Source organism: Abramis brama (genome assembly GCF_963993115.1).
Source record: "Abramis brama genome assembly, chromosome: 3".
Lineage (NCBI taxonomy): Eukaryota > Metazoa > Chordata > Actinopteri > Cypriniformes > Leuciscidae > Abramis > Abramis brama.
The window spans coordinates 5424495-5475992 of NC_139965.1; the positions used below are offsets into that span (position 1 = coordinate 5424495).

General features: G+C 38.0%; 2 protein-coding genes across 2 annotated transcripts; both read right to left on the reverse strand.

The window, feature by feature from the left end:
* Window positions 1-16093: 16093 nt before the first annotated feature.
* On the reverse strand, window positions 16094-26777 carry LOC311079869 (uncharacterized protein; the record flags this gene model as incomplete). The annotated part of the gene is made up of 7 exons (XM_084109594.1): window positions 16094-16467; window positions 16632-16776; window positions 19744-19772; window positions 20103-20465; window positions 20558-20596; window positions 25898-26032; window positions 26228-26777. 7 exons carry the CDS (start codon window positions 26775-26777, stop codon window positions 16094-16096), a joined length of 1635 nt encoding a protein of 544 aa, XP_083965720.1.
* A 5243-nt stretch (window positions 26778-32020) lies between these two features.
* Window positions 32021-46072, reverse strand: LOC311079174 (C-type mannose receptor 2-like). The gene is made up of 5 exons (XM_084108386.1): window positions 46029-46072; window positions 45812-45850; window positions 45354-45719; window positions 33158-33505; window positions 32021-32993 (listed from the first exon to the last, which is right to left on the reverse strand). Exons 2-5 carry the CDS (start codon window positions 45846-45848, stop codon window positions 32644-32646), a joined length of 1101 nt encoding a protein of 366 aa, XP_083964512.1. The 5' UTR covers window positions 45849-45850; window positions 46029-46072; the 3' UTR covers window positions 32021-32643.
* Window positions 46073-51498: the final 5426 nt, after the last annotated feature.

Below are 51498 nucleotides of genomic sequence, written 5' to 3' on the forward strand. Positions count from 1 at the left end.
AGGTTAAAGACAGATAATGAATTCTTCTTGATGCGATGGTCAGGAACACAGTACACAGGAGATCGCCAGGAACACAGCAAACAGGAGAGCGTGACACAGGGGCTGAGACAGGCGATCCTCAGTGAGAGTGCTGGTGAAGAATCCGTGGTGAGATCGTCGGTGAAGAATCCGTGGTGAGATCGTCGGTGAATAATCCAGTCCAGTACAGTGCAGGCAAAACACGAGGAACAAACAGGAGCAGGCACGCAGACGGGGAATCATCAAACAACGATCTGACAAACATGAGATGAAAGACAGGGCATTAAATAGGCTGTGATAATTACAAACAGCTGTCGCTGATCAGGATGATAGGGAGATCAGTGACAACGCCCACATGAAACAATGAATGAACTGAGACACAGCCACACACCCACACACACACGTAAACACACAGACTAGAATGAGACAGCGGATCTACCAACCGTGACAGTACCCTCCCCCCTAGGAACGCCTCCTGGCGTTCCCAGACAACCCTACCTGTCGATTGAAATCATCGATGAGGGAGTGATCCAGGATGTCTCGAGCAGGTACCCAACTCCTCTCCTCCGGACCGTAACCCTCCCAGTCCACCAAGTACTGGAACCCGCGTCCCCTCCGTCTCGAGTCCAGGATACGATGTACCGAATAAGTAGGTTCCCCATCTACGAGTCGCGGCGGGGGAGGAACCGGGGCAGGCGGATTAAGATGAGAACGAAACACGGGTTTTATTTTGGATACATGAAAGGCGGGATGAATTCTCCTGTACGCTGGAGGAAGGTTGAGGCGGACTGTCACCGGAGTAATAATCTTGGTGACAGTGAACGGGCCGATGAATTTGGGGGCAAGCTTATTAGACACGGAGCGGAGAGGAATGTTCTTAGTAGAAAGCCACACTTTTTGACCAACGACGTATACGGGTGGCCTAGACCGGTGGCGATCAGCTTTAGCCTTGGTGCGCGCCCCCACTTGGAGCAGAGTCTCATGGGCTCTAGTCCATGTGCGGTGACACCTCTGGACGTAGGCGTGAGCGGAGGGGACCGCGACTTCGGGTTCCAGACTCGGAAAGATAGGTGGCTGGTATCCTAAGCTACACTTAAACGGAGAGAGGCCCGTGGATGACACTGGCAACGAGTTATGTGCGTACTCAACCATAGAGAGTTGTTGACTCCAGGACGAAGGATTCTTATAGACCAAACATCGCAACATTCTCTCCAGTTCTTGGTTGGCTCGCTTAGATTGACCATTGCTCTGGGGATGATAACCCGAAGACAGACTGACTGTGGCCCCTAATAATCTACAAAACTCTCGCCAGAATTTGGACACAAACTGGGAACCTCTGTCAGAAACCACGTCCATCGGGAGGCCATGTAACCGAAAGACGTGATCAATGACCGTGACCGCTGTCTCCTTAGCTGAGGGTAGTTTGGGCAAGGGAATGAAATGTGCCGCCTTCGAGAACCGGTCCACTACGGTTAAAACAACCGTCATGCCATTAGAGGGCGGGAGGGCGGTGACAAAATCTAGCGCTATATGGGACCAGGGTCTAGAAGGGACAGACAGCGGTCGAAGTAACCCATCAGGGGGTCGGTTAGACGTCTTAGCAGTGGCACAAACTGAGCAAGCCAAAACAAAATCGTGAATGTCGCGAGCCATTAATGGCCACCAGAATCGTTGCTTTATTAAGTAGCTAGTGCGACTTACTCCTGGATGACAAGCCACGGTGGAGCAATGACCCCATCGAATAACGTCGGACCGTGACCCCTCCGGCACAAACAAACGATTCGGTGGACAACCGGGCGGAGGCGTTACCCCTTCTAAGGCCGTCTTGACCCTCGACTCGACCTCCCATACGAGTGTGGAGATAACTACTTTCTCGGGTAAAATACACTCGGGAGTAACCGGGCGTTCAGATGGATCAAAAATACGAGATAATGAATCGGGTTTGATGTTCTTGGAACCCGGGCGGTACGAGAGAGTAAAGTCAAAACGTCCGAAAAAAAGTGCCCACCGAGCCTGTCTGGAGTTGAGTCTTTTGGCAGATCTAATATATTCAAGGTTCTTGTGATCGGTCCAAACGATAAAAGGTACCCCCGACCCTTCTAACCAACGACGCCACTCCTCCAACGCTAACTTGACGGCCAACAACTCTCTGTTACCAATGTCATAGTTACGTTCGGCAGGTGATAAACGATGAGAGAAAAACGCGCAAGGATGCATCTTGTCATCTGAGGACACGCGCTGGGATAGAACTGCTCCTACCCCCACCTCTGACGCGTCGACCTCCACCACGAACTGACGTGTGGAATCAGGGGCGACAAGGATGGGAGCCGAAACGAAGCGACTCTTGAGGTTGGAGAACACAGCCTCAGCTGTGTCCGACCACCTGAACGTCGTTCTGGGGGAGGTCAAGGCAGTCAGAGGTGCGGCTAGCTGGCTGAAATTGCGAATGAAACGCCGATAGAAATTGGCGAACCCCAGAAACCGCTGTAGGGCCTTACGGGAATCTGGACTTGGTCAATCCATCACAGCCTTAACCTTGTCAGGATCCATGCGCATTCCCTCAGAAGAGACGATGTATCCTAAAAAAGAGACAGACTGTGCATGAAATTCGCATTTCTCCGCCTTGACAAAAAGCCCATTCTCTAGCAGCCTCTGAAGCACTCGTCTGACGTGCTGAACGTGTTCCTGGAGAGACGAAGAAAAAATCAATATGTCATCCAGGTAGACATATATGAACTGATCAACCATGTCTCTCAACACGTCATTGACGAGTGCCTGAAAAACCGCTGGGGAGTTGGAAAGCCCAAAAGGCATAACCAAATATTCAAAGTGCCCCCTGGGGGTATTGAATGCGGTTTTCCATTCATCCCCCTTCCTGATGCGAACCAAATGATAGGCATTATGTAAATCCAATTTTGTGAAAATGGATGCTCCCTGCAACCTCTCGAAAGCTGAAGACATCAACGGCAAGGGATAGGTGTTCTTTACCGTGATGTTGTTCAGCTCCCGGTAATCAATACAAGGTCGCAGAGAACCATCCTTCTTACCCACAAAAAAGAATCCCGCCCCCGCAGGAGAAGAGGAAGGTCGGATGAATCCAGCTGCTAAAGAATCAGAAATATATTTCTCCATGGCCTCCCTCTCAGGTACCGAAAGAGAGTAAAGTTTGCCCTTAGACGGAGACTTACCTGGCACTAGATCTATTGCACAGTCATAGGGACGATGCGATGGTCAGGAACACAGTACACAGGAGATCGCCAGGAACACAGCAAACAGGAGAGCGTGACACAGGGGCTGAGACAGGCGATCCTCAGTGAGAGTGCTGGTGAAGAATCCGTGGTGAGATCGTCGGTGAAGAATCCGTGGTGAGATCGTCGGTGAATAATCCAGTCCAGTACAGTGCAGGCAAAACACGAGGAACAAACAGGAGCAGGCACGCAGACGGGGAATCATCAAACAACGATCTGACAAACATGAGACGAAAGACAGGGCATTAAATAGGCTGTGATAATTACAAACAGCTGTCGCTGATCAGGATGATAGGGAGATCAGTGACAACGCCCACATGAAACAATGAATGAACTGAGACACAGCCACACACACACGTAAACACACACGTAAACACACAGACTAGAATGAGACAGCGGATCTACCAACCGTGACATCTTTGCACTTCACCATTTGTCTACTATAGATTGTTCCTATTTGGCCCAAGTGTCCAAGTGTGTGTAGAACTTTTGGTTACCTAATTTGACACACTTATGGTGTTGTAAAAATGCAAGTGTTTATTTTTATTTTCAAAGCTTTGCATTTTTAAATAAACCTCTAAGTGTCTGTACAACAGTGCCTATGTAACACGATTTACTAGTAATGATGGTGCTTTTAACTAAATGATAAAAGCATTTGCAAATGTTGTACAAATGACAAAATACACATACTCATGTTTGCACCAATAAAATGTGCTCACTTATAGCCTGTTGCGTGCACATACTCTCTAGTGGCCAAGTGTGGGTATTTGGACAGACCCCATGTTTGAGTTTCTCTGTTTTGGGCCACTTTTATCTGTTGCTGTTTGAACTGAACAGAGAAGGGTTGAGTTCAGTAGTGAAGACTGGTGACACTGGTTACTGAGAGCCTTTAAAGCTTGAATATTGAGAGAGTTTGAATATTGAGAGAGTTTGAATATTGAGAGAGTTTGACTAGTGAGAGAGTTTGACAAAATGAAGAGGAAGGGAAGACAATTCCTTTTTTCTTTGGGAAAAAAAAAAATAGAAAAGTTTTTGCTCATATATACACTGTAAAAATAAAAGGTGCCTGGAGGAACCTTTCGGGGTTCTTCACTTTGCCACACCGGCGGAACCGTCTGTAGATCCTCTAGGACCCTTTAAAAAGGGGCGGTTCTCTGAAGAACCACACAGGTTTCCTGAGGAACTCTTATATTAGGCACTGTGTGGAACCACTTTGGGTGACTCCAGGAACCAAATTTCATTTTTTTAAATATTTAATTTCATGTTGTTACTATGGTTACCTTTGACTTCTATTATAATAAACAAATTGAACCAAATACAAAATAAGAATTGTTTATTACATATTTTATATTCATTTTTATACATACACTTCCATGCACATGGGAAAAAAGCTAACTATAGATTATCAATGAATACACAAAAAATAGTATAATACATAAGCAACATGAATAATCAACCATGTATATACAATAGATAAACAAGAAAAGACATTTCAGCAAAATGCATGGAAACGCATATGTTCCACGAAATAAATCAATGTAAAAATTGTTTAATTTTGACTAATTAAAAATGTCCATCTTCACTTAACTTTAAAACATTTGTGTTTCAGTCCGATGGTAAGTCTGACATCACTGTTTCCAAGTACAAAAGCTCAATCAGATGCCACAAACAAACAAACAGTGCTAATATGCACTCATTGTGCTGTAATATTCCTGAAAATTATGATCCTAACCTTTATCTCTATACCGAAATCTCTGATGGTTAGTTATTCAGTGTAACAACATTGGCTATCGAATCATTCGTCGTTGGTTTGAATTAACAAATTCAAATACTCTGTGTTGCTAAAAACATTTCTTCCTGAATACAAAAGCTGGTGCACTTTGAACTCGTGAGTGCAAATCATGCTTCGGCTCCAGCTAGTCGGCGACAAATGGACTTTTACGACACTAATTGCACCTCAGAGACATTCCAAACCCCCTTCCCCTCTCTGGACCACAGAGAGATAACGAAACTTTCTATGTTACACACACACACACACCTTTGGTATTAGAACTTAGAAATATAATTTTCATATAAGTACAATGCCATTATGCATGTGTGATTAGTTTTGCTTTATAATAGAGGTGTAGTTTTCTAATGCGTAATCTGGAATCAGCATTCAAGATTGTCTGGCAATTGCCTTCCCCCCACTTGGTTTTTATTGCCCTAACGGAATGTCAAGCAAACTGAGATTCCAGGAGAGGAGTAGGAATAAAGTGTTAATCCTACATTTATGTATAACCACTTAAGAAATGTATAAACAAGGATTTGATTTTCCCATATCAAATTTGTGTATCTGCAATGTTATCGTGTATTAATCAAAACTTTAAAATGTTTGTAAGATGCATACAAGTATGTAACTTTGTGTATTCCCATAATCTTTCATATGACATGTTTTATATCATTTTAAATCTTGAGACTTAACGGAGTTGAATCTCGATAATAGATTGCAATGATATGATTATTACTATATGAATCATCTTACTAGAGTATTAAGACAACACCATAACTCCCTCGAGTGGGTGTCGCCCCCCAGAGACAAAGAACCTTTTCCCACTTCAGATCTTTGGACGTTCATTGGTTGTTCGTGCGAACAGAGGCGTCAACCCATATTTTCCATAAAAGACCAACTCAGGAAATCTCCGTGAGCACTTTTACGAACCCTCCTCATCAGCGAGACCATCCATGGCTCCCTAGGGAGCATTTCTCCGTTTATAATTTCCTTTCCTTGCAGGCTTTTAGTTTTGTTTCGTCTTCGGACTTCAGTCGACAACTTCAGCTTTAAAGAGACTTGAATCTCCCGCGGCGCGCGCTCCTCATCCTCAAGGACGTGCACGAGCACTGAAAGAATTCCTGGCTCCATGGCTAGGGAATCATCAACTCAGTTTTATTTTCTTTACTAAGTTTTATTTTCATATTCGTTCTCCCTCCACAAAGGGAGATGAACTCTTCTGGCAACTTCACGTTCGGTGAACCTTTAAACTTCGCGCGAGTCTGGCTCGCCCCAAATACACGAGGAAACACGCCCAGCTCTTAAGGAGCTCTTCTTCTTCAGCAAATACACAGAGAACCATACGCAAGTATTTTGATTTGTGATTTGATGAATCTGATTTCTTGTTGTCTCTCAAGGTTACTGCCTGTGATTTTCCCTAACTGTGATCTTTCTTTGATCGCATATGTTTAGTTTCACTTTCTCTCAACTCTCTCAATGTCAGAACTCTCTTTCATTCTCTCCCTCATTTTCGTTATTCGTTTAGTCTTGTATTTTGTTTACGTGTCCTGTACATACATATTTACTCGTGTAAACTGTAGTATTTCTGTATTCATTAGTTCCATGTATAGTCCAATTATTAAAATTCATACTTGATTGATTCTGTCTGCCTGCTCATAAAGTCAATGAGATGTTTTCGATCTTAAGCTACAAAGCTGATTTGTTACTTTAAGTAACCTAATCTTATAAGAACAGGAGAGTTGTTTTTATGGCCAGAAAATAGCTTTCTTCAAATTATAAGAAAGAGATAATTTTTGTTGGGAAACATGTTAAGTTAATCTTACGGCCGTTTTGCTGGACAAAGTTTTCCCGTTTGATGATTATTCATTTCCATTAAGGGTTATCTCATAATCGATCTGAAATAGGATTATTAGTATATGAATGATGAATTATAATTAGTTGTGATTGATTATTCAGATATACAAATCGATCTATTTTCAACTTCGAATAAATTAATGTAACTGTATTATGCAAAATATTAATCATATTCATGATTAATTATTAAAATTCCCTATAAATCATTTGAGCTAATGTTAAATGTACTACTAATGCCAGTGCGGTTACATCAGCTATTTTGAATCATAAAATGTTGAAGTCTGGGATGCCGTGAGACTGGAGACTGTAATGTACACTATGGCTTTTGAAAAGCTTAAATGTGTGACTTGAATCAACAGTGTTCATAAATGGTTGTTGAGTATTCTCATGAAACAAGATAGAGGAAGTAGAAGTAGAGGCTTCGACCCGGAAACAGTATTAAGGTGCAGTAAAATTATCTGTTGTTCTGTGAATGTTCACTGGTGAATTCCTTATTTCAATAAGAATCCACACGATCAGCAATTTCGTTTGTGGTAAAAAATTTCACTATGGGACCAAGTTGGTCACTGGAATTCGCTAGATTTGACCAACAGAAAGCTGTGTGAAAGTGACTCCTGTGTGAGCTGTGCTTCATACATTACATCGCTACACTGCTGACAATGGTCAATGGACTTTATTGCCTGTGTAATTTCATGAAATTCACAAATGTATGAAAAATGCATTAAAGTATATTTGTATTGTAGGTCTTCTAAAAACACACTCAAGTACATTTTTAATACATTTAATAGTATGGGCCCTATCTTGCACCCGCGCAAAGCGGACTTTTCCCTCCACAGACACACGTCGGTAGACTAGCAAATGAGCTTGCGCTCCCGGGGGCGGTTCAGTGAAAAGAGGAGGCGTGTTCCGGCGCAAACGTTCCCTGGTGCTATTTTACAGGTTTAGAAAACAATTCCGCCACTAACCAAAAAGTCAGTGGCGCGTTGCGCATGTTATTCATATGCTATTGTAAGGGCGCATGCTTGGCCATAATCAGTGTAGCGTGTGCACAACGCACATACACTTTGATTCTCTCATCTACACACAGACGCAGCAGTTATCATTTTTGCAAATCATACATTATTACGATAGATAGATAGATAGATAGATAGATAGATAGATAGTTTATTATAAAAGCATATGTGGCGATGTTATAAGCAAGGAGTTTAGGATCACACTTAAATTCGTACCAGACTACGCCACCCTGGTGGAGGGCCAGGGAAATACTCCAAAAAGAGGACACACAGGTAAGTAGTACCCACTGAGGGCAAAGATATAACCCAGTGAGACAGGGGTCACGATACAAAATATACTTTATTTTAATAAAACATCACAACCATCCTTAAAAGCTGACACCACAGAGAAATACTCCTCCAGGGCCAGGCTTCACCGGAACAAGGCAGGCCGGGCACACGTAAGAGGTCGTCCAACCCTACTTAAATTCACCCCAAAATCAGACTGCAAAGCACTGCAAGACAATTGTGCCAATACACATCATACACTGTGAAGTACACGCCACTAGGTCAAGGCAACCGGCCTCCCCCGTTCCACCCGAATCCTACTGGCTCCTGGAGACACACAAAAGACTGTTATTTAGCTACTAATTAAATGAGACAATTATACTACAAACACGCAAAACATACAAACACAAAAATGGCACATCAAGGACGCTCCTGCCTCCTGACCGGGCAGGGCTACACAGAGAGTAGTGCCTGATTGGTCACCTACCCAATCCAGCTCAAACCGGTCACAATAAATTACACAAAGAAAACCATAGCTGAATATAAAATAATGTTGAGGAAAATAACCCAAAGAAAAACAGCAAAACGAAATTACTAATAATAATAGCCAGCACACGGATGTTGCAAATAAATCCCACACAACAAAACAAAAGAGTAAGCTGGAAGTCCACAACCAAAGAAAACAAAATAAATCAAAATAATAAACCCAATAAGCAAAACAACAGCGGCATCTCTTTATAACGTCCTCCCACTAGATAGGGTTCCAGATGGGGAAGTTCCCGTTCAATTTTAGATGAACACCACCCAAGCGCCCAGTGTATGGTTACTCACAATGCGGCGCGGCCAGCACTCACACACCCGCAATTTTGACTGTTAGCACGAGCCGTACATCTCTTTTCGATTTTTAGATGAACAAATGAACACCGTCCAAACGCCCAGTGTATAGTTATTCAATGCGCCGCAGCTCGATCCTCCAGCCAGCCAGCACTCACGCACCCACTATGTTAACTGAGATCGCATACGGCCACCATTCCTCACAATGCCTATGCCACCAGTAATGCTATCAATCAAACTGAGGATAACAGGAACGGGAAAGGAAATGCCAGGGGGGAGAAGCCTGGAATCAGCAAGCCACGTCAACAGACGCCAAAATAAAGGTCTTTAAATACTACAGGTGCTCCCACCTCATTGGTAACCTACCCACCCTCTAATAAACCAATAAACGAGCTCTTTTCCCCTGCCACACATAAATCTAGCTTACACATTTACCCAAATTATCATACGCCTGTTTAACCGAAGTTAATTTGGGTGTGTTTCTCCATCCCCAACGGCCCTGACGAGAACGTCGGTCTCCTCGGCTGTGAACCGCTCCTGGCGCGCGCCTGGCAAATCCGCCATTATAATAGGAATCCGCTATAGAATAAGCGCGCCTGCTCTTAAAGGGAATGTGAGATGTCGCTCTGATTGGTTTATTTCACGTTTATTTCACGTTACGCCCAAACCACACCTATGAGTAATGAAGCTACTTCAGACCAACACATTTTAGATTTGCGTCGGGCGCAAGAGTCATTTATCCCGCAGGTATAATAGCAACAGCGCCGAGACCCGCCCACAAAGTTACTTGCGTTTTGCGCTTGATACTTGCGTTTCAGATCGTTAAAATAGGGCCCATTGTCTTTTTCACCTGGGTATGTATACTGAATCAAACTTAAGTAGCCTATAATAATAAAAATAGGATAATAATAATAATCTTATTCTGACCTCTCTGAACCATTGGGATCCTCCTGATGCTGGCTTTAACATAACAGATCTTCCAGGAACCACTTAAATGTTAAAAGATCTTCCAATAACCCTTTTATCACATTGAAGTTCCTCTATTTTCCCCCAAAGCACTTCGAGGTCTCATGGTAATGAAAAGGTGACTCCAGAACCTCTGAACTAAATACAATTCCCATAAGTTCCAGCAAGAACCTCAAAGATTGTCAATGCTCCTCCAGTAACCCTACTATAGGAGAAAGAGCTTTGAGGCACTTAAATTACATTTTGAAGTTCCTTGAGTATCCGACAGGATATTTGAGGCTCCTTTAGTTTTTACAGTATAGGCTTCTTTTTTTTTTCCTCTTCTGAAAGCTGAGACCCCTCACATTCACAACAGAGACGAGATAAAGACATGAAAGCTTTCATTCCCCTGAAGTCCATCTCTAATGTTAGTAAAGATTATTAGACTCATTATCCCACTGAAATAATATCATCTTATTCTTCTGCTGTTTCAGAATAAATTAGTCTTTATTTCCTCCGTCTAAATACTTGATTGTGATTGGCTGGAATGTGTTCATTAAAACATTGTTACATTTTTAAGAATTAGTCTTATTTAGAAAATTCTTATTGTGTTTTGTGTCATACTCCTGCTGTTCTTTGTTTATAGAACATGAACACATTTGCATGTAAACACATCCTCATCACTCATTTGTTTAGGTCCACATTTAGACGTTCAGGGTGGACAATATTTGCATCTCTGACGTGAAACAGAAGCAGAAACAGTGTGTTATTGTACATGTTATTGACACATTCCATGGTCTCATTCTCATGGATGACTGCTGTCACATCAAATGAAACATAAACATCAAATAAAATCCAGGCCTGGCCTCTCTCGTCCTTCACCGTCGCCGCTCCTCCTTTTATGCTTCCGCTCCTCCGTGAGAGATACGAGATCACCAGCCTCGCGCCGCTCTCTCACGGCCCTCCGCCTCGTCCTGCTCGCCACATATGTGTCATATTGTTAACACTGAAACGGCACTCCTTCTACAATATGTACCATTCGTTCAAAGCAACCAGTCTGATGCGACCCACTCATCCAAGTCGTTATATTCCTTTTTCATTCTTGTTTATTTTATACTTCAAAGCAAGAACAACCTTTTAACTTTATATAACAACAAAATATGGAACGGCGGTCAAAAAACTGTATCGCTCCGTCACTTGCTACTACCCACCACACGGGTATGACGTCTTAATCCCCTCATCAGTTAGCAAGGACATAACAAAAGCATAAATAATTACAGTATAAACATTCTTAATCTTTGTAAAAAATACAAGTACAATGAGTAATAATCTAACAACACAATGTATATTATGGCTCTAACAAACACACTTAAATTCTACATTACCACCACTGTGAAACTACAACAAACAAAGAATTACTTCACAGACATCAAAAATCAGCACATGAATCTCAACAATGGTGACAATCAAACCAACTAACACAAAAATATACACTCTGAACATCACAAAGCAGGCTACAGAAAGTCACAAAACAACAGCAAAAATAAAAACAAATAAAACAGTAAGACTATTCAGCTGCATTTATTAATGCTGCAGTGCATGCTGGGAGTTTTGTACCATGGAGTCACGACCGGCTCAGAGCCACGACAAATGAAGGAGGCAACAAGAACAAAAGCGAATCAAAAAGTATTTATTTATAAAAATAAAGTTTAAAACTCATAACTAAATAAGAAAAACACAGCCATGGAAAACATTCCGCTCGGAACATCAACGTAAATAAAGAATAATCAACGTAATTTACAGCACAACATATTAAAGACATGTTCCCTCATACATACAGGCCTGCAAACATAAATCCCCAAACTAAACTAATACATGAAGCAAATGAATGATATCAAACAAATAACAAAGGGCCAACAGAAGACGAAAGGGCAACCGAAGAGAGTGAAGTCAGAGAACCAAAACCTTTTATAATTCTCTGCAGGTGTTTCACATTATGAGTCCCAACACACAGCCGGCTAGAGGAGGACGGGCTCAGAGGCACGTCACACATGGTGGCACCCAGCATGCATTGCAGCATGAAACTTTTTGTTGATCATCAACATGTTGAGATTCATATGCTGATTTTTGATGCCTGTGTGCTCATATTGCTGTATAACTATGGAAGCTTATGTGTAGCAATATTCAATTTGAAATGTAATATGCAAAATGACAATGCAATATGTAAAATGGCAATGCATTTCTGTATTTAAATTTTAATTTTCCCATCATTTGTGCAACGTTTGGTGCAAAATGTAAATGAAAATTCAATTATAAAATTTACATTTGCCATTTCATACACTAGTTTTAATATGTAAATTGAATACATAATTTAACTTTATAAGTTGCAAAATTAAAATTAAAATGTATTACAGAAATGATTAGATATGTTTAACATGTTCAAGCAAAAACTGTGGCAAAATTGTAATTTAAATGTAATTTTTTCTTAATTGCATTTACACTCACAGTTAAGACACTTGCGATTGCATTTCCATTAAGTGTCCCGCAATGAATGTAGCAAAATTGAATGTGCAATTTGAAAATGCATTCTGAGCCGATCACGTGCCCGCCCCGTCTTAACTGTGAGTGTAAATGCAATTAAGAAAAAATTACATTTAAATTACAATTTTGCCACAGTTTTTGCTTGACCATGTTAAACATATCTAATCATTTCTGTAATACATTTTAATTTTAATTTTGCAACTTATAAAGCGTTAAAATGTATTCAATTTACATATTAAAACTAGTGTATGAAATGGCAAATGTAAATTATATAATTGAATTTTCATTTTCATTTTGCACCAAACGTTGCACAAATGATGGGAAAATTAAAATTTAAATACAGAAATGCATTGCCATTTTACATATTGCATTGTCATTTTGCATATTACATTTCAAATTGAATATTGCTACACATAAGCTTCCATATATAAGGGATGCTACAATCAATAATATAAAATTAATAACACACTTACTTAATCAAAGATTATAATTAGATAAAATGATGGAATCAGGTCACTAAATGATGATTACATCACCATCACCTGCTCACATTTTGTTGCAGCAGTCAAAGAATAACTAATATTAAAAAGGTCAAGGGACAAGAGCACAACTACACAAACACTGATCACCATAATGGTGACATGAAACCAAACATTTTCAATAAAACATCAACATTTAATTCTCAACAAGAGCTTCTATAGATGTATGACAGAAATAAAGCCTAACTGGTTAATAATAAGTGCAATAATATGATAAAAAATGATTTTGTTTATACAGTTTTATCCTACAGTTTAGGTTTAGTGACTTGCTTTTTTGTGACATCTGGGGTTCATTTTCTACTCAAAAACGATCCATCGAATGATACCGTCAATGAACTTGAACAGCAGAAACAAACTTTGTTGCATTATCTTTCTGCTATCACTGTAAAGCTGCTTTGAAACAACTATTTAAATAAAGGTGACTTGACTATCCTCATTGTGTATCGTGTACCAAATATTGAGGTCTCTGTGTTTGGGTGAGTACAGCGTTACTTCTATTATGTAGATATGGTGTCTGCACTATATCTAATGTATTATTTATATAGATGTTACTAAGTAAAGCATACAGTTTAAAAGTGTGGTGTAATTCTGTGTTATATTATTTGAGTAAAAAGTATTACAAACTGAACTTCCACTTAGTACAAATTATTCAACAACTTTTACTGGCAAAGGTAAAGTTACTTATTTTCTTCGTTAACTTAGTTATGAGTGTATTTAGTTAAAAGTTTACTTCAAAAGTATGCGAAATAAATATTAAGTACATTTTACTTTTTTTTTTTTCAGTGTGTCTGGACGTTAGTTGTAGAGAGATCATAATGCAAGGCAAGCACCGCATATATCTGACCTATTTTTAGCGGCATTCAGTATAGGATTTGACTGTTCATAGTAATGATATAAGTGTTATACATCATTTGATTGTGTTAAGTGTCTACTTTGTGTGTACACTGTTGTGCTTTTCGCAAAAATTAAAAAAAAACATGATGCGAGTTCTGCCGTCTTTCTGTCAGTGAAGTCCATTCTGACACGCTTCAGAAAATGAACTGTAACTCAGTGAATGCTTGCCACACTTTCACGAGAGATATGTCTTTATAAAGCTTGAATTGTCTTCTTTTAAATGAAGTAATTCATATAAAAAATAAATATTCTCAGTTTATGTAATCCGTTTGAAACCATGGAGATGTACAGTCCCTTCATTATCTCTAATGAGCTGAGGCCGCCACACCCCGACACTATTCACATGGCACACAAGATACTTTATACTCAACTATTAGTTTTTCTTTAAAGGTACAATATGTAAGAATTTTGTATCAAAATATCCAAAAACCACTTGCATAGTGTTATATATTTCTTTCAATTGAGTATCAATTATCCTAAATGTTTCCAAGAAATTCAAAATTTTAAACAGTGCCCGTTTCTTGTCGCCTGTCAATGACGTAATATCCGCGTTATTCCTGGTTTCTGCTCGTACTGCCACAGTAACCATGGCTAATGTTTAGCGGCACGCTCACGCTGTTGTTGTTTCGTTCAATCACTATTGACCATTGCAAGCAGACTTTGGGACAAAAGGACAACTAAAACGATGATCAATATTGGCATGTCGTTTTCGAGATGGCGAGAGTTTCTCGACAAACTTGGACTTGACAGAGCTTTAAGACTTGACGAGACCTATGATCTAGCTTACTGCAAGTCTCATATAGTCAACAAACTAACAGAATAAATAACATTATAACTTTCAACACACTCAAATGCAGTTTAGTGTGATAGTGTAACGTTAGACCAAGTGAAACAGCGCTGTGTTACCTCACAAGTTTAATTCGTCAAATAAACTGTCCTGTGTGAGTAGTGATTCAGCACTTGTGGATAGTTCGGTTGAATGAAATATCCTCATTCCTTTAATATCCACGGGACTTGTGTGTCTGTCTCTCATTAGCAATCGCGCCCTACGTCATACCACAGTCATGTTAAGTAAGGGATAATGTAGAGCGAGGTGGTTGTTATAGCGAATACAACTCCGACAGGCTGATCAGGATCCTGACGCGGAGCTTGAATCCTGAAGGGCTTGTATTCGCTATAACAACCGCCTCGCTCTACATTATCCCACTTATTACATGGCTACCTACCAAATAAATCAATAATTTGACACAAAATATTGATTTAAAAAGGAGTTTATTGATTTAAAAACGATTGTATTGCTTCCACTAAAGAAAATAGTCTGTTCCGTCTCTACGGTTAGAATCCTGCGTCCATAGCAACGCTCTGTTTTTCATGGCAACGGTGTGTTATACTTAGCAGCGGTCTGATATCTATAAGAAATAATTCTATGCATTCTACATTAGAATTAAACCAAGCCATGTAATAAAAAACATGAATGTATTCACACATCCACAAACATTATTAGATCCATCAGCATGACGGCAAGTTCCATGATTCCTCTTATCACTGCGTCATCAACCTACGCCTTTGTTACTGTTAGAGGTTAGCGACCCCTAGTGGCGAAAAAATACATATTGTAGCGTTAAGAATAAACAATATTTAATTTTGAGACACATATAGATGCTCACAATCATATTTTAAATAAGTAATTAGTAAATATATGACTAGTGCAAAACACAGGAGTGAGGAGAAGAAAGAAGCCACACCACCAGAATAACAAGATCCCATGAAATCAACTGACGTGGCTTGTGCTTTGCATTTATTTTATTTTAAACAGCCAATATGCATTGAGCCACATCCTCGAATCATGACCTTACTTTCTATTTAACAGCAAGTATATTTGACTGAACGGTCTGTAAAAATAATGAGCCGTTTTTTCAGAAGAGAATAAATATGTAAATGTTTCTAAAAGCCACAGATGAAAACTCATGTTGATGTCATGGGGTCTTTAAAACATATAGTGCACATTAGTATTTTAATTACCCAAAGAACATTACATTGATAGAGAAAAGACTCATATGATACTTTTAAATTACAGAAATTAATTTCATTGTACTGAAATAAGCACATTATCTGATGATTAAAACAATACAAAAAGGCTTTTGCCAGTTAAAAAAAAACATTTGCCAGTTATGTAAGAACACAAACATATCCTTCACTCCTGCTGCAGATGAAGTTGAGTTTGTCGTGTTCAGGACGGCTGATCCAGCGCTGATCTCCTCCAGACTGAACTGCTCCAGATCTCACTCCAGACACACAGTTCTCCTCTCCTGGAGCCCAGTTATGAAAGCACACGGTCTCTCTGCTCACCCAGAACCAGAGGCCCACAGTACAGGAGTGACGTAAACCCAACCACACCGCCTCAGTAGACGCACGTTTAACCACATTCATCACATGACGCTGCATCTCGACTGAATGAACCGAGACCAGATCCGTATAATTCTGTCTGCAGTATCTCAGAGCTTCAGGCCACGTCAGAGTCTCTTTGATCAGAATCAGTTTATCTGGACACAAAACAAACCACAAGCAAAAACTAGAGAGAGACTGATCAAAAACAACATGCAGAACAAACACTGTGGAGGAATCTGTCATGTCAGACATGTAGCGTGAACTTTAAGAGATCTGGAGGTGATGGATGGATTGTGTGTGTTTGTGAGGATCTGCTCACCTTCATGACACACAAAAGGAAATTGTTTGTTGCAAGAGAAGTCTAACCATTGACCCTGAGCATTTGGTCTGATCACTGTACAGTTTTCAACACCTCCAACATTATCAGGTTCACCAGTATTCCAGTCTCTGAATGAGTAGTTACTCTACTTCTTCTAAATATATCTTTTGTCCTTGCATTGTGGCTCAGTCAGTTTCACACCTGAATGAATGGCTAATTATTATGCAGAGTGGGTGGGACATTGTATTCTAAGGTGTAAACCACTCCTCGTTCACGCCCCCCTCGCATATTGGCTTTCCAAGCAAAACCTGTTTTACATCAATTTAAATCAATGTATGGTTTTATGTGAACGATAAAGCAAGACTATTTTCACATAATTTTGAAGAAAAAACTATAGGCGACGACATCCATTAGTCAAAAGTCTTATTGCCACACATTTAGTATGTGTTTTGTGGCCTTATTTCTGCAACTTTCATTTTTATTTTTTCCAATAACCACGCATAAACATTATTCTCTTAAAAATTCAAACATATACATGCATGTTGATCAGATATTTTGGTAGCCCTGTTTGTGCTATATAGAGTGAATTTACACCTTTGCCATTAATATGTTTATAAATAACTGAAAAAAGCACAAATGTCAAGGCATGTCAGAACACCTCCAGGGCCCAGAAAACAGCTCAGACTCCAGAGGGTTAAAGCAATGTTTAAAAATCTGCCAATTAGATTTTTTTTAATTAAATCTAAAAATATTTAAAAGTATTTAATGCATTATTTTATTAGCATTAATGATTTGTTATTATAGCTATTTTATAATAAATCCAAAGGCAAAACATGAAAATAACTACATTAGTGTCACGTGTCAAAATGCTTAGTTTTAGTTTAGTTTTTTATTAGTTTTAGTCTTTTTTTTTTTTAAATGTAGGTTGTTTGTCAGGGGCAAGATTAAAAAAGGTCAGAACAAAGTATTGTGTAATAATAACTCAACAAAAACATCATACAATTTTAGAAATATGTATTCAACAATAACACCAGTACATATGTGAACAGTCTACACTAGACTCCGCAGTAAGTGCAAAATGTGTAAGTGACGTGTGCCAGGAAAAACCCTATAGCCAACAGACTAAAGAAGACGTACATGAACAGCATGTATTCAACCCATTTTTGAGCCACACAAGACATTGCTGTCAGAGTGTCAGGGAGCTCAATCTGAGAAATAATGACACATTAAGATGAACCATCTCAAAATGAACTAGGCTACTCAATGAATTGGACTGCAGCATTAGATGCATGTGCAGCATCTCTATGGCAAATCATTGCAGTTGAATAGCAATACAAAACTGCATATGTTGTACTTGACATCATTAATTAACATTGAAATTTCTTTACCTCGTACCAAAAATCTACACATCTATACAAAATTCACACCCTATACAAATCCCACAGCTGTAAAATTTTCACACCCTAAACTCCGTGGCGGTTCTACATTGAATTACACCCTGGGCGAGACCCCCTTCATTGGCAGATCATGTTTTGCTTGTTTTAAGCAAAAACTAAATTTTTATTTATTTCCCCAGAAATCAAGACTTAATATCTTATGTCATTTTACTACTTTAGTAAAATAACGTTATGCATCTTTATTTAAGAAATGTTTGATATTTGGACTGGAAACAATACAAAAATACTAAGTAAGAAAAGCATTTTTTGCAGTGTAATAACTGAACTTGTAACAGTTTTGTTAAGCACAATATTATGGTGAAATTAGATCTCGTGTTTGAGTTAAAACCGAATTATTGTTAAGCATAGCAAGAATCATAGCAAAAAGACTAATAAATAAGAGTTATACCCACCAATTAATATTGCCCCTTCATTCATGACATGGATACAGAGAAAACATAGTTGCATACCTTTATCTTTCGCTCGTTTCTAAATTGGGCACCTGATGGCTTTGACCTTTCTTGTCCATCTCTTATTTGGCACTCCACATCGACAATCAACAGATTTCCCCTGTTCCCCCCCATACCAACTGTCACTCACGACGAGTCACGACCAGAAGTCAAGACTAAACCAATTCACCTTGGTGGTGGTGACCAAGTAATCGTTTTGTATTACCTATTTTTATTAGCCATTCAGACTATTCAGAAAAACAAAAATGTGCAGGAAATATAGAGGCCTGTATTTATAATATTATGAATGAAATGTGCGTTATTTGGAAGAAAGTCGAGGTGTGACTGACTTAGATAACTATATGGATCCCCACACAGTGAAATGATAGATAATAGAAAACCGCTTCGCGGCGCGGATTTTATTTTATTTTATTTTTTTTCTGCTCGTGCCGGCGGCGCCGCCCCCCCAAAAAATGCCGCCCCGGGCGATTGCCCGGTTCGCCCGTGCCAAAAACCGCTACTGCCTAAACTAAATGTACCCAATTCAATACTCATCTGGATTGAAGCAGCAAACATTGTAAGAGTAAAAAAATGACAGAATCACAGCTTATAGTGTTTTGACATCGACAACCTAACTGCATTTTACCTCAAACTCGCGACTAGTTAACTTTCTAAAGAAGGTGCAATCACTTCTCGGGTCGACATTAACACACTGGCAAAATTGTATTCAGAATTTAAAATATTTTTCATACCACTTTTTAATGTGTGATTGTGTAAAGGTGTTCACAATACCAACCTTTCGCAAACCTGCTTTCAACGAACACTCGTTTTCATGGAGACGCGTGTGCACGGAGGGGAGGGGCTGTGTGTGTGTGTGTGTGTGTGTGTGTGTGTGTGTGTGTGTGTGTGTGTGTGTGTGTGTGCGCTTGAGTGACAGAGAGATGGAGGTTTTCGTTTACGATTATAACCTTGCTTGTGACGCTTAGCCGACTCTGCTGTATGTGTTCTTGTGTTTTAAAGGAGCCGTGGGTTTGGAGACTCTGAAGGGAGAGTGGGATCTCATGCTTTCAAAGCTAACTTGATATTGCTGGCCTCTCCGAAATTGCCTACTCTACCTTTAATTTATAGGTTAAGACTATATGTGTTAGTAGAAATTGTCTTTAAGCCGTCATATTTGGTATATGGTGCATCTATAAATGAACGGTAGTTTTAAATAGCTGCACTCACTGTTGTTGCAGACGAAATGATGATTATCACTACATGACACATCATGAAATTGTTCATTTGACATTATTCCACAATAATCTCTGCCTTCAGGTTGTCCAGTAGCGCAGTAAATTATCAAGTACTCTCAGTTCTTTTTTAGTTACTGGAACTCTTGTATAACTGAACTATTCTAACTAAGCTTTTGTCAGTACAACATACTTTTCCTATTTCACTTTACTTTTTTTTTTTTTTTTTTTTTTTTGTAAGGCAATTAGTTTGTATGCTTTTAAGTAAGTCTAACTAATTAGATTTGACAGTACAGTTTATGGTGTATCTTTTATAAATGAATGTTTATTGTGATTGTATGGAGCTGCACTTACTGTTAGATGAATTGCAGATGAAAGTCAGGCTGTTACTACATGGCCAATCATGCCATTCTCCATTTCTCATGAAAGCACACTCTTCTCTGCCATCAGGTTGTCCAGGTCTCCAGTTCAGATAGAGCGCAGGTTCACCTGAAGACCACTGCCATTTATCAACACTCGTCCTCTGCAGCCCAATCCAGATATACTGATCAACTCCACCATTCACACTCTTGTTCAGCTCGTTCATGTCGTTCATGTTGTCAACGGTGGCCAGATCTGTGTAATTCTCTCTGCAGAATCTCTGAGCTTCAGTCCAGGTCTTCAACACGTTTATAAAGTGATACTGACGCTGAACACATTCAGATACGGAGCAGAGAGCTGTGAAAGAGAGCGTTTGATTTAATGCTTTTCATAACAGGGTCAAACCTGATGAAACTATAAACCATAAATAATACAACAAACACACTCACCAATGAGAAGAAGAATCAAATATAGAGTTTGGTCCATTTCTGAGGAAAAACACATTGAAAAACTCAAACATTCCCAGATTCATTTTGAAGTAAAATATGACAATTTCATTTAGTATCTCAACAGCAGCATGAATTCACTGTACATAATCATCCAGACAATATTAACATCTGAAAGTGTAATTGTGTTTGAAGAATGAACATGTTCTTACTTTAGAGGTCGTGTGTTTCTGTCCTGAGTCTGATGTTTCTGTCTGCAGATTTACACTACGCTATTATTATATCTGCTCTCATCCCTCATTCAGCTCATCACATCATTTGTGTAAACTAATTTTCATATTTTACTTCCTCCTTATTTGTGTTTGTCTTCCTCTGTTTCTCTATATTTGCATATTGACGTCTGTGTCAGTGTTAATCTATATTAATATGGACCTTCAAAAATGATATGAACATTTACAATTTACATTTGAACATTCACAACTAAACAGCAGCTTTAATGATATTGCTGGACTGCATAACTCGTGTTTCATCCCTGTTCATCTTGACATAAATGGCCGTTCCATTCTTGCGATCTTTGCACTTCACCATTTGTCTAAGTGTGTAGCGGTGTGTTATCTGTGTTGTGTCTACTCAGATTCACTCTAGTGTGTCACTGGCGGACGGAAAGAATGAAGAAAGCTTACAGACGCAAACCAACGCAACAGCAGCAAGCAGGAGCAACTAGTCTTCCCTTACTCTTCATTATGTCTTTTTTAATGCTTCAAACCCTCAAGCCCCAAACTCCATCACTGGTCAAACTCACTCCTTTATCTCACACGTTTCTTTCTCTTTGACTGGAGCCTCAAACATGGGTTTTTTAAAGGCTCTCAGTAACCAGTATCACCAGTCTTCACTACTGAACTCAACCCTTCTCTGTTCAGTTCAAACAGCAACAGATAAAAGTGGCCCAAAACAGAGAAACTCAAACATGGGGTCTGTCCAAATACCCACACTTGGCCACTAGAGAGTATGTGCACGCAACAGGCTATAAGTGAGCACATTTTACTGGTGCAAACATGAGTATGTGTAAATTTTACAACATTTGCAAATGCTTTTATCACTTAATTAAAAGTACCATCATTACTAGTAAATCGTGTTACATAGGCACTGCTGTACAGACACTTAGAGGTTTATTTAAAAATGCAAAGATGTGAGAATCAAAATAAAGCTCTGTAAACACTTGTATTTTTACAACACCATAAGTGTGTCAACTTAGATAATCAGAAGTTCTACACACACTTGCGGTCTTCATGCCCACTTGAACACTTGGGCCAAATACAAGAAAAAACGTCATGCAAGTGTAGCAGGTGTGAACATTTATTTTGTGAATCCACTTGCCATGACCATTTTTGAGCTATATCTTTCTGTTTTGAATCATTATTTACTATCATTCCTTGTTGTTTATACTGCTAAATATAACTTACTCAACATCACACATTAACCTGACATCGCTAGCTTCAATCTAAATCGTTATTGCTAGCACAACATGCTAGTAATTCGCTAGCCTGTTAGCGTGCCATCCGTCCGCTCTTTATTTTTTTAAAAAAAAAATTTCTCACGCGCCTTTTACGAGTTCATCAAACAACTTAGGTGAGTAGGATCAGTCAACAGACACGGTGAGTCATGTCATCTTCTCCTCTTATTGTTACTTGCACTTCATGTATGTTTCGATACCCTTTTTTCCTCCCCGATACCGATTCCGATACCTGGGTGTGTATACAGCTGCAATTCATACTAGCCCTGTATGAATTGATAGAATTATTTTATAAAAGGTATTTTAGTTTTACAATATAACTGTATAAAAAAGTGCAACAAATAAATCTAGGAATCTAAAAAATGATATATGAATAATAGGGGTGTAACGGTCCACAAAATTCACGGTTCGGTTCGATACCATACACTGGTGTCATGGTTCGGTACGTTTTCAATACAGCAAAAAGAAAGAAATGCCAGAGAAATTTCCTTGATTTACATTTTTTATTTTTTTATTAACATCATAAAGTATGATCATTTTTTACTTTGAGCAATGATGGAGCTATAATTGACATATAAAACAAAAACAGCTCCTTATAAAAAAAATGAAATGTAATATTGTAGTAGTTAAGTTATAAACAAAGGTTTATTTTATTTCAGATTAACATTTGAGGGCAGCAATTTTATTCATAATGTCAAAATAAAACCAACGTAACGTTACTTGAAAGCACAATGTTCCTGATTTCCACGTCAGCGCTGTTTGATCCGTTAATAACGGAGAATGTGAATGCTTCTCACTAACGTAGATCTCGCAGCGATGTTATTACTTCAGTGGCGAATTCAAATGCTTTCTTCACTGGATCTCTTAGCGCTGTGTAGCAACAGTGTAACAGTTAGCTTGATCAAGATCGGCTCGCGCTGCATTGTTCCAAACTGTTTAATGGTCCGTGAAGCACAAAATAACAAGTAGCGCAGTTTTGTTCCGTTTTCATTACGTTTGCCATTTGATGTTGGGCGCCAGCGTCTCTTACATTATGCGCTTGCCGCGCGCCTGCATTTGAACATTTGCATTTTCATTTCTTCTTCGCTGCTCTAAACAGTGGTGGCAACAGCACAACTTCCTGTGTTGCCACAAGCAACCACTGTTTAGAGCAGCGAAGAAGAATTGATCTCCGATTTGCAGCGTAAAGCAAAGCTAGCGTGCATAACTAGGTATTGTTTAATAAAATGGTATCGGATCGGTACATGGGTAGATGTACTCGCCGATACCGATGCCAGAATTTGTATTGGTATCGGCGGCATTTCCGATACTAGTATCGGAATCGGAACAACCCTATTCGCCAGGGAACTCCCCTGACGACACGTCTCCTTCCCTAAACTCAGGGAACGAGGGTTACATACGTAACCGAGACGTTTTCTGCACAGAATTGAGGGTGGGTATATCTATATTGTTTAAAAATTAAAAAATTTCAGAGTTAGATTCAGGGCTTTCAGAAGTATACAAATTTGAGAAGTAGTTTTTAAAAGTGTTATTAATTTCAATTGGATTAACTATTAAATCATTATTACTGTTCGAAATGTGAGGTATAAGTTGAGAGGCAGCTTTAGATTTTAACTGGTGGGCTAGAAGTCGACCTGCCTTTTCTCCATGTTCATAAATATAACCTTTAGAACGTGATAAATACCATTCAGTTTTATTTGTTGATAACAGATTGTATTGAACTTGAAGGTTCAACCTCTCTTTATAAAGTTCAGGTGACGGAGATGTAGAGTTGAGGTAATCTACCCTTCTTATAGAATCAATTAGATCGTCCAGTTTTTGTTTACGTTTTTTATTGAGAGTTGAGATATATGAAATTATTTCTCCCCTAATAACTACTTTAAGTGTCTCCCACAATGTAGATGCTGTAATAGATTCGGACCTGTTATGTAATAGGAAATTGTCTATAGCTGTTGATACAAATGTACAAAACGCAGGATCTGATAACAAGGCCGTGTTTAGTCTCCACAAAGGCCGTTCGTTATACCTCAAATTGCAAATAAGGTCTAATTGCAAAGGAGCATGGTCTGATTCCACAATAGGTAGATATTCAATTTGTCCAACAGAAGGAAGGAGAGATTTATCAATAAAGAAGTAATCAATTCTTGAATAGGAGTGATGAACATGTGAAAAATAGGAATATTCTTTGCTGTGTGGAAACTGAAATCGCCAAGGATCAACCGTCCCTACATGCTCTATAAATGTAGATAAGGCTTGGGCCATCTTAGAATGGGATAAAGATTTGGGATTAGAGCGGTCAAGGGACAGATCCATTACGCAGTTTATGTCACCACCAAAAATCATAAGATGGGAGTTTAGGTCTGGCAATAAAGAGACTAGCTTATTAATAAAACTCACATCATCCCAGTTAGGCGCATATACATTAACTAATACGACAGGAACATTATATAATATCCCAGAGACTATAACATATCTTCCCTGAGGATCTACAATAGAAGCAGAGGCAGTAAATTGGATGCTTTTGTGTATCAAAATGGCAGTTCCCCTTGCCTTAGAGTTAAAGTTAGAGTGGAAAACTTGCCCCACCCATGGTTTCCTAATTCTGAGATGATCGACAATGCGTAAGTGGGTTTCCTGTAAATATATTATTTCAGATTTAAATTTTTTTAAGTATGCAAAAATTCTGCCTCTTTTGATTGGGCTATTTAGGCCTTTGACATTCCAGCTAACAAATCTAACTTTCGACTCCCCATGGGATTTAGTTAAATCGGCCATATCAGACATGAACAAATATATATTTCCATTTATTCCGATTAGAAGTTAAGGTGAGGTCATCTTTAATCTCAATAATCAAATTTCTTATTTGACTACAATAATCTTTATCCTTTGAACGTTCCTCATTAAACTTCCAGTAATCTTTTCTAAAGGTATGTTTTATTGTTGGTGTCAAAATGAAAGAAATAAGGCAATAAGAAATGATCTGTCAATGGTGTGGCAGAAATGGAAACATTAGTGGCAAACTCAGAATGTTCCTCCTCAGTAATAAGCCAAAAGTCTGTGACTTAGAGGATCTATTAGGTTTGACCCAGGAAAACAGAGTCTCATTAAGATGCTTTAACCTCCAGATGTCATTAAAGGGTTAGTTCACCCAAAAATGAAAATTCTGTCAGTAATTACTCACCCTCATGTTGTTCCAACCCCGTAAGACCTTCGTTCATCTTCAAATTAAGATACACAAATTAAGATATTTTTGATTAAATCTGAGAGCTGGATCACTCCTCCATAGGCTTCTAAGACATTATAACTTGCTGGCCCAGAAAATGCATTAAAGACATTGTTAATATAGTCCAAGTGACTACAGTGGCTCAATCTTAAGTTTATAAAGCGACGAGAATACTTTTTGTGCGCAAAAAAACAACAAAAATAACGACTTTATTCCACTATTCATTTCCTTCTCTCTGGGCCTTGAGTTGGTTCACGTAGTGTTTTAGCGTAGCGCGTCTGTGTAGACTTCTTTTTTTTTACCACAAAAAAAAAAAAAAAGAGGTGCTGCTGACACTTAGAGAAAATGTTTTCACTGTTTAGTTGGAAGGTAAGTTTGTGATCAAGTATTGTCCCAAGGTATCTATATGATTCAACCCTTTCTATTGGCTGGTTGTTGACTAACAAAGTGGGAATGAAGGAAACATCCTTACGGAAGTCAACAACCAGGCCAAGACAGCTCTGCTTGCACCACTCTGCAAAAATGTCCATCTCAGTCTGTAACTCTTGTAGTGAATTAGTGGTGTCCATGATCACAGTGTTGTCAGAATATTTAATGTATATTATACCTGGGTTATTGCTCCTACAGTCATTAGTGTATAGTGTATACAGAACCGATGAGATTACAGAGCCTTGTGGGGCTCCGGTGGATACTGTCTTAGACGAACTGAGGTGACCGTTGACTCGGACCCTCTGGTGTCTATCTGTCAGAAAAGACAGGATCCATAGAATAAGGTGCGGGTTCACGCCCATTTGGAGCAATTTTTGTCCCATCAGGTGAGGTTGCACTGTATTAAAAGCACTCGAGAAATCCACAAATACCAGTCTAATGAATGACCTGGGCTTTTCAAGATAGGAATAAGTGCCATGTAGCAGTGTTAATATGGCATCATCCACACCTCTGTGCCGTTTGTATGCAAACTGAAGGGGGTCAACGTACAAACTGACCTCCTCCTGAAGCTGGGAAGGAATAAGCCTTTCAAAGCCTTTCATTACCAGAGATGTTAATGCCACAGGCCGGTAATCATTGTTGCAAGTGGGATTGCTCTTTTTGGCTATTGGGCAGATGACTGAGGATTTCCAGGTTGATGGAATTGAATGTTCTGAGAGAGAGCGACTGAACAGATAACAGAAGACACCTGCCAGCTGGCTGCAACAGGCCTTTAGCAACCAACCACAGATCTGATCAGGTCCTGGTGCTTTGTTAGGTTTCATCCTCTTCAGCATGAGTTCCACTTCCTCCTGCCGCAACTCCAGATTTGCTTGGCCAGACATCATAGGAGTGAGCTCATCTATTAGCTCCTTCCTCTCTTGTGAATAATCAAACGGGTCAAACCTGGAGTAGAATTGGTTAAGGTCCTCTGCCATGTTGCCATGAGTCTCTTGTCCCGGATAATGCTGAGTTGTTAATGGGGAGGCCAGCCAGTGTTTTAACGCCTCGCCAGGCATCCCTAGCTTTGCCTTCCCGAAAGAGTTTCTCAACTCTCTCCTTATATCTTTTCTTTTCTTTTTTTCAGTCTATTTTAGATGAGTTTGGACTCAATTCTGTTTCCTAAGTTGAATGCTATTTTCTTTTTTCATTAAGAGTGGTTTTCAGTGCTTTTGTAATCCAGGGTTTATTGTTAGAGAATACCTTTTGCGGGACAATCATATCCTCACAGAAGGTGATGTAACAATATTAGCTCAAAGGGGAAATATTAATAATAATCCATAATTACCAATTATGATTATTTATTAATATTTGGGTCAGTTAATTAGATTAACTTTGAGGTAAGCCAAATTAATATTACAATCAATTAATCAGTTCCAATGAACTCTTCGATTATTCATTTATTCCAGGAAAAATCTTGTCTTGTTTTTCAGGGTCACTGAAAAATTATTATTTCTTATCGTGTACGGCAATTAGAGCATGTAACAGGATCAAAAAAGGGACTTTGTATGCAAACAGAGGATCAGAAATCAAATTCATAATTGTGCACAAGTTTTATTAACTAAATCACAAACATAACTAACACTAAACAAACATAAATACATTCATACATCCATACATACATGCATAGGTAAAGGGGTGAGTGATGTGGAACCGGAAACAGGAAATAGAACTATGGAGCAAGATCTATTTCAGTATGAAAAGAACCATCAGCTTATTTCATAGCACCTCATTAAATACTTGCATGGTCAGTTGCAAATCGTGGACAATTCTTGAAGTGGTTGAAAACTGAGTCCGTTGGTGGGTCCGTTGGTGGGTCCGTGAGGGTCAAAAGTCATGGTGCAAGTTGCCATCTTGTGGTTCCGAAGCTGTTGTGGGTCGGAGCTTGCATGGTGGCTTCGAGCACATGGCTGTGGTGAGTCGAAGCCTGCTGTCCTGGCCTGCTGAGTGCACGCTGGCTGGTGCGGCCTCCTGAAGTGCCAGGAAGGCCAGGAGTTGATCGTTGCCAATTCAATGATGGTAAAGTTGCAGTTTTTCTGGATTGAAGAAAAGGCAGTAGAATTTTCTGGCGGGAGTTTCCTCTGTCACCAGGATTTACAAGCCTTTGTCTTAAGAGTGCTCACTCGGGCTGGCATGCTGAATTGGTGTTTGATGACACAACTATGAATGATTCTTGTAATACTAATAAGTTGCACAGCTATTGGCATATCATGTACACAATCATTTCGATCTTCAGAGTACCAATTTATCGAGACCAAACATGGTATAAGTGGGTTACATTGACCGTCAGTCCTGTAATAACTACATAGTGTCAAAGAGATCATAGTATCAACAGAATTATTAAAAGACAAAACACACAACAGTAAATCATTCTCAAAATGTTCTGGAATGCATGTTAATTTCATGTTAGTCAATTCATCAATAAATGAATGCAGGAGAGTCTGTTTAGCAGATTGTTTCTGTCTTTCCATGGTCTTTCTCTTGCATTTGGCCACATTCTTTAACACCCTTAAAACCTTATCTGATCGTAAAAACTCTCTGTGTTCCCTGTAACAAGACACCGTCCTGCCAGTGTGTTAGCCTCATTTGGGATGTTAGTTTTTGGTGAAGGTTTCACAGCGAGTTTGCTGGATTATTCATTAAATAAATGAATAATTTGTGTGTGTCCGATTGGTCCAGACGCTACAGTGATATAGTGGGTAACCACTTCAGTGGCTTCCTCAAGCCATGTAGAGACTCAACCGCATTATCATCCCACCTTTTCACCAGCTTCTTGGTCACTGTTGCGGCGATCTGCCGGGAGGTGTGTCTGCGTGCGGGTGCATGTGACAGCGGCCTTGCTTCTACATGCGCGTAACAGCGAGCGTGCAGCTCCGCAGCGCGCCTCAGCAGGTGAGCGAAATTAGACTAATTAGCAGTACACGCCAGAAACCTTCAGACAATAGAAGCGGCACGAGTTTGTTCAGGTTTGCAACGCAGCTAAGAACAGCAGAAGAAAGAAGAAATTGCTAAAGAATCACAGAATTAAAACTCATGGGGAAAGGAAAAGATCAAAAGGGCTACCGGTAAGCTCACATTTATTTACTGGACTCTGAAAACTGTTTAAATGTGATGGCTGGCTACGTAGTAGTCTGTATGGGCAAGCGAAACGTATGGTCTGTTGATAGAGATGCATTGTGAATTGCACTATGCACGCGGCAACTCTCACCGATCGGTTACATCCATCCGCAGTCGCTGTCCAACACACCTTACATCACAACTATAACGATAGTAGCACAGAGGAACAATATCGTTGGAATCACTTTCAGAACGATTTTTTTTTTCAAGCTGATGAAAGATAAAAACATTGACAGCCTACACAAAACCTTTCTGTTTTCTTCTGTCATGTCAAACTAGCAAATAACAATTAAGCTTGTGTAGGAAATATAAGCTGACTACGCCACCTCCTTATTTAAGGCAGGAGGAGCCCTCCACAGATCACAATACTTGATTCTAGGCAACAAATGTAGTTTTGTAAAAAATAAAAAAATATTTAAAAAAATCTAAATTTTATTGCTACAACACAGACCATCAAATGTTAAACTGTGTCCATAATAAAATCCACATAAGTAGGAAATAGCTCTCCTCAAGACTGCAAGAGGGTCAGGAAGACAGAAGAAAACCCACAGCATACACCACAAATAAGACGTAACCTTTAAATAGGGTGACCAGACATCCTGAAAAATTCAGGACAGTCCCGAAATCTAAGCTGTTGTCCCAAATCCTGAATCCGGCCCTAATTGTGTCGAAAATTATACTAAAGCAAAATCTTGAGTAGTTATTGTCTGATAAAACATTAAAAACTGTCCGTGGAGGTCGAGTCGTCCTGCACCCCCCGCCGGCTGCTCATTGGCTGCAGCATCTTTTTTGTCTCTTTTTTGAAGTTCTACAAAGATACCGTAGGTGGGTCAAAATCACCATAAAGTGCCTTTGAGCCTTCACAATTTCCAAAAAAAAATCTGAGATTTTCCATTTAACTTCATATGTGTTGTATTAAGGAGACATTAGGCTGTTAGAAATGCATATTGGTCAAGCTCCAGCACTTTTTATAAATGAACTGCAAGCTGACAATATACGAGCAAACCATAAAATATGTCCACCCTGTCATGGACAAATTCATAGTAGAATAAATAAATTTTCATTGCATAGTGATTATAAAATGTAGATCTGTGGAAAGATAATGTGTCCCTTTCCCAACAAAACATTTTAGTTAATATTAAAAGTATTTTAATAATAATAAAGTTACTGCTTAAATATGTATTGCCCAATAAAATATGCGATAGTTGCACATTCTATTCTAAATAAAATCTAACAACAAAGATATTTAGTCAAACTTTAAAACAATACTAACCTGCCCTCATTTGTTTATTAAGAAACCACACACAAGGTTTTGTTAACTTGTTAAAATAATTAGATAATTTTCATCATAAAAGTTGAAAATGACAGGGTGGACAACAAAGTGACAGGGTGGAACTTGGCATGACAGGGTGGACAAATGCTTTAATGGGTGAACTAGAACGGGGGAACATTAGAAAAAAACAGGAACTTCAAGAAACCCTTAACCAATACAGAAGAAGGAGGGGCCTGGCTCAGACTGATGTTCAGGAGTTGCAAATGTCCACCCTGTCATGAACCATGTCCACCCTGTCATGGAACAGGGTGGACATTTTTTGGCTAAAGTTAGTATTTAATGAGCACATGGTGTACAGCAGTTAGCAAATTGATTCACTATTGAAGCTGACTGTGCACTGTTTAAAATGTATATTTAGAATTTATGAAAAGTTTTTATATTAACTAATATTTCACAATGACAGGGTGGACATGTTAAGCTTGACAACACGCAACTACAAACACAATATGATGAAAATTAGGAAATATAAGTGTAGATTCTTACTGTGTGTGTTGCAGATGTTTTTACATCCACTGAAGAAAGACCAAATGGGGGAGGGGATGTCACTGAGTACATCAGTTGGTTTCTTAAAGGGGCGTTTACCCCATAATGACAGGGTGGACAGCAATTTCAGGGACACATGCAAACTGCTTAATATTATTATGAACATAAAATATAAATAATCAAAATGACTTGTTTTATTAAATAGCTTGCTGAGGACAATAAGTACATTAAAAAAGTATTTTAATTTTATGTAATTTAACCACTTTTTACACTCACTGAATTTAGCTGAGCAGCGTGTGGGACATGCCAAAATCGCACACATCAAATCAAAGAAAATGGTATAAAATCAGAAAAACACATTTCAAGAGACGTATCATTGTTCTTGTATGTGTGTAAGTGTTTGGCCATTTATAATACAACCTCAGAATTTCATTATTTTGCATTATGTTCATGATGACTGAGCGATTCTGATGAGGACACCAAAGGCACTTTATAGTGATATTGACCCAGGTACGAATTTAGATATGCATTGATAAGCGAGCGCGAGTTGGAGCAGCCGCGAGGACAGTGAATGTGCAGCCAGTTGTAAAGAGTGATTGATTGGTCGCGGCACTGTGTGCAAAAAAATACTTGGACTAATGTCTGATGTCGGGTTACACAAAGCAAATCATCTACACAATTATTTAGTTAATGACCGACAATTTAGTTGTAATAATCATTTTGGCATAAGACTTATTAGCGTTAGGCTATAGCCTGAAAGGTCTGATTTACACACTGTTACAACAGTCATTGTTTTTGTTTTTTTCACAATGACATTTGAGGTCATGATTTTAATGTTGTTGTTTTTTTTTTGTTTTTTTTTTTTGACAGACTAAAGACTAATGAAATACTGTTGATTTTCAAATAAAAATATGTTTGGTTCAGGTTTGAAAATCATTCAAACCTAAAACACAGTAAACAATAACTACATAAAATACCAAAATGTAGTTCTCTCCTGGGTCAGACTCAAAAGCCAAGATAAAAAAGTACTTCTTCAAAGCTGTTTTAAAAGCACTCAGAGTCGGGGCAGAGCGGAAGGACAGCGGTATTATTCTATAACCTTGGTCCGACTATCGAACCGATCGCCTTTTCACTTCAGTTGGGACTGTGGAACCTGTAGCAGAAGTTTATCGCCATACAGACATTCAGTTTCCATTTAACACTGAGGATTTTACAGTGTAGAATGTTGAGTTGTTAATAAAAATTAAGTTGAAAGAATGTTTACATTTTTCAACATTTTTTAAATTGAAATTGTATATTTGTGTTTTATAAATGTCACAACACAAAAATGCTGTTTGTAAATATTTGTATTTGAGCTGGTGTTGTTGAACACACATTACAGGTTGCAAGATACTTTATACTCAACTTTATTTTTCTCTTTAAGAATAAAACATATTTCATTTCATTGAGACACATATAGATGCTCACAATCATATTTTAAACAAGTAATTAGTAAATATATGACTCGTGTAAAACACAGGAGTGAGGAGAAGAAAGAAGCCACACCACCAGAATAACAAGATCCCATGAAATCATCTGACGTGGCTTGTGCTTTGCTTTTATTTTATTTTAAACAGCCGATATACTTTGAGCCACATCCTCGAATCATGATCTTCTACTTTCTATTTAACAGCAAGTATGTTTGACTGAACAGTCACACATAAAAACTCATGTTGATGTCATGGGGTCTTTAAAACATATAGTGCACATTAGTATTTTAAATACCCAAAGAACATTACATTGATAGTAATAAGACTCATATGATACTTTTAAATGACATACATTAATTTCATGTACTGATATAAGCACATTATCTGATGATTAAAACAATATTAAAAGTGTTTGCCAGTTAAAAAAAAAAAAAAAAAAAAACATTCGCCAGTTATGTAAGAACACAAACATATCCTTCACTTCTAAGATCTGCTGCAGATGAAGTTGAGTTTGTCGTGTTCAGGACGGCTGATCCAGCGCTGATCTCCTCTAGACTGAACTGCTCCAGATCTCACTCCAGACACACAGTTCTCCTCTCCTGGAGCCCAGTTATGAAAGCACACGGTCTCTCCGCTCACCCAGTACCAGATGCCCAAAATACAGGAGTGACGTAAACCCAACCACACCGCCTCAGTAGACGCACGTTTAACCACATTCATCACCTCCTCCTGCATCTCCTCTGAATGAACCGAGACCAGATCCGTATAATTCTGTCTGCAGTATCTCAGAGCTTCAGGCCACGTCAGAGTCTCGTTGATCAGAATCAGTTTATCTGGACACAAAACAAACCACAAGCAAAAACTAGAGAGAGACTGATCAAAAACAACATGCAGAACAAACACTGTGGAGGAATCTGTCATGTCAGACATGTAGCGTGAACTTTAAGATATCTGGAGGTGATGGATGGATTGTGTGTGTTTGTGAGGATCTGCTCACCTTCATGACACACAAAAGGAAATTGGTTGTTGCAAGAGAAGTCTGCCCATTGACCCTGAGCGTTTGGTCTGATCACTGCACAGTTTTCAACACCTCCAACATTATCAGGTTCATTAGTCTTCCAGTCTCTGAATGAGGAGTTACTCTGATCTGACCACTGCCATGAGTCTCTGAACAGACCGATCCAGATCGGTGATCCTGATAATAAAAGACCACTAATGAAATCCTTAACCTGTTGACTCTCATTCTGGTTCCTCACACTGACCAGATCAATGTGATTCTGTCTGCAGTAACTCTGAGCGTCTCTCCAGTTCTTATTCTGATTGACAGAGACGAGTCCTGAGTTCGCTGTATGAAGAAAAACAACAACAAAAAAATCAGTTTGTTCCTTTTTTCAGAAAATGTTTTTTTCTACACAGAAATTGACTCAACATTGAAAGTGTGACATTTATCCACAGTCTGTTCTATATTCACTAATAAATTACATGAATTACAATAATTATGTTATTATATTTTACACAGTTACATTTACTCAAATTGTTATGCTGATAATATAATTTGTAAGGAAAAAATTATTTTTTTAATTAATTTAAAGGAAACTTAAACACACACACACACACACTCTATAAAACAGGATAGGCAAAGCATAGAGTATGAAAACTGCAAGCCAAATTGCCAAGAAAAAAATATATAATTACGGGGATGAATCCGTTACATTGTTCCTCAGTCACTCCTGAAATTGCTGTGATTGACAGTGATAACCGTAGCGACGGACGGGACAAAACATTTGTCAAAATAAACCTGAGCATTTAGTGCTGTAGTGTAAATGCAGACTAATAGACCCACAGCAACACAGACCAGAAGAAGAAAACAAGTTCTGGGTAATTTTAGCAGCTTTAAAGATTTTTGTAATACATTTTTTTTTCCCACATGTGTCCTTTAGCAATGTTTTAAAATCAGTTTAATTGTAGAGTTTAGCATTTTAGCACTTCTGGTTCCATCGAAAATGATTTTAGATAAAAACTGTAAGAGTTGTCAGAAGCTTTAGTGATGATAGTCTTGAATTTGTGGGACCATTGTGTAGTTCGTTTATTGCCAAACTTTAGCTTTTTACTTCTGGCAACTGCATTTATGCTTCAAAATTCATAAAAGTTGTGTTCATCTGTGATCTTGATGGACAAAACGTGCAAGTGTCATAAACTTTTGTTAATTAAAGAGCTTGTTTTTTAAAGAGCAAACGAGTCCTCTGCTGCCATCTACTGGTTATAGTGGTAATTTCATTATGTCATTTTCCTTTTAAAGGTCTTTGTTTTCCACTAGGGGACAGAAATCATCCACTAAACTAAAGCATGGCATATTTTCCATATCTCCATTAATGAAAAAGAGAAATGTAGGCTAGATCTTCTTTAAACTAAATCCAGTCTACAACTATAGAGGTAAAAGATAATAAAGTGTTTAAGACCTTCTTTAAAAAAATAAATAATAATAATATTGGAGGTCCAAACATCCCTAGTGTGCACCATAGACAAAACGGCCCGATTGCGCAGACCTCCGTGATTGAAGATAAAACAGTTCAGCATTTTAGCATGAAAGGCTGCTTAATGTAGTGGCATTTTTCAGATATCTGAAAAGGAGGCATAGTGATGTTGTGAGTAATAATACTGCTCTGTTTTTCTCTGTTTAAATTAATTTACCTTGATTATCATTTTTGTAACAATAGGTTTGTGGTAGTTTTGTAATCTGGCTTAAAAACAAATTGACCTAGAATACTTGACAAAGAGAATATCTGCAAACAGTTTTTGAGTATACATAAAGTTTGTGTATTTTTCTTTTTAAGCATTTTTTTTATATATAAACATTTGCAAATGTGTCTACAAAACCTCTGGATTTATATATTTTTCTGCACTTAAAGGTACAATATGCAAGATTTTCTACATTTTGCTACATTCCAAACAACAACACCGGTGTAGCTTGATGACGATGTGAAGGAGCGTGGAATGATGGGAACTGTCGTTTTCAACTCCACCGTGGATGTAAATCAGTCAGATCCCAGACAGCAACATAGTGTCGAAATCCACATGAACCAGATTTGGGCCGGATCTGGGATGATACTATGTTGCTGTCTGGGATGGGAATCGAAAAATCATGTTCATGATGAGGTAAAGTTATATTTTTATAAATGTTGCATTTAATGACATGCTTTTATTTAGTTAAAATGAATTAACCACAAGAAAAGTAAAGTTTATGTGGCAAGGGGGGCGTGATCTAGCGAAGTCTGTGACAGGAGAGAGGATCGGGAGACGGGTGCGGCGTAGCCTAATGCCGAGTTCAGACTGCACGATTTTAGCCCCGATTTTGGCTCGCCGACAGGTTTTGAGAAATCGCCGACAAATGCCCGAAATCACAGGCAAATAATAGGCTCGCTCGTTCACGCGAGTGACAATCACGCAGTGTGAATAAGCAAAGACGCGATCAGAGAGAATCGCCGACGAGTCGCCGACGCCCGTGAGATATTCGGCATGCTAAATATCTGGACCTGTCGGCGATTCAAAATCCTGCTGTGTGAAAGTGTTCTGACTGAAAACTACATCGGCGATGACCGACAGCCAATGAGAGAGCAAGATACAGAGCAGCGGGGAGTTCGGGGAGGAGTTATAGGCCACAATATCAGTATTTTAATATATATATTTACAATTATATCAAATAGAAACAAAGCACAAACATTTGCTTGACCAGCAGCAACAGCAGCACATTGCAACATTATTTATTTACCCCCAACTCTCTTTGCAGAACACACAGTTATTGCTCCCTTTGTCTTCCCAGCCATTTCCTCATGCATAATGTTTTTATTTTTCTCCTTTTCGCTGCAAATCAGTGCACAGACAATTTGGATCGCAAGCTTCTTGCAGGCTATCATTTTTAATAACAATATCAAACTCGCGCGAGAACTGCGGTCTTACACATGCGGGATTTTGCATTATTACCTTAACTTCTGGCGCGTGTTTGGTTGCGAGTAGTTTGCGGACCAGACAGGAGTTGTCGGCGATTCTTCCTCCTGAAAGTCATGCAGTGTGAAACCTCCTGTCGCCGATGCATCGTGCAGTGTGAACACACCAGCACCTGAATGTTACCCATACTGATGCAGTGTGAAAAGAACAGTGACCCGATTACTTTGAAAATCGTGCAGTCTGAACTCGGCATAAGTGGGTCAAGTGCAAATGACAAACACCTGTGTCTTGTTTCAGTGATTGGCGTGGAGAGATCGCATATAAGGGACGGGGAAACCTCATTCATGGAGAGAGACACGCGGAGATCTGTGGGCTGAGAGCGCGAGTGCGGGAAGCGCGAGGACACGATTGCTGTTACATTTGACTTTGGACTTTGCTGCTACAGCGCTGTGTGCGTGACTTTTTGTTGTTGTTTTTCTTTAATTTATAAATAAATACGCCCACAGCTCCGCAAGCCGACCCTGTCCTCCTTCCTTGAATTAGAACTTTGTTTCAGTTTAATTAAATTGGTTATCAAAAAAAAGATGATATACAAAAAAAGATGGAGGCAGATATGTTGGGTGGTTTGTCAGGCTCCACTCCAATACTTTCTACTAACTCATTTTTTAAAATAGTTACTGGTTTAAGAACAAAACAAAGAAACCAGTTAAATAATAATTATAGAGATGAAGGAAATGTTTGCGTATTTCTGCTTTGCTGTTGGCTTCTGTTGTTGCCACTTGGACAACACCTAAGCGCAAACAAACAGTTGTCTCAGGCTGACAACCATCAGTCAGTAAATACGAATGGATTACCAAGATTAAACTTCTTCGGACATGGATACTTTGTCATCTACTCGATCAGCAAACAATCTGATCACCCCCGTCGCGGCACGCCGAGCAAACAAAACATTGCCATCGGCTCGAACACCAAACAAATTGAACTCACCCATCGCGGCACGCTGAGAAAGCGGGATTACCAGAGAGGTTGCAATTGGCGTGATTTTGGTGTTCTCTTGACTTTGATTTTGCTGTCTGGGGACGTACAATTGAATCCAGGCCCATTTGCTGTTGGCCTTTCTCCGGAGGGTGCATCGGCGGGTGGATTGCGCGTGCAGCGGCTGACCTCCGGACGGACGGACGTCTTTCCCGAGGTAACAGGAATTTCATACGGTGACAGTATCCAATCAGTAAGGAAGCAACGAGAATTCAGATTTTTTCAGACTGTAAATCACGCACGGGTAATATGGGAGCCTATGTCTAAACCTAAGGGTATTCTAGGTGGACATTTGAACATTCGGAGCATATTGCCTAAACGGGATCAGATCCAACATCTGTTAACTGACTCTAATTTAGATTTTTTAGCGTTGAGTGAAACGTGGCTGAACAGTAATATTCAGACCAGTATGATTGATGTCCCTGGTTACATTTGTCATAGAAAGGATAGAACATCTAAAAAAGGTGGGGGGGGGAGTACTATTCTATGTTAGAGACACTCTGAAATGTAATGAAATCAAACTGGATACACCATTAGAATGTTTGGCTTTAAATGTTGTATTATCCCCTAAGATGAATTTTAACATTATAGTGCTGTATAACCCACCATCACATGATGTTTCATTTTATGAGAATTTAGACAAAATTTTTAAATATGTAAATACTCGTACAGAATCTGTTTTTCTTGGTGATTTTAATATTAACTGGCTAGAGAAAAGCCGTAGAAAAAAATTAAAGAGACTGTTGTCAAAACACAATCTTCAACAGATGATTAAAGGTCCAACAAGGATCACACGAGTGAGTAAAACTATGATAGATCTGATAGTTACTAACAGACCACAGAGAATCATTAGAATTTATAATCTACTAACAGGGCTCTCTGATCACAATATGACCATGGTTGTACGGAAACTCACTAAACAGCGTTTACCCAAATTTACGATCGAAAGTAAACCAGGGAACTTGGGTATCCCCAAAAATAATTTGACACAAGTTAAAAATGATGTAGATAATTTAGATTGGAATAATGTTTTACAATCGAATGATTTAGAAAATTGTTGTAACTCTTTGATGAAAAACCTCACAAATCTGATTGGGAAATATAGTAAGACATTCAAAGGCACGCAACGAAAAGCCTCCTTACCATGGCTGAACAATGACACTCGTCAGCTAATGAAAAAAAGAGACTATGCATTGAAAAAAGCGCTGCTCTCCAAAACAAATACCGATTTTCTCATCTTTAAAGGATTGAGAAATGCAGTAGTTAGAGAATTGCGTAAAGCAAAGACAGCCTATTTTATGCAATTGATTGAGGAATCGGAAGGAAATAGTGCATCCCTTTGGAAGCACCTCAATAGCCTTACTAAACTTAAGCCTAGTCAACAAAAAACAATAGCTGAGTTGGAAGTGAATGGAGTTATCAGCACTAACAACTCAGCTATTGCAAATGAATTTAATAATTTCTTTATTCAGTCTGTTGAGGAGCTTGCTGAGACTTTTGAACCAGCAACCCTATCACAGACTACAAAGTCTGACCAATCAGATCTTTTTCAAATTAAAGAGGTTAGTCAGGAAAAAGTACATAAAATTATTAATAAATTAAATAAATCTAAGGCAAAGGATGCATTTGGGTTGGACACTGCCTTTATTACAACTCACTGTTCTGCCTTGATTAAACCTGTAACCCACCTTGTAAACCTTTCCATCAGAGTGGGCAAATTCCCACAAAGTTGGAAACAAGCCATTATTACACCGATTTTCAAGACTGGCGCAAAGAATCAAGCAAGCAACTACAGGCCAATCTCAATACTGCCGGCTTTATCCAAAATTTTAGAGAAAATTATCATAGAACAGCTAGTAGAACATCTTGAAGGTAACAAACTTATCAACTCTAAACAGTTTGGATTCAGAGCAGGGTATTCTACAGAAATGGCTAACTGCTACCTTACCGAGAACATTAAGAGTAAGTTGGACAAGGGTAATGTTGTGGGAGCTGTGTTTATAGACCTAAAAAAGGCCTTTGACACCGTGAACCACAACATACTCTTGAACAAACTTACCACCTTCAACTTCTCTGAACATGCTATCGGCTGGTTTGCATCATATTTGGAGCATAGAGAGCAACGTGTTAAAATAAACGCCGAACTCTCAACATCATTACAATCCACAATGGGTATTCCACAGGGCTCCATTTTGGGGCCTCTGCTCTTTAGTCTATATATAAACGACTTACCTACATGCTGTCAGTCAGCCAACTGTCTAATGTATGCTGACGATACAGTAATTTATGCATCAGCTAGGACACCAACTATAGTAGCAGAGACCCTTACCAAGGAAATGGAGGGTATATCCCAGTGGCTTAAAGAAAATCATCTGACGCTTAACGTCAAAAAGACAGTATCTATGTGCTTCTCAATTAGAGGAACAGCTAAATGTACTATTAAAATAGATCAAGAAGCCATAGAGGAAGTTGAGGAATTTAAATTTTTAGGTATTATTTTGGATTCCCAACTCAAATTTAATATACACATTAACAAACTCTGTAAGACTGTTCGGACAAACCTAAACTGTTTTAGAATGATTAGGCATCATGTACCTGTCAAAGCAGCTTTGCTGTTTTTTCATGCTATGATACTTTCTCATTTATCTTATTGTATTACTGTATGGGGCCAAGCCTCCCAGACAACAGTCAAACCCATCATATCATTATACAAACAAGCACTGAAAATAATGGATCAGAAACCAATTAGGTGGCATCACTGTTTGATTGTACAGAAATACAAGCTTTTAAATTTTGACAGTTTTATTAAGTTCTCTTTTCTTAAGTTGATTTTTAAATGCACAAATAATCTAGCTCCAGCCGTACTCTGTCCTTTTGTAACAAAAATAAACACAAGGAGAGTTGCCACTAGGAGAGCAGTGGGTGGCAACTGCATAGCAGAGGGGCGCAAAACCACTTTTGGCCAGTCAAGTTTTTCAGTGATAGGGACCCATTTTTGGAATGATTTACCAACGGAAATAAAAACAGAAACCGACCTGAAAACATTTAATAGAAAGGTGAAACACTGGCTGAAAGAAAATCAAATATGTGGACATTGAGTCATTTTTGTTGTAATGTATTGTCTGTGCTGGATGTGATGTGTTGTTTTGTGTAATGTGGTCGGGATTGTGTAAAATAAGGTATTTGTTGCATGATTGTGTATTTTACACTATGTAGTTTTTTATAAATTATATATTTGGTATATGTTTTTAGAAAGGCCTGACCAGGGACTGGGATTGCAAATTAGCCTATTGGCTAGAAACCTTTTTATGCAACACATTTACACATTTTGTTATGGCTTTGTCTATGATAATTATGTATGTAATAATGTGCGCTGCATTGTCCCTGATAAATAAACTATAAAAAAAAAAAAAAAAAATAGATGTTACTGTATTTGTCGAATTCATTGTTGTGATAACACTGCGCAGTTTTACATGTTCTAAACAATTGCTGTAAAAGTACATTCGAACATACCCACATCATTTGCCAAAATACTGATTAATCTTTATGTATAACACATGCTATATGTAACGAAGTTCAGATGTTATGGGAAGAAGGAGGCGGGAACTGGCGAACATTCATGACACATTTTAATGATAAAAATAAAACAAATACAAAACGAAAGTAAAAGATAAAACAATAAAACAAAACACAACACAAGTTCAGGCCTGAGGGTTGTTCCATAAAACAAGATTAGAATACAAGCCAGGCTTATTGTGGTGATTTCTGTTTCATAAAGCAAACTTAAAATAGTTCAAACTCAGTTACCCTGGCAACTTATACTGGGAAACTAGCCTGGTCCAGGGCAGGCTAACTGTCAGGCTAAGCCTCAGCTGTTACACAGATCCTCTAACACTGACCGACAAGAACACAATGATATTACCACTGACACTCTCTCATACCATTATTGGACTTTATTAACCACTATTAGTCCAAAAATAAATACACAGTATACAGAAAATCAACTTAAATAAGGCTACAATGATAAATTAGACAATATAGACCTCTATATATACTGTATATATATATGGGTGATTCTTAGACTATGGGCACTTTTATGTACTTTGGTCATATTTTTAAAAATACATACAATTTTGGACAAAATCCTATTTCTTTTTCAAACTAACAATAAAACCTCCTTAAAAACTTTTTACTACCTTTCTATTATGATTTTTTCATACTTTTCAACCTCCTTATAGGTGTCAAAATCACTGTTTTATCCTTGTCGCACACCCAGACTTTTTAACTTCAACAATGAAAATACAGTTTAAAAGTATGACTTATCTGGTAACTATTAATATACATAAATTAAGCACTAGTAAAATAATTAAAATACATTATAGTATTTAATGTGAGACCACCATCAATATTACTTTTTATACAAAATATAGCTGTCGCACAGTATTGGTGTCATTTCCACCACAACACTGTAATGTTCCTTTAAAAGGTTTGTGTGAAAGATTGTTTAGGTGGTTTCTATGGAAATAGAGACATCAGAGCACATGTTGGACATGGAGGCAATTTAAAATTTTCATCAAGAACAAAATAAGAAAAATCAAGGTAAATATTGCTTGATCAGTTAATATATTTATTCTACGTCATTTCCAAACATGCTGTACCTTCAAGGGTGTTTTTAAAAAGTTAAAAATTTTAAGTTAAATAAGAGTATTTTACATACATGAAATGCTAAGTATTAATTCAAAGCTAATCAGTGAAGCTATCTTCCATTTTTTCACAAAAAACTACAGAAATGTCATTTCCACCACACTGCCCTCTGTGGTGGAAATGACAGCATGTGGTGGAAATGACATTTATGATTACAAAGTGCAATTGATATAGATTGCAAGAGTAGATTGACTTTGTGAATTGAGTTTACTGAGTGTGATGAGTTTAAGAGTTTTTCAAATAAATATTTCTCTAAATATTACTGTGTCTCTACATTCACGTTAATTCATTGTCATTTCCACCACCACCCTCTCATTTCCATCACCACACACATTTTTAAAAAAACATTTAAAAAGTTCTCATCACACATTAAAAATGTATCCACAATTTACGAGATCATGCTCTACTTAATATAAAAATTCAAGTTATTTATTTTCTAATAAGCTCTTGCCCAAACCAATATTAAATTTCAGAGTGTGACAGGTGTACAGTTCACCATTTGGTTCCTAGGGCAGTTAATTTATCTCATTGACAAATGTATAATTATTGTATATTGTGGAAAAACTGATAAAACTAGTTACAAAAATGATCTTAGACAATTCTTGAGTGGCATAAGTTATTCTGTTTTTAAATAACAGCTGTATATAGAGATGTGGTGGAAATGACATTTGTTCATTGCAGGTCGGAAAAAATGTAAAATATTAACAAATTCTCTTGTAATCTAAGTTTGTCCTCTTACAGACCTTAATACTAGACAAATTATGAGACTGTGTTACGTGACTTTTGAACAAGTTTTTTTTATTCAACTTCACAAGCCTAAAAGTGCCCCTAGTTGAAGAAACGCCCATATATAGATATATAGATAGATAGGCCTAAATACAATATATATACTACAGGTTTTCTTTTTTTACTGGCTGAATGTTTTGTGCCCAAGATTTAATTACTGTAGATTGTTTTAAATATTTATGAATACATTTCTCTCTGGTTTGTTTGGCAGCTGTAGTACATGTTTATGACTAAGAACATTAGAACACAATCTAAAAAAAGCTTTGTAAAGCAGAAGTTAAAATCACAAAATTAAAAATAAATAATTACAAAAGCACAGTATGAATTTTAACTGGTAAGATGAATCTGAGCTTAGTAACAGTATATTAGCCTACATTTGATTTACCCCATTACAATAGTCCCTTTACAGTTATTGCTATCATAAAAATACACTTGTAGGTTTAAAATTCTAAATAAGGCACATCTAATGTCCAAATAACAAATATTTTAGCATATATATATATATATATATATATATATATATATATATATATATATATATATATATATATATATATATATATAAAATGTACTTTATTATGTCTTTCAATTCAAACACATTTAACACAATTATACAAATTGACAGTTCCTTTAAAGACATCATATTTTCCCCCAATAAATATTCCTTATTTTTCCTTCTACTTTTTTTCTTTTGTGATAATAACCACCAACACACATGATTAGAACAATAACCAAAAAGTACATAGTTAGACACTTTTACATATGATTTAAGGGGGGAAAGACAAAAAAACAATAAATAAATATTAAAAAAAATTTAACATTCACATATTTATATCAAACTCTTATAATGACACATAATTCCTAATAGTTATTCAAGTAATATTATTTGAATATCAAATATTCAATATTAAATAAGCAAATAAATAAAATAACAAATAACTAGCCTAGAAATAAAAGGGAAGGGAGGGTTATATAAAAATGTAGTTAATGTAGGCTAATATATATTCCTTTATTTTATGGAATATTCTTTGATTTTAGAGTTGCACATATCTTTTCATAATGTATACATTTGCTCTTAATTTCATGTTATCCTCTTCATAATGTACTTTAGAAACTAAATCTACTCATTTAAAACTGGGGATTCTTGCTTTCTCCAAAACATTATTGCATTAAAAGCTGTAATTCTCAGCATTCTAAATAAGTATACGTCATCTTTATTAAGTAGCATAGGTCCTATACCCAAAACTATATTTTGTATCTTTATATATTTAGTTTCTTAAAAAAAAAATCTTCCCCGAATTAGGCTACTTCTGTTCACTGAAGTACTTCTAGTTCACTGCAACTTATCCAACATCCTAAAGATAAATTATTATAATTAGAAGATATTTCTAGTGTTATAAAATATTGCATATTAATTTTCCAAGTAAAATGTATATTTTAGTCAGAATTATTGCGCTCATATTTGGCGCGCATGCGCGCAGCAGCGCTCGTTCAATATGAAGATTAGCAGTAAAATGGATACATTTGCATGACTTTCTAACATTTACAGATGGAGAATATAACTGTAAAATGTAAGTTTTGCACTGAGGGGGAAAAAACATCTCACAAACGCATAAAACAGCACAAAATATACGCTGTTTGATGGTGGATCGATTTGATCCACGATCGACCTCTAGGGCTGCTTAAAGGGATAGTTCGCCCAAAAATGATATTTAAGCCATGATTTACTCACCCTCAAGCCGTTCGAGATGCATATGTCAATCTTTTTTCAGACGAACACATTTTCAGTTATTTTAGAAAATGTCTTAGATCTTTCAGTGGTTATAATGTGAAGCAATGGGGTCCAGCTGATTCAAGTCGCAAAATGTGCATGCATCCTTCACAAAAATAATCCATCCGGCTCCAGGGGGATAAACGAAGGCCTTCTGAGGGTAATCCGTGCAGTTTTGTCGTAAAAATATACATATTTAAAACTTTATAAACGAAAATAACTGGCTTCCGGTGGCGGTCGGTGCGCGTTCATGGAGATGGTTGCTGGCTTATGACGTAGGACGTAACGCAGGAAGCGTCGTGACGTAGAACGAGCGTGACAGCGCAGCCAGAGAGCAGAACAAAACTCTACGTTCGCTCTACGTCACAACGTCATTCATCTCCATGAACGCGCACCGACCGCCACCGGAAGCCAGTTATTTTCGTTTATAAAGTTTTAAATATGTATATTTTTACGACAAAACTGCACGGAGCGCCACAAACACACAGCAGTCGTCTTTTACAGTTCCTCCTGAACCAGAACAACGAGCTCAAGCTGCGTTCACACCATGAGTGACCGTAATTATGAGATGACAAACTGTGACATTCTACCTGGAGCTGTTCACGTCCTCAGACTCGGATTTATGTGTTTCTATGTCAACACTATCAACGCCAAAATGAATCTACAGCAGTCAGGACTAAAGCTCCGTATGCTGTTTACGCTCATTATTATTGTATATAATGTTATGTGCTTTGAAATCATGAAATTGTCCATTTCTCATCATAGCACACTCATCTCTGCCTTCAGGTTGTCCAGTAGCCATGTATATTATCAAGTACTCTTGGTTCTTTTTTAGTTAGGCAATTGGTTTGCATGCTTTTAAGTAAGTCTAACTAATTAGATTTTACAGTACAGAATATGGTGTATCTTTTATAAATGAATGTTTATTGTGATTGTATGGAGCTGCACTTACTGTTAGATGAACTGCAGATGAAAGCCAGGCTGATACTACATGACCAATCATACCATTCTCCATTTGAAATGTAAGCACATCTCTCATCTCCTCCATCAGGTTGTCCAGGTCTCCAGTTCAGATAGAGCGCAGGTTCACCTGAAGACCACTGCCATTTATCAACACTCGTCCTCTGCAGCCCAATCCAGATATACTGATCAACTCCACCATTCACACTCTTCTTCAGCTCGTTCATGTTGTTCATGTTGTCAACGGTGGCCAGATCTGTGTAATTCTCTCTGCAGAATCTCTGAGCTTCAGTCCAGGTCTTGTTCTCGTTTATAAAGTGATACTGACGCTGAACACATTCAGATACGGAGCAGAGAGCTGTGAAAGAGAGCGTTTGATTTAATGCTTTTCATAACAGGGTCAAACCTGATGAAACTATAAACCATAAATAATACAACAAACACACTCACCAATGAGAAGAATAATCAAATATAGAGTTTGGTCCATTTCTGAGGAAGAAACACATAGAAAAACTCAGAAATCAAACATTCCCAGATTCATTTTGGAGTAAAATATGACAATTTCATTTAGTATCTGAACAGCAGCATGAATTCACTGTTCATAATCATTCAGACAATATTAACATCAGAAAGTGTAATTGTGTTTGAAGAATGAACATGTTCTTACTTTAGAGGTCGTGTGTTTCTGTCCTGAGTCTGATGTTTCTGTCTGCAGATTTACACTACGCTATTATTATATCTGCTCTCATCCCTCATTCAGCTCATCACATCATTTGTGTATTAATCTAAAACTAATTTTCATATTTCATATTTATTCATATTCTCTGAAAACCCCTATTTCATATTTTACTTCCTCCTTATTTGTGTATTTGTCCACCCTCGTCTTTCCCTTTATTTGCATATTGACTTCTGTGTCAGTCAGTATTAGTCTATAATTTGGACCTTATGGAATCAAAAAATTATTTGAACATTCTAAATTAATATTTGAACATTCACAACTAAACAGCAGCTTTAATGATATTGCTGGACTGCATAACTCGTGTTTCATCCCTGATCATCTTGAAATCGTCGTCCATCCACACTTGCCATCTTTGCACTTCACCATTTGTCTATAGTGTTTTCCTTGTATTTGGCTCAAATGTTCAAGTGTGTGTAGAACTTTTGATTACCTAATTTGACACACTTATGGTGTTGTAAAAATGCAAGTGTTTATTTTGATTTTTAAATAAACCTCTAAGTGTCTGTACAGCAGTGCCTATGTAACACAATTTACTAGTATCGATGGTGCTTTTAACTAAATGATAAAAAGCATTTGCAAATGTTGTACAAATGACAAAATACACATACTCGTCTCTGCACCAGTAAAATGTGCTCACTTATAGCCTGTTGCGTGCACATACTCTCTAGTGGCCAAGTGTGGGTATTTGGACAGACCCCATGTTTGAGTTTCTCTGTTTTGGGCCACTTTTATCTGTTGCTGTTTGAACTGAACAGAGAAGGGTTGAGTTCAGTAGTGAAGACTGGTGATACTGGTTACTGAGAGCCTTTAAAGCTTGAATATTGAGAGAGTTTGAATATTGAGAGAGTTTGGGGCATTAAAAAAGACAAAATTAAGAGGAAGGGAAGACAATTATTTTTTTCCTCTTCTGAAAGCTGAGACCCCTCACATTCACAACAGAGACGAGATAAAGACATGAAAGCTTTCATTCCCCTGAAGTCCATCTCTAATGTTAGTAAAGATTATTAGACTCATTATCCCACTGGAATTATATCATCTTCATCTTCTGCTGTTTCAGAATAAATTAGTCTTTATTTCCTCTGTCTAAATACTTGATTGTGATTGGCTGGAATGTGTTCATTAAAACATTGTTACATTTTTAAGAATTAGTCTTATTTAGAAAATTCTTATTGTGTTTTGTGTCATACTCCTGCTGTTCTTTGTTTATAGAGCATGAACACATTTGCATGTTAACACATCCTCATCACTCATTTGTTTAGGTCCACATTTAGACTTTCAGGGTGGACAATATTTGCATCTCTGACGTGAAACAGAAGCAGAAACAGTGTGTTATTGTACATGTTATTGACACATTCCATGGTCTCATTCTTTCTTATTCATCTGTTAGTTTTACTAAAGGGATATTTCACCGCTGGAAAGATGAATGTGTATTTAAATTGGGTCATTTATGTAGTAGACATGTGAAATTATTTCAGAAGTTGGAGCCTTCTAGACTGAGAAAAGCCAGAAAATGTATTTTTGACACATGTGGATGAAAGACAACAACTCCCAGAATGCACTTGCTTCGCTGCCCTACGAGGCCACTCCTGAGCCGCAGCTGCTCCGGCCGCCTCTAGTTCCTCCATCATCCGCATCTGTTCATCGCTGTATTGTGGCTCGTACAGGCAGCCACGGGCATCGGGTTCATGCACCAGATCTTCAAAATCCCCTTCTGCCATATCATCTTCAAAACTACCTTTCGCCATCGTGGTTAGCCCACTACTCAGCTTTCTCCACAGAGCAAGAGCCTGTTAGCTTAGCTTAAAAAAAATCGCACCCCCTATGGGCGGGTTGAACACATGCAGAACGAGCTCCTCCTACTGGCTGTAGTCTCTCGCCTCTGGTCAAAAAAGCCTCTGATGACGCTAAATGACGATGTTTGTGTCATTGGAGGGTTTTTTCCAGATACACAATACAGAAATCTCTCGTTACACGTCTTAACATTTGTTTTTCTCTGGCTGTTATAAAGCACATTTGTTATAGAAAAAAAGCAGGGACAAATGATTATGTAGTAGATGAAGCCGGTTTAAGTTAACAAGGTGTTTCAGTTTAGTTTGCACCAACCCTGGATTTTAGGCACCATGAAAGTGGCTCTGCTTTTAGCGGTGTTCATCGCGATAGTCACGTTACCAACAAACCTGATTGGATTGGACTTTAGAATAATGGTCCGTAGTTAACAAGTAGCTATGCAGGAAGTAATAGGTAGTACTGCATTAACACCGAACTTAATACTATTAACTAATATGGAAGCAATATTAACTAAGCAGTAAGTAATATCTAATTTAGTACAAAGGTAGTTCCTTGGTAGGTATTTGATTATTACTAAAGTAAACATGTTGTAGCATCTGGCCTATGAATCATTCTTTCATTTGTTATGAATTAACAAATTCTGACTCTGTGTTTCTGGACACATTCTTTCATTCCGGACTAGATCTTGATAACATGTGCTTTCTCTCAGGAGAGCTTTTAGACCGGTGAGACATTCATTGTAACTCACAGCTTTGGTGCCTCTAGGTCTGCCCTTGTGACACCTTTAGGGGATCCTTGAGACACTCCAGGACTTAAAACTAACCTTCCTGCTCCCCCTGTGGCGAGCTTCAAAAGAATTCCAAACCCTCTCTCTCAGCCAGAGAGATAACGGAACTTTCTACGTGACATTCCAGACACACAAATGCACACACACATACACAAGCTTTGGACATTAAACGTGTGTTTCCCAGTTTATATTCGCTTTGTTTATGATCTTCTAGGTGAAGGAGTGAACTCATAAGTACTCATATTTATGCATACTAATGTAACTTTGTATTCCCAACTTTGTATACCCTATTACTTCCTGCATAGCTACTTGTTAACTACGGACCATTATTCTAACGTGTTACCGGTTTTTCAACTCAAAACTAATTCTGTAACCCTGAGTTTGTTCAACTACCATCATGGTACGGCCCCTGATTTACTGATCTAATCCAGTGTTTAATCAGTTACCATACATGTTGTAACGAGGTTCAATGTTGTGGGAAGAAGGAGGCGGGAACTGGCGAACATTCAACACAGGGGCGCAACTACCCAGTGTCAGAGGGGTATGCAGCAAAATATTTTTGTTATTATGTTTGGTGTCACTAGTGGAAGCAGAAAAGACAAACACCCCTTTAAATCAAAATAAATTACATAGTTTTGTATAAAAAATAATGATAAAAACAGAAGACTAGTGAAAAATATGACCAATAAACAGGGGCGATTCTAGGATTTAAAAAAAAAAAAGGTAACACTTTAGTCTAGGGTCTAATACTCACTATTAACTAGTGTCATTAACATACATATTGCAGGGTTTTATAATCACTGAGGTCCCGAATGTGAGGTAGGCTAGTTAGGGGGATTTGGAATAAATTTTGGGGATTTTGATTTCTCTGATCTACATATGTGCATTTTAAGATGTTTTCAAAGCCAAAAAATTGGATAACAATAGCTTTAAAACCATGTCATTGGGCAACTGATTATTTTTCTGTCCTCATCAGATCAGCATCACACTCTTTTTCTCTTCGTTTTTCTCTTGCTCTGTCTCTTCCCCTCCTTAAAGGGATAGTTCGGCCAAAAATGATATTAAACCCATGATTTACTCACCCTCAAGCCGATAAGGGATAAACGAAGGCCTTCTGAGGGTAATCCGTGCGGTTTTGTCGTAAAAATATACATATTTAAAACTTTATAAATGAAAATAACTGGCTTCCGGGAGCGGTCGACGCGCGTTTACGGAGATGATGCCGGCGTATGACGTAGGATGCGCATCGACCGTTGCCGGAAGCCAGTTATTTTCATTTATAAAGTTTTAAATATGTATATTTTTATGACAAAACTGCACGGATTACCCTCAGAAGGCCTTCGTTTATCCCCCTGGAGCCGGATGGATTATTTTTGTGAAGGATGCATGCACATTTTTGGGACTTGAATGAGGTGGACCCCATAGCTTCACATTATAACCACTGAAAGATCGAAGACATTTTCTAAAATAACTGAAAATGTTTTCATCTGAAAAATGATTGACATATGCATCTCGAACGGCTTGAGGGTGAGTAAATCATGGGTTTAATATCATTTTTGGCCGAAATATCCCTTTAAGCTGAGGTTTGACTGATATAGGCTGATATAGGCTTTTCACGCTTGTCTGTCAGTAAAGAAAGTAAACAGAGTCAACTGATAGGTTGATTTATGAATTTTTCTCAGAAGCATTCATTTACTGAAAGCTACTAGGAAATCTAGGTAACTACGTTTCTTAAATTCATTCACAATATGTACACATTCATTACTGATTACTGAATTATGCCTAATTCAGGGCCGTAGACAGGGCTTTAAAATCAAAGAGGTCCTAAATTTGAGGTTGTTAGGGAGTTACATTTTTTTATTTCTCTGATGTGCATTTCAAGATGTTTGAAGAGCAAAAAAAGTATAAGAAATAGCTTTAAAACCATGTTAGCGGGCAGTAGATTATTTGTTAATACCTTCTCTCTCCTCATTTCTCTGTCTCCTCATCTTGCCCTGTCTCGCCCCTCCTAAAGCTGAGCTTTTTTTTTTTTTTGCTGAAGGCTACAAATTGTATTATATTAATTTTCAATATGTACACATTCATTATTAATATTGTGCCTAACATGATGAAAACGGCTTTGTTAATTTTTCTTATCACCTCACGATGACAGTAAACTCATTATTACATTACATGCGTAACTTTACATAGGCCTATTTTCAGTTCAAATTGGCGAAAATTAGACAAAAGTTTATTAGTTTGCCTGATTATTTGTGTCATTCGTTTAACATTTCTGACCTAAAAAACTGTCAAATATGAAATGTTTAGTTTAGCTATTTACATCTTATCTCGCACTTGACCATAAACTGAAAATTCTAAAATTCGTGCTCAGCAGCTTCTGTGAACATAAAGCCCGCCTACTTTGATTAGATTGGTCATCTCAAATATTCTGACATTGACGATCAGTGACAGACCAATGAGGCTCAGATGAACACACACACACACACACACACCCTGAGGGCGCCTACTCTAGCCTGTTAGTCCTCTAAAATGTTATATAACATTGAGGAAATGCAGAAATGATTTAGAAACGGACAACAGCAGCTACATATAGAAAATGCCAAAAACATTATTTGTTTTTTTTTATTTTTTTACCATCGCTTTTGCGCCCCCATGGTGCTGCGCCACTATACGCCTCATATAGCGCATACCCAGTTTTTGCGCCACTGATTCAACACATTTTATTACCAAAAATAAAACGAAAGTAAAAGACAGCAGCCCCCCATGGATGACTGCTGTCACATCAAATAAAACATAAACATCAAATAAAATCCAGGCCTGGCC

Excerpts from the sequence above, each read along its gene's own strand:
- LOC311079174 (XM_084108386.1), bottom strand. The coding sequence starts at position 45,848 with ATGGACCAAACTCTATATTTGATTATTCTTCTCATTG. Across the intron at positions 33,506-45,353 it reads CATCTGCAGTTCATCTAACA|CGAACTCAGGACTCGTCTCT; the intron begins GTAAGTGCAGCT and ends TTCTTCATACAG. Across the intron at positions 32,994-33,157 it reads TCCTTTTGTGTGTCATGAAG|ATAAACTGATTCTGATCAAC; the intron begins GTGAGCAGATCC and ends TTTTGTGTCCAG.